The sequence below is a fragment of the Pieris rapae genome, chromosome 18 (genome assembly GCF_905147795.1).
Source record: "Pieris rapae chromosome 18, ilPieRapa1.1, whole genome shotgun sequence".
NCBI classification, from domain to species: domain Eukaryota; kingdom Metazoa; phylum Arthropoda; class Insecta; order Lepidoptera; family Pieridae; genus Pieris; species Pieris rapae.
Genome location: NC_059526.1, coordinates 3,522,431 through 3,585,441, shown reverse-complemented (window position 1 = coordinate 3,585,441; position 63,011 = coordinate 3,522,431). Strand labels below are relative to the sequence as shown.

The window sequence follows — 63,011 nt, the reverse complement described above, 5'->3', positions numbered from 1 at the left end:
AAAAACCGGCTAAAAATGGACGGCGTTAACAGTCACATTGATTAAAGTTACACGAGTCAAATTGATCACGGACCTTATCTATAGCGCAACCGTCAATCTAATAGAATATTATTACAAAGCAAAAAAATGTAGTATGTAACCCAAAATTTTACTGTTAAGTACATTTTTGAATTTTGAGAAAGTCCCGTAACCAACTCGATTCGTGTGTAACTATTTCCGTCTTACTAATTATAAACTTGTAAAGATAATTATTATCTTTCATCTCTGACATGCTTCCTTTCTAATAGTGCCGGCAGTTAGAGTGAAAATTATGTTACAGAGTTACATTGACTTATATAACAAATCAATTATATACCTCGACTAGATACTCATTCCGCTCTTCTAACGCGATACAATACTATATTTAATATAAATGTAACTATGAGCAGTCAGATAACTAAATAATGCAATTTTAGCCAGCTGGTTTCATATTTATTGTAATTACCTATGCAGTGTTATTTTGTTTGTTTTCGTTAAAGTGGACAGGCGCTTTTAAAAGATTACAGTTGGCGCCTCACAGATAGTTCCGATGAAACCAGAGCTGCAAGCATTACACATTGCCACGGGGACCATATTTTTTAAAGTTGTTTTAATTTTCTATCTATCAAAATTATATTTTAAAAATACTGTATACTTGTGTATTGGAAATAAAATATATTTTGTTTATATATTTTAAAGTCTTTACAACTAACAATTTTATCACCGAGTAAATGGGCTTCCAATCATCAAGCAAATGGATTTTGACATACTAATAATAATGTTTGGGTATAGTTTCTAAACGATTATGTCAATAGTGACATTGATTGTCAATAGTTTGAGTGAGAGTATGGAGAATGTCGTAGACGAATGTATAATAAGGTAATAATAATCAATCTATTACCCAAAATTATGATGAAGCTTTATTTAATTCCATAAAATATACAGTGATATATATCACACAAGATATTTTTAGTCAGTAATAAAATAAATTTTATACGAGGTCGTAAACTTCCTCAAGGAATTCCAAAGGTTTGGTTGTCCCCACCTATATGTCGCCCATCTAACACAACCTCATTTTAACGTAGCTTATATTCTGATAAATATATGTTAAAGTTTTTAAAATCATTAGGTACTCTAGGCACATTTATAAAACAATATTTACGGTATTAATAATAAAACTATAATATTTTTGATAAAATAGACATGTCACGAAAAAACATTGAAGTTTTTGTGTAATAAATCTTCCCATTCAGAAAGAACCGATAAATATTTCCTATATCAGCTTTCGTTCATTTGGCGTCGCCACCCCACTGTTTTATGTTATATGAAAGGCAATGTGGAATATAATAGTAACATTTATTTGACCATCCTATTAAATAGCTATTTCTTATTCTTATCTTATTTTTTCCTTTCATTTTCACCTACTATCCTGTTATCTGATTTGTCTTTCATCTTCCTCCTCATGTTTCTTTTTGTGCGATAAACAAATGTTTTAATCATATAGCATTGATTATAACTTAAATCTTTTAGTCACTCAACAGACCTTTCTTATTTAAAAACGACTATATTTGTAGATGTCAAGATGAAGTCTTGACATCTACAAATATAGTCGAAGAAACTATGTATTGATTGCATACGACCGCCGTGTGATTAACGCCCGAACCCAATAATTAATCCACAATCTCAGATTGTTTTCGTAACAGTCGATCGACAATCTGTCGATTGGTTATTGGCACACTTTTATCAATATTTGTATTTTATCAAATTGTAAAAAATTGATAGAGATAGGTTATTGGGTTTGGGCGTTAAAGATTTCGTACGCTAATTAATTTAGTTTCTTTCATATCAGTAAGGAGTTGCTCCATCGAAAAACTAAACATATCGTCTAAATTTCTATTGGGAGTTACAGAGTTATTAAATTGATCCAATAAAATACATAAATCAGTGGTGCAACAACCCTTCTTATAGATTTCAATACCTGGTAAAATATTGTTGGGCTTGATACAGACGGGATTTTATTACAGATTCATACGACTGAGAATATATCATAAAAGTAATAGGTATGTCAAAAAGGAAAGACGATCGAGGTTATAGGTGAAAGTTAAAAGACAAAGTGAATTAAGATTTCTCGAAAACGATTTTGTATGGAAAGCTATTGGTGATTATTGTTTTAATACTCTCACATATGAAGGTTGTCATTTATATTCAACAATTTCATGTCATAAATGTATTTGTGATTTCTCAACGCAGCAACGTTATCATTTGCCACGCGGTTTCAATGTTTGTTTACTTTTCAAGGCGTGATAATTGGAATTGTCAAAAGAAAAACTAATGACGTCTATTACCTCCGAAGATTAGCGAGTTCAGTAAAAAACTCTGCAATTCCTTTTTGCCTTAAATTAATTATCATTTATAATTGTATAGTTAAGTACAACTTAATTATAAAATTATTGGTGTATTTTATTCCTGGCAACTCCAACCTCATTGCAAATAAAAATCAAAAGGTTTAATGTTTATACTCGAAGCGAGCGTTTTATATAATAGAAATTCAGTTTCAGTTCCGCAATATTAAGATATGAAAGAATAAAATGAAAATGAAATTTTCTACACTGAAAATGCGCAAATAAAGTGGCTTTTATAGAAATTTGGTCTGAAGGGTGGTCTGAAGATTAACTCGGTTTCTACTTAAAATAAAAATCATTTAATATTAATAACGGTCCTCCTTTGATGCACTATAGAAACGAAAATATTTTCACGGAAAGAGAATCTGTATTGTAAGGGCGTAGTGTTCAATTTGGCATCCATAGATTAAGCTCATTATTCGCAAGAGTGAAAGGCAAACGACACCTGCTTTCTTACCTCAAATAGTTACAAAATCTCAGTAACTTTTGATATTTGATTTACTGATGTATTAATTTTAAATACTTTCTCTAATTCATAATTTATACGTGCATCGTTTTTTAGAAATCTGAACAAGTTTATTATCATTTTATAATATATTGTGTATATATATAAAATGATAAATTACTTGTATATGGTGTATGTGGATAGGCCTTTGTATGAAAATAGCAGTTAAACTCTGCCAATATCCTATCTTAAGATTTTATATTTTTTTTTTTTTAAATAATTAAAAAGCTATTTGATATGTTTTAGACATAGACATGTATACTTTAATATTATATGTACGGTTTTATTTACTTTATTTCGTTTATATTGATTATCGAATATGAGTGTAAAGAGCGAAGATATTGCATACTATCCGTCGCCAAAAATGGATTGTCTTCGTAGGGGTTTGGTTATTGAGATGCAGATAGTAGATCGATCGACTGTTACGGTTTGATCTCAGATAGAAAACCATCTGAGATTGAAGATTAATTATTGGGTTCGGGCGTTAGTCTCGTACCAATCATGACATTTCGAAATTAAGGTATTGAGCGATATGTTGACGGTTGATTCAACAATTATTATTAATACAGTTATATATAAATTTCTTGTGACGTCGATAAAGCTTATCTTTGTCGAAGTAAAACACAAAGAAATCAACATTAACGTATTCTGACTGTGTCTTTGGTTAGAGCTATGACATGACTACGGTTCGGATATTTAAAACCATGTAGAAATTATTGACACAAATTATAAAATATATAATCCTATGTTTATATATATGTGGTACATTCATAATCTAAACATAGGTTTGCGACACAACTATATAGCCTTTGAAATAAAGCATTCCTACCCAAATATTTGTAATTCATCTGTCGGTATGTTATATTCGAGATCATCACAAGCTAGGGATGATTTTACATGATTATGAAACCCCTAGTTGTAAAACGCCACCTAAATCAGTATGCGCGGAAGTGACTCTAAGAATTAATATTTTTCTTAGCTATTTCAAGATTATAATTTAACACAATATGAAAACGTAGGCGTCTATAAATTATAAATGATTTGTAGAAAGTTCCCTTTTTCTTTAGTACACAATAATTGAATACAAAATTATTTCTGGATTACACATCCTGTAATATGCAAATACTACTAAATTGGGTTTGATAAAACTTGATGAATCCTGTAATCTTAGGTAGTGTAATTGTTGAAATGTACTTGGTTGGTTGTAAATGCTTTATCTGTATATGACTTTTAGTTTCCGAGAAATAGATAATGTAAACCAATATATAATCATATATATAAACTTACGCATTACTAACTAGTACAGCCTACTTAAATTTTCAATAACTCTCACATTCCTACAATATAAAGTTCAAGCTAAACAAGCGAAATCTTTAAAAAATGTATATGTTAAAGTCTCTTGTATGCGAGGAAGCTTTTCAGAGGGATAGAAAAGTGTAAAAATAACACAAGCATTTCAACCTACAACTCTGCTTTTGATTACAATCGAAACGTATGAAACGGTGTATTCTTTTTGGGATGTGGATACCGAAATTTTGTTTGGTTTATATTCGTATACAAATACGATAACAACTTCTATAATATAACATTCTATATATTTTGTCTATATAGATATCTTATTTTACACGTTTTACATTCATATAAAACACTACCTAACAATTTCTATGGACCTTTGCATAATATTTTACGTAATATATTAAAGTTTGTACTCATTTCTTATCCCCGAAAGGTTGATGTTGGGTAGGAGGTTTGCGCAAAAGCAGTTATCGGCAATAGCCCGCAGAGACCACATGGTCGTCGTTATAAACCGCGAGCGATTTTGTGCGTTGTGTTTATAGGTGAGAATGTTTTTAATAATCAACAAAAACGGAATTTAGTACTAGGACTTGTATTTACTTTGTGAGTTAATTTGTAGTAAAAGTGTCATAGTTTTTAATAGCACGTAATTAATTCTAACGTGTGGTGACAATTTTTGGCGATCGCAACAAATGTTAAAGTTTCAAATTTAAAAGATGTATAAAAAATAAACAAAAACATAATATTGCCAACATACAACAATTTAGATATTTACAAAACTATTTGTAAATTATACAAAAAGTAGAGTAATTTGATGTTAATTTATTTAGACATAATGTTATAGTTTTTAAAGTGAATAAAATTATGTAAATATACTATAATTTAGTTAAAAAAAGTAGTTAGTTTATTAATAGCCGTGAAATTTGTTTATTTTATGTTAACAACTTTGTTAATATTAAATAATTTAGATAACATATTCTTATACAAATTTGTACGTGAAACGAAACTGAATATTTATTGTTCTGCAGAAAATTGAATGTCGTCGCCGTCAATGTTTGGTTTATTCAACCTTTGTCAATTGAGTTTTATATTTATAAAAATGAACAAAATATTTGTGTAATATTTATTTAAATGAAACTGTGTACTCGGAATTTCTTAAATCATTTGATTTCATGTTCACAAATATTATGTTACAATAATTATTAAATAACGCTTTTGCGCTAGGTTCATATACAACCTTAAATGTAATAACCAGAAAGGATTCACTGACTGTAACTGTAACTCCACAATGTGGCACAAGAAAAAGAGAAGCTATATAAATGTATCAAAAATGGTAATGCAATACAGATGAAATAGAAAATTAATATCTAAAATACTACATATATTATCATAGTCCTGAGTACCTGAGTACATACAAAAATATGTTTAAACGATTGAAAAAAATAATTATGTAATTAATGTGTTTATGTTATTTTGTAACATAAAAATTAATCAAAAATTGCGTTATGGTAAATTAGTAATGCTATTGAATAATTTGTTTACCATTATTGTTATAAGTGGATGGAATAGGTTCTCTACAGTTGCGCAGTTTTCCACTGCTTCGACAAACGTTTTGTCATTCGAAATTTGATTCCCTAACAGAATTGGTTAATCAGTTAAATTTTCACTAATTCCAATCGGTTTATATGCATACTGTAATAGTGCAGTCCATAAATTGTCAAACTGAAAAATCAAAGAAACAGAGATTGTTGAATAGAACAAACATTTTATAGATACTGTGTCTACCTTTCTGTATCTTATAAGTAGAAATAACTTCCGCGTTCTATCTCAATGTAATAGTGAAGTGATGCATAACATTACTTTCATCATCTGAGTATTAAATTTTTACTTTCACTCGAATACCATTGACCAAACCCATAAAGCGGATTTATGAAGAGAAACTTCTATAATTTGGCTCTTTATACAATATTTCAAAGCGCGTTTCGTTGTCGAAGTTTTGGCTTACGATTAAGCAATATGAAAATTCCATTGATGGAATTAGAATTGTAGGGAAACTGTTTGAAGTTTAACATGACCGCAACATGTTGAAACCCCATTTAATATTAGAAGTGTATAATTTAATCAACTGTAAATATAATTTAATATAATATGTAGTACCAGAATTTCTATAACGAATACAACCATTTCCTTTTGACTCATTCACCAATTCGATCATTAATGGAATTGTTGAGGTTACAAGACTTTCATTTCGAAATTAAACTGAATCCTATACATAATTGACTTATACACCTGTCATGTATTAGAGTGTAGGGCATTTCAACTGCACAATTTCTCCAATGACGTGGCCAAATGTTAACTAAGTCCGAAGGGAGAAATCGGTATTTAGAGAAATGCTCGTAAAATAAGATGTTGTTCTTAGTACAAACATTGAACCTAAGTGATAAAACATTGAAGTTTATTTTGATAAAATATTATGCAATTACCATACTAGAGCCACTTTGCTAAAGATCATCATTTAACAGATATATATCTACTAGAATGACTTTTCACCATGTTTAGTTGGTTACATACCAAGCAGAGGTAGTAATTAAAATTTTATAACATTTTTATTTTCAGTTAACAAATGATGGCGCTTTTAGTGAATTCAACGCAAAATGTAATTCGAGATACGTACGATTATTATTTGTGGACTCTGTCACTTTCCGGTAAGTTGTAAAATTTTCAAATTTACATTGACAACATGTATATAACTATTATATATATTGTTTTTTGATATGAGTACCTACGAAGTCCAACCCAGCACATACGCATTACATACTTAATAAAAATCAAAGAAAAAAAGAATAAGAGATAACAATCTCTTATTCTTATCTAATTTTTTTTGAATTTTTGTTATTTTGTGTGTATCTGTGTGTGTATTTTGTTTAGTAATAAATGTTAAACACTATTTGAGAACAATATTCATGAAAATATTTCAATAAGACAGCATAACAAAGAGTTCAAAGGTGTCATGTCTAGATCGTTTATTACAATATCTTCATTTCTGGAGACTGTCAAATCAATCCTCGACCTAAATTACTGAAAGCTTTAGGAAACATTTGTATTCTTACATGAAGGGTTAATCTCGTACTGATATATAACAGTATATTGTGTCGGTACAAAATGGCAATTTATGTCAGAATATAAAACAAAGAAATTAAGTCGGAACTGACATCCGCCGAAGATTTTTTTCTCTAAAATTTTGCGACCTATAGAAATTATTGTTTGTTCAAAGCCTATGTATTGTTTCTGTGTCAATGTTTGTTTTGTGAGATAATGCTTTACATGATTACAAAATTAAGTTGGGCTTAGTTAAATCCTGGTAAAATTACTCGGTCCTATCAATTGTCATTTGGTCTAGTAGTGACAACACAATGTTGATGTTAGGCGATACTAGGCAAAAATAATGACTAGAACTTATTTTAGAGTTCAGGTCATAAAGAAATATTTATTACGCAAAAGTGAACTTTGGTTATAATGTAGCATCTAGCTATATTTTAGAATAATCGAATATATGTTATTTTATTTTCAGAAATATCATTTCATAGCTTAAAATCCTAAGTAAATTAAACATTTAAAAAACCTCTACTGCTGAATTGGTAAATTAATTTTTAAACTTTATGAAATATTTACCGTAATTATTTTATCAATATTATGAGATCTATTAATAAATGAGGAATCCCGATATATTTAACTGATTTGATTTATGAAATTGTAAAATTCAATTCTAAATATCTTACTTTTGCATTTGAAAAGTTTTTTTAAGTCCATTCATTTGTATAGAAAAAAAAAGTTACTCTAATATCGTAATATCATCTATCTCTACTCTATATTGCGATTTCAAGAAACAATATTATAATAATATGAATGTAGTCGCTAACCTAGTAAATTCTAATGCCTTGGCCATAATACTTAAAGGGAAATTGTTTTACCTTAACGGTAGACCATTGATATTCGCAAACATCACAATTTGAGGCAAATCAGTATCATCTTAGAGGACACTTAGTATTTTCCGTACTTTTAAAACTATGATATAATCGAAAAGTCAATAAACTCAACTCAATTCGAGATTTGTATGCATTCATTTTATTCGTGATATCAGTTTAAATATAAATTGAATCAGAAAAAAATATTGGGAATAGTAAGTTCATTTAGATTAATTATAAGAAGTTGTGGTACCTAAAAGCTTTGTGTAGTGATATGATTTTTCTCGTTTTTTTTTTAATTTGTTAACCTTGTCTTTGTTACAGATAAACGCACGGTTGGTTGGCCGCTAGTCGATTCACCTATGCCAACAGTTGTGTATACATTACTATATCTATTTATTGTGTGGATTGGACCTAAGATCATGAAGAACAGACGACCATTCCAGTTGACCTGGTTGTTAGTGCCCTACAACTTGGCAATGGCTGCTTTGAACGCATATATTGCGTTACGGCTTCTAACGGCGTCGTTTAGGCTTCGTTACAGCTATATATGTGAGCCTTGTCGACAAAGATACGACCCAGATGAATTACAAGTAAGTTCATTAGCGTAATAGGAATGCTTTTTTGGCAAATTAAGATGGAATTTTGTATGTTACTATGACCATTATAGTTGAATCTGTATCAAACTGTTTAAAAACAATTGAATTAATAGTAACGAGGAATAACAATTTTATACTTTATGGTAAAACTTATCTCAGTTAACTAATCATTGACGATTGATCTTCACAGATTGCAGATGCGGTATGGTGGTATTACTTCTCGAAACTTCTAGAGTTTTGTGACACATTCTTTTTCATTCTGAGGAAGAAAGATGAACAGCTGACATTCCTTCATGTTTATCATCATTCTACTATGTTCTCTTTCTGGTGGATTGGTATCAAATGGGTGCCGAGTGGATCCAGTAAGTATATACTTTTTAATATTTATTTATTGCTAATACTAAAATTCGTTTATAATAGCTGGAAAAATGTGAACGTTCCGTATTAAATCTGACCAGAATTATTCCGTAACAAAAATATCGGAAAATTGCATTTCTTCACCAGAAATGTTATGTTATTAGATTTTAATTTTAGAAGTCCTTTCAGAAAATTTCAGTTTAAATACTTCAAAAACTAAAGTTATTCTAACCGTTAAAAATTTATGATTATTTATTATTTCACAGCGTTCCTGCCAGCGATGGTAAATAGTGGTATACATGTACTAATGTATACTTACTACGGCCTCTCTGTATTTGGGCCAGCCGTGACCCAATATCTCTGGTGGAAGAAATATCTGACTATCTTACAATTGGTAAGTATCTAAAACCTATACTATAAACGAAGAATCCTGTTTAATATTCAATAATAATATCAAATTTGTAATATTAGTATAAGTTGTTTAAAATGTTACATACATACGAGATGAGAAATATACATATACATTGTTCTTTAATGTGTAAATGATTTTTCTTCTTTCCATAGATCCAGTTCACTTGCGCTCTTATCCTTGGAATCAATGGAATCAGAACAGGCTGCGAATTTCCCTTGTGGATGCACTACGTCCTCATCATCTATATGATATCATTTATCGTACTTTTTGGAAACTTCTACATGAAGGCGTACATTGCTAAGGTAGGTGCTAAATAAGATACGCATTATATCTAAAATATCCTTACACAACTCCGTAAAATGTATATCGTTTGCGTAAAGTCGACCATTTTTGAGAATAATATTTTTGTATAAGAAATAAACTTAAAGGTTACTGAATATATTAAAAACTTTCACCTCTAGAAAGAACTACGCCATTCGTTAAGTATACCAAAACAGTCACGGTTTTCATATACAAAATCGTTTACGACGACAGCGTTAAGAACAACATACCGATTATATTGACCAAAAGCAAAAGGTCCCGGCTGAATTCTATATATTAGGTACTTACTAACAACGTCATCGGATGTTACGACTATCGGATTTTACATATGAGTAGACCCTTCGTTATAACAGATTTTTACTGTAACTTTTATTTTTAATGTTATATAAGATTAATTTTATATTGTGCTTCCTAAAAGTTTATGCTTATCAGGTCATAAGCTACTGTTCATTCTAGGTTACCCAGATTTTATAGCGAAATTTAAATTATATCTTCCGATTAATTAGTAAAATATAACTTTAATTACAGATAAGCCTAGCTAATCTTTAGCTTAAAAATATAACCTAGAAACCAGAATATACAGGTAACATATGAACGTCAAGCTTAGAAGCTAAAACAAATTTTCTTACTCGATTTAGTTATACGAAGAAATAACTACTCAACACATTTATTGTGGCTACTGTCAGCTAAAAATATATTTATACTTTTAAAATACAAATCTTAATAAGCTAATCTGAAACCAACTTTCCTTTATCTACATCTATCTTTTGTGAATTAACTCCAAACTTCAAATAATGTTTTTATATTATAGTCCTTCATCCGTAAAATAGGCTTCATTTCCAAAATATTTCAATATATAAAAGCTTATCCTAGCGAAAAGGACTGGTCGCTAGTCATAATAAAACTTTTCTTTTTCCTTTGTCACAATGGCTTCAATGAAAAAGAGACAGTAGTATATCACTATAAAGTTCATATTCAGTAAAACGAGATAACTTTCTTTGTTTTATAGTATTTTTGTGCAACGAAGTGTTAAATAAATATCTAATTATACCCGCGACTTCCTCTGCGCAATAATAATAACTAAAAAAATACCTGACATATTTGTTCTAGAATTTATTCGCTTATTTGTCTTATAAGCTGTGATACTTAGGGCTTGTTTCACAGTGTATGGATAAAGTACCAAATAGCTATGCAACACATAAATTATTTGAAAGTTCCATATAAGATACTTTGCGTTTCATGACAAATAGCGCTATCTGACAGTCGTGAAACGCAAAAAAGTATTTTTGCGTTAAACAGTAGTTTATCCTACCAATAAGTAAAGCTATTATTTGGAACTTATCTGGACATTGTGAAACAGACTTTTTAAACTTAGTATTTAAACATAACTCTCTAACAAATGACATTAATGTGCCCTAAAAAGAATCTCGTTTAACTGAGATGCACAAACTAAACGGCGTGATGTAACAACTTGACTCGACAACTTTCGCTTTACGTAACGAAAGTGTGACTGCTTGATTGTTTAACTGTTACAAGCCTTAAAAAGTAAAAGTTACTGTTCATTTTTAATAGACTAATTTGAGGGCTGACAAAACTAGTTGGTGTGCCTAGAAGGTTTCTGTCTAATGTTTACATTTTTTTTCATTAAAAACATGGATCGTCATCCATGAGATGAGATCATCCGTGAGAAATTTTACAATTATCTGCCCAAGTTGAATAAATCTTAAAAATATGTATTAAGCAAAATCGTATAACTATTAATCAATCAAAAGATCATATATAACTGCGATATAAGATTGCGGGGAGAATAGACGAGATCATAATGTAATATTTAGCATTACTTTAGATATTTTACTAACTTTTTACACAGTTTACTGTGCGCTGTTTGTGAAGGATTTTGGATACGGTTTGCAAATATATAATAAAGCGTAGGCAACCCTATTTGATATTAAAACCATTAATTTTAACTTTCTTTTCTTACAGGGAAGCAAATGTATGGAAGTAAGATACGGTCAATGCTTAGACGACGAAGAAACTATTGAAAAAAGAAAATTAAAGATCAACTAAATATGTATGCGTAATTAATTAGTTTTATTTAATCGTCATATAAGTTTACAGTAGCTATTATTTGACCTCAAGTGTAAAATGTTTAAGAGTTTTATTCTTATGACCGCCATGTTGTGTTTGAGTCTGGAGGCATTCAATTTTACATTTGCAAGAAATATAGTTATTGTAAAGTTATAATTCGGTTTTTAATAAAACCATAATCAATGTATTTAAAATCGTAATTTATTTACTTAGATATAAGATGATTATAAGTGACTTTGTTTAATATAGGATAAATAATTTGATAATTTTGGTTTCTTTTCGTTTTTTTTAATTTTGCATAAAAGCCGTTATACGGGCAGCGTATCAACTACGTACAGATAAAAATATTTTTTCCATAAACACTTGAAACAATATTCACACTTTCGTATTAAGACAATTTTCATTAGTTACATAAACATAATAATTACATCACAAATTGAATAACGCCATCGAATCGCCATCGTCGCCAGCAACAGTCGAAGTAATTTTATTTTAAACAATACAACAACTTCCGAATTTTTTTATTTTAATTCCACATGAATGAAAATAAAAAATTTATTTAATTTATGTTTTAAATCTTTAGTGACGTTTACGAGTAAGAAAATTGGCTTAAGCATAATATAGCAAATAAAGCGGCAACATTTTGTTGTGTTTAGTTATATCAAAATAAGACAAATATATCTTATTAGAAGGAATAATCTGTACAAAAGAAATAATTTTCACTTGGTTTACTTCAATTTTATATTAAGTAATAAAGTTAAGTTGATTTCCTGGGTTTGTAAAGTACCTATGATCTGCAATTCTTGATAGAAACTTTTATGATACTATATTTATTGAAGTACGTGCCAACGTATTCGTCGAACAATCGGACTTATAGCTTCCAATGGATTGGTCTATATCTATAATGTTTAATAAATTCATACAATACTATCTATATTATGTCTCGGATATTTTGTTAAATAAATAACAATTATTTATTTATTCAAGTTTAGTCCATAATATCTATAGTATTATCTAAATATATCACAATTTGGGGAAAATAAAAAGAGACAAAAAAAGAAATACAATAATAATGTTTATACGGAATAAAATAAAAATACTATTAATTTTTGTTAAGCAGAAAATTATTACCAGAAAAACAGCAAATTAGGCATCTAATCCTGTTGAGAGTTCTCAACGGATTCTGAGGAAAGACTGAAGCAGGCTTAAGCAGCCAATCAAATTTCCCTTATACGAAAAAAAATAGTAGAAATTAGAACTAATGAAATACATATATTGTTTAAACTTAATGTATAGTAAGTTTATGGACACTTGAAAACTTACTCAAGAATTATCATATAATTATCTTAAGATTTTAACTACTTCAGATTCAAAAGAATTTGAACTTTATTCAATTTTTTATTAATATATCTATCATTATTCTGATTACATTTGTTGGCACTGTGCACGAGCCATATAGGCTACTTTTTGCGCACGCTGTACAACTTCTGAACATCTCTTTCGGCGGATCATCTTGCAATCTTGGAAGAAACCCTCATTTCTGGGGAAACCATTGCTGCCATCACAAAATGTTACCAGCCCTAAAAAACAAGAGGAGTACTAAAATACAAACTAATTTAGGCTTAGTTAAATAAATAAAATCACAATTAGACAAATGTATCATGTATTCCATCTTTGGCTATATTCTCAGTATATTTGTTTGTAATTATATATAATTTATGTTAGCTGTAGGAGTACTAAATAAATAAAATGACTGAAATACTTAAAGCAAGATATCATAATATTTTTTTAATTTTAAGTTCTTGGAAACAAACACAACACTACAGTTTTGCCATTCCGCTAGCTAAATTGAGTATCTCATTTAAAAAAAAGCTATTATAGTCTTTAACTATTTAAATAGAAAAACGTTCGTTAATAAACATAATTATAACATGCTCATTTTAAGTCATTTACACTACCGATCCTTGTGGTATTTCTGCAAAAGTAATAAGGAGCATAATTGATGTAATTGCTCGCCATCTAGCTGTTATTTTCAACTATTATATAGAAAGTGGCGAGTTTCCCGATATATTGAAACATAGTAAAGTAATTCCATTATTTAAAGCCGATAGACCGACCCCAGTTACTTCTGTAAAGTAAATTTCTGTAGTACTTGTAAAATATTTGAGAAAACTTTATTAAATCAACTGGTAAGTATTTTATCGTAAAATAAATAATTACATAAATTTTGCCGATGAGTAGAGATGTCTACCGATTCAATTTTAATGACCTGGAATTACGTGGAATGACGTGATTCCTGTATCTTATTTTTATTATATACATTATTTATTTTTATCATGTACATAATTGAAATTAAATAATCTAAGTTAACGCCCTAAAATTAATTAAAATACACGATGGGACTCAATTAATATAATGTTTTATTGAGTTAATGAATACATCAGTTATTTCTCTTACCAAGTCCCCATACTCGTCCGCCTCTGAACTCTCCTTCAAATTTCATACCATCAGCTCGCCAAAATACTCCATGACCGTGGAACCAGCCTTGCATGAATTCGCCTTCGTATCTGCAAATGTAAATTGTTATTCTAATAAAAAAACGTATATTTACTAACGCTTATACAATTTAAATATTTCTCTGTTACTATTAAAATAGTAGTTTAGCTTGGTTTAACTATACTAATATGAACACCAAGAATGCGGCAACTCAAGCTCCAATAATGCAGCATGCTCCGTTACTGTCTTACATAAATAGTTTAGTTTCAGTTATGACAGTTTTTGCCCTGTGGCACTACTATGAAGAACCAGCTTCTGTATTTCGAAAATTCTTTAAGGCCAGCAAAGCAATCGTCAGCCTTTTGGCCGCGTTAATGTTCGTGGATGGCGGCTTCAGATGAGGCTCCAGAACAATGTGACTGTGATGTGAATGTGATGTGTCTGTGTGTGTATATAGGACAGTGGCTGGCATCACTTTATGATACAACTTAAAGTCTACATGTTTCGCCTTTGAGTTGACCTGTCTTACTAAAGAAATGACGATTAACTATAGATACTGAAAGTGTAATCAGTGCACCATCATTGAACTCTTTTAAAAATAGATTGGATTTCTCCAAATCTCAAAAAAATGCGCGCATCAGCTTATTAAGCTGCATATTATGTTTATATACATAATAATAATAATAAGTTTATTGAAAGGAAACTTTTTTAAATTATTTCTTCAACAAACGAAATAATCCAAGTTTGTTTAAAAATAAGCTGGAATATTCTTCTGATATTTCAACAACCGTATAGTTTAAATAAAATTATTAAAACAGCATGCTAAATAAAGTTTGGTGTTGAATTTGTAGTATAATTCTCGCATAGACTTAACAAAAGTCTGACTGTGGTAAAGCTTTGTGGAAAACATCAACTTGCTAAAATACGAAATATTCGCCTCATGTTAATGCCGCTCTAGTGTTTTGATAGATTAATCCTAGTATAAAATAAAATACAAACGATCTCGTACTCATGAGCCAGTCTTCAGTCTAATATACATTCCACACTTCCAACATACAGCGAAACAGGTTTAATTTAAAAAAAAGCACTTCTTGGATATATTACGTAAAAAATAAAATTTCTACGATTACTTATTTTAGGCGAAGGTAAAGAAAATCCTTTTTTTACTACTTTCCAGGTAACTGAACAGATCTCTATTTTAATATTTTTATAATTAATTATTTATTGCTGGTTATTATATTTTGTAGCTGTAATACACGTTAACTTTTCATAAATGACTTTGACAGATAATAACAAACGAAACAATAGTTATTTCATGTTATATTTTAGGAGCAAAATAATGAAGCGTTTTCTCAGTAAAATTAATTATGATTTCCATTCAATATTGTTGATGACACTGTTATCAATTGTTTAATTTGTAAAATTAATTAATTTTGTTCCGTAACGAGAAAGAATGAAATATGATTCTGATTTATTGCTGATTTTATTTGAAAATTCTATATATAACTTATAGGCTATTTTACAAAAAAAAACGAGTAATCTGTATAAGTCTTGGATTAAATAAGCGTAATAAAGTAATTATTGATAAAAAAATGACTAATATATTGATCATAAAAGACAAAAACGTGACACAAAACGGCCTCCTGTATCCCATAAATACAGCGCCTAATAGTACATATACCTACATCTATACTAATATTATAAAGAGGAAAGGTTTGATTTTTTGTTTGTTTGTTTGTATGAATTGAATAGGCTCCGAAACTACTTGGCAGATTTGAAAAATTCTTTCACTGTTGGAAAGATACATTATTCCTGAGTGACATAGGCTATATTTCATTTTCAAAAAAATAGGCATCCTTACTAAAATTACGATAACATTAACATTTGTTTATTATTTGATACAATTCTAACAGATGGCGCTGAGTTAAAGGTAGTAGTTTGGCAAGACGACGTTTGCCAGGTCAGCTAGTATAGTATACAGATGAGGAAGCCGAAGTACAATATCTTTCAGTTTCATTTTTGAGACACTTTATTTGTAAGTTAATACATGAAGACTTGTGTGATTTTAAGATGATTTTGTATCATACAATACAAAATAAACCCAACTATTCCATATTCCTCGATCTAAGAGAAACTATTTACGAAACTCATGTATCGTATCGTATACCTACAGATTACAACATAAATTACCAGCAAATCGATTTAATGTGACTAAAAATGTTTACAAAAATATTTAAAAAACTCTGGTATCTTTTATTAATAATGGCTTTGTTATTCTTCCCTTATATTAAATATTTGTTATGATAATGATCAATGAATCTTAGAATTAACAATTTAGTGTGAATTTGTGCTTCGTTATATTTTTTGTATAAATACGTAAAACTGTGGTGTATGTTTGAATATGTATTCTATTTTTGGATTTTTTTTTATTTTATTCATTGTTTGAATATTGTTTAATGAGTAGCTGTAGGACTTTAATAAAATAAATAATTATCATGTAATAAACTTGTCGGACCTAGGCATCATATACACTAATGCGATGTCTGAAAGATAATTCTTAACAGAATTAAAAATAAGAATAATATATTGGTTATATGGTCACTGATAAAAAAAGAAAATTGTTTTTGAAATCGTGTCAAACAGCCTCGTACCTAAATCATCGCTATGCATATGCATTATTATATCAAGAATGAGATATAAATATGCTAATTGTAAAACAAAATGTGCGAAAATCTTTTATTATTATTACCAGACTCGGCATTTAACTATTAACTTACTTGGCTCCATCGGGAAACGACATAACGCCAAGTCCTGAACATAGTCCACTCATCAATGATCCATCATATCTGGTACCATCAGGTAAGACTAGATGTCCCATACCATGTTTTTGGCCCTTGGAGTTCCATTCCCCTACATACTTCGTGCCGTCTTCATACTTGTATGCGCCAGTTTTAGCTGCACATGGCTCAGCTGAGGATTAAAAGTGTATAACTAGTATTTAGAATTACTCGTATTATACAATCATAATATTGAGTCTCAAAAGACGCATACACATACATATTAGTAACGTTTAAGAAACGGTATTTTTTTTCATACGAAGCTAATAACATTACGAACATTCTATTTGGTAATATGTTTTGTTACACTGTTTTAAGTATGTACTAAGTTTTTGTTCCTTTTTGTACTTCGGAAGAGTCTGGTTAGCAAGTCCAAAGCACAGAAATATACTACGTGGGTACCAGAGTCGTTATAAATAATGTAGAGTAGTAGAATACAGTAGATAAAAAAAGTAGTTTTATTTAATAAATCTTTTAATTTACAATATCAAATATTATTTTATGATCATTATTAATCTGCTAATTTATTAAATATGTTAATATGTCAACCACATCAAATGATCTTACAGAATGAAATCTATACCTTCCAAATAGCAAAATGATGGCAAAAGGTAAATTATAACCACTATTTAAAATTACACCATTAATAAAAATTAAATATTTCATTTCGCATTAAAATACTCTAAAACATACCGTCAATCATGGTTGTGTTAGTCACGGTGCTCAAAGTAAAACTGAAGGGATTCCTTTTTCACCTAATCTAATTTATACTTGTAATCTAATTATACTGAGCCCATCTGAATCTCACATATTAACATTTAGTTCAAGTTAGCGCTAACTGGTATATGGTGTGGCTACATTTAAAAAAGATTGTCTTTGGGTGCGAGCTGGTATTATACTACTATTCTCAGAATACACGATGCTTAAAAGATACACTCCATACACTCTATTGTAGATGTACATATGTCATGAATTTCTTTGGAATGCTTTTAAACCTCTAAATATTATTACATATGAATAAATTTATTTAAACACAACAAATTAGCTTTACTCACCACTTAAGTATAATGATCTTTTGTAGTTGGATGTCGAGTGTTAATATATGTTTTATGGCGGAATGGGCTGAGAATCAGTGTTTTTTTTATAGAACAGGCAAACGGCTCAACTGATGTAAAGTGATACCCCGCCCATGGACACTCTCGATGCCAGAGGGCTCGCGAGTGCGTTGCCGACCTTTTAATAATTGGTACGCTCTTTTCTTGAAGGACCCTAAGTCGAATTGGTTCGGAAATACTTCAGTGGGCAGCTGGTTTCACAAAGTGGCTAAGTGTGTTAACTATTTTTTTAGCACATATAAGGAGAAACAATCTTTAATTCTTGTTCAACCACAATTGATTCTAGGTATAATTATATGTCAAAACAAAAATCATTATTATAAAGCAAATAAACACGCATCAAATATTAAACAGGCAAAAATATATACAATGTTTTGAAAACCATTCACAAGCATTTACAATTTTATTTTACTGTATTACTTATACATATCGACATACAATACGATCGCGAATGTCTTTGATGTTTTGTTTCATAATATTTCCTTTACAAAATTCTACTTGTATATTTTCTTAATTTTATTTATATACCTTTAAAATAACTCGTATAACTGCTGGCCGACTCGCATGGCTTCACAAATATAACAAAAACCTTAGCCACAGCAAGGCTTGGCCGAGTCTGCTAGTAATATATAAATCAAGATACTGGTGTCGGTTCACATAACAACAGGCGTTTCTATCTTTCCAACAATTGTCCTCTTTGCTAAGTAATTATTAACACGCGATTTTTTTTATAACAGAGTGCAAACGGGCTCACCTGAAGTTAAGTGATACCGCCGCCCATGAACACTCTCAATGCCAGAGGGCTCTCGAGTGCGTTGCCGGCCTTTAAGGACTTTGTACGCTCTTTTCTTGAAGGACCCTAAATCGAATTGGTAATTAATAATTGGAATTAGGCGAATCATGTTTAAAAATTGGAATGTATTGTTTAATTTTCTCACCGCTATAATTTTGGTTACATCAATGACATGTGCTATTAAAAACATCTTTATAAAAGCCGAAATTGGATTACTGTAAGTCATTTAAAAAAACTTCAACGTTAAACAAAAGTATACTTTTACATTACATTTTTGTTACAATTTATTGCTGTAGCAATTTTTTTTTTCAAAAGCCGAAACCGATCTCAATTAACTAAGCCGTAATTGTTGCGCAATAAGTCCACAGCACATCCTTATTACGATAGCACTGTTTATTGTCCATTGCTTAGGTCTTTCCTCAATTACCTAACGGTACTCTGTCAAAAAAGTGCTGACTTATTAGGATTTACATGAGTCTAAACACTATGAAAATTGCAAAATAAAATTCATAATATGTTTTTCCAAAATAAAAAAAAGTAATAAAATTAAGTATACAATTTTTTTAACAAAAACATACATACCTCATTTTTTTTAATAATGAGTAAAAATTAAAACAGAGTTACAATCATATCTATTCCATTTAAAGATTAAGAATGGTTATTGGATTATGAAATCAATATTCAGTTTATAACACCGAATTCTAATATAAAAATTGTTAGTGATACCTTTCTGGATATGAAATAAATATGAACAAAATGAAACACACAATAGTGATCCATCTCAACTACTATGACAGCTAATCAGAAATTATCTGTGCGCGACTACCGAAAGCTAATCAAATGCATTCAAACAGTTAGTACTAAGGATTTTACTTATTAGTCTCTACGTGAATGTAAACCAGAGTGCAAATTAATATTATTTTTATTTGCTACAGATCATTAATTCCCAAAATCATCATATTAAACTTTTTATATTATTACCAACATATATGTTACAATGATGAAACAATGTTACAATCTAAAGGTGCTGCAATTCAAATCCCACGGTGGCTTCCTTCTGGACCAAATCTGTTATTTGATGTATTCTATGTTACTGTATAACATTTCTTCAAAACATTATTTTGGAAATTTTCAGTCATGTTAAATTACCTTCACAACAACGAAAATAATTTGTATTTGTATAAACACACGAACTCAAATCAGTAATAATTATGGAAAAGTTTAAATACATAGAAATATTTGGCTAAAGAATCCATGGTGGTTATAGTATAAAAATACATTTATAAATAGTTCAAAATATTGTATTCGACGAAAAAGAAGCTAAGAAAGGTGCCTAGCCGTAATCCAAAGCATGTTTTTGTTCTTTTTGTTTCTTTCTGAATATTTTCAATACAGTGGACTCTATACCGTCATTAGTTTTTTATTATTTATTACGAAGACATATTTTCATATTTAAAAACATACTTTTGTATAATTGTTTTTATAATGAGATTACAAAACTAATATAATATTGAGGTGCCGAAATTTCTTAAAGAATCGCATAACACGTGTGCCATTATTCTTAGATTACATTGCCTGTAGGAAAATTTGATCTTAGTTACTAAACGCACCACTGTCCCATATTCACTACTATATATATATGATGATGACCTCTATAACGAAGTAAAATGAAATTCGTTATAAAGACTTTAACACAATATTTTTATAGTATGTTTACGTTCAAATAAGGAAGGTTGTTTTTAATTTAGATGGTATAAAAGGAAATTATTGAATCTCTACAAAGGTATGTTCAAATACGTGAACACTAAACTAGCAATCTAACGCTTCCCGTCACGGCAGTTGAAATGCACATAACTCAAGTTCATGGACGTAGTATTGTTGTCTCGATTCGCGAATACATCGATCAGGTGTCTTACTGATACTTTGCTTCGAGATTTTTATTTGATTCATATGGATTCGTAGGTTACTATACAATTCATTAATCAAATGATCGCGTCTAAGATATGCATACTCATGGTTGAGCTATGGTGTTATCTTATGGGGTAACAGTGTTGATGCCACTGCCGTATTTACAAGCCAAAAAAGAACGTTTAAGAATTTTAGTTAATATAGAAAATACTGACTCATGCAAGCCTCACTTCATTCTGAACAAAGTCCTTAGCCAACCTACCATATATATAATGGAAGCATGTTTATTTATTCGTTAATATCCCGATGTGTTTATAAAAAGGAAGATACTTTCCTTTACTCTCTGAGACCTTCTCGTAAAGGCCAACTGTTTTTTTTATAGAACAGGGGGCAAACGGGCAGGAGGCTCAACTGATGTTAAGTGATCCAAGCCGCCCATGGACACTCTCAATGCCATTTACGTACAGATTGGGATTGCATCAATCAGGACCCAATGACCTCTTCAATAAAAATATATAACAAATTACCGGAAAGTTTAAAGAATGAGACAAATAACTTGAGGTTTACCAAATCTTTAAAGAAATTATTATATAAAAAGTGTTATTTCACTGTTACAGAGTATCTGACCGAAAGACTTTTGAATTGATATTGATAGACTTGAATTTCTTTTATTGAACTTAAGTTTATTAATAATTTTAAGTACTTTCTTCTTTTCGAAATGAGAAGCCAAAGCAAGTATACCAAATGAATAATGTATCTTGAATGAATAGAAATGATCCAATTTCATAACCGTGGCAATGCAGCAAGGTGACGGGGCAATATCTCAAAATACATTCAAATAACACTTTATAGTTCTTCCGGCTTCCATGTTTCTATGTATTATTAGACTACATAAATACCGCAGTCATCAGTGGATGCCGCAGACGGAGCCAATGAAATAAGCGATTCTTACATAAACAATGTTGGTAACATCAAGACAGCATGCTACTATCGATCCGCGGGGCAAGGTCACACCGCACTCACGGGGTTGTGTCGCCATAGACATGCTATTTATTTGTAAATTACAAACCTTATACTTTATAAGGTTAAAATTATTATAGTATAAATACACCGACAACATAATAACCCATGCATTTTTCCATACATAAACCAAATAACAAAAATACTTATCTAACCACATTTCAAACGTTAGGAAGCATATTCTCTTTTTAATTGTTGTGTACGCGTTTACTCTTATCTATTTATTTACAAAAGCTTGCCAACCCAGGCTAGCGCACTTTAAGATATTTTCATTGGAGAACCGCAGAAAACTAATTGATATATCGATTGCATTCAAGATATAATAATCAGGTTGATTGCCCGAACCTTCTGTCTTAATTCATATTTCGTGTACTCTCTCGATACCCCAGGCATCCCATTATTCCTTTTGTCCCACCATTTCGTAGAACGCGTTTTGGTCGAAGCTCACCGATATCCAAATTAAGCATTTTGATAAACGAGCTAGGTCTGGATATCCATAGTTGCTCACCTCACACATTGAAATCGATTTGTGTTTTTGTAATTTTTGTTTAGTTTCTTAAGTTTATTTTTTTACTACTTTTTTTTTGTTTTGTCAAATAGTTGTTTTGTTTTGTTTAATATTAGATCTCTCAATATTTGTCATGTCTGCCTATAAGTGCTTGTCGCATTTAAAATTGTATTTGGTGATTTTCTTTTAGCGCTGTAACAGTGTGCCAAGCGTTGGCAAGCTTTTTTATCAATAAAATAAAATAAAACTCTCGACACAGTTACACATCGGTACATAAGCAAATGCAGGATTCAATGTGACAAATACTTGTAGGCAAACATAACAAACACGAAGAAAAAAATAAATCGTTTCATTAATTAAAAAAAAAAAGTAAAGGAAATTGATTTCTTAGTGTGATGGTAGCAACTCTAATCGATCTTATAAAACTGTGTTCTTTCTAATCGATTAATTATCTTCTAACGTACCATTAAATAAACAAAATATTATAATAAGAACATAAAGAGCAAGCAGTATCACTTTAGTCCTGTATATGTGTCATTATACACACGTATACTGCAAGTCTCTGTATACCATACGTTGCATTTACTTAGGATTATTAATCTATATGCACGTCCCCCACGTACATAAATCGATTTACTGATAATCAAGGTTATCACACGCATCCTGGGAAACCTCCTGCTCAGCTGACACAATACATTATATATTTTATAATATCTTTTATATGCAATTTCAATACCGTCGTCTATCTATTTTTTTAAGGAGTTTAAGTAGGTAACATGGCAATCTAAGTTTTACAAAGAAGTTACCATTAAATATGTGATTTTAATTAGATTTCCTATATAATACATTACGTATTTGTTTTTAAACTATATAAAGGTTCGGTTTCTATCGACCTTATATGTAATTCTGCGAGAAGGGCGCAGTTGTCGTTGAATCATTATCTGATAAAAATTTAAATTCATACTCGTGTATTTCAATCGTCCTACATATTGTTACCATTACTAAAAGATATTAATAATGAAGTCATTTATAATTAGTCACTGTCATATAATTGGGTCACGTGTCATATTTTATATTTAGAACAGTTGTCATTGAAAGTTTTAAACATGTTTGAATTTTAAAATTTCCCATGAACACTGGAACATCGACCTTGTCAGCTCTACTTTGCTTTAACTCTAGCTTAAAGCCCTGCCCTTGTAGAAATAAGTATAATTGATTGACGTTTAGATATTGCCGCAAAGTGTTTGCCAAAAATATGATTTTAAAAAGTTTTTTTTCTTTAACAATACAGATATTATAAAAGGTTTATTATAGTAAGTTACAAAATGACTCAAAAATTTCAAAACGCAATGTTTCTTACTATAATATTAGGAGAAACGTTATAAATATATGGTGTAGTAAAAGCTTAAAGTGTTAGAAATATGAAAATGTAATAAAAAAGAAAAGCATGTCCAGCATGACATATTGAGAGGAGTTCAATTAAAAAATTTCTAAATAAAATAAATGAATACAATAAAAAAGTTATACGACGAATAGTGAATATGGTTTTCAAAATAAATAATCTTGTTTTAAATAAATTTATTACATACTTTAGTTTTGGAACACTAAATATATGAGGTAGCTTTCTTGTCTTCATTCAGGGCCGTCAATGGTCAATGTCGGGGGCCAAGCCAGTGCTGCAAAACAGTTGTATGACACATTTCTAGCGACCGTTCGAAAGGGTTTATAAACCTTTTGAAATCTGCTAAAAACTTCCCCGTAATTTATCACCAACAAAATATTTATGAAGGAGTTTTCTGATTGTTGACTACGCCTAAAAACCGTTCGGTCTACACAAACGCACCCACCGCGGGCGTAAAACGCGTCGTCAAATGTGATTTAATTTTTTACATAAATATCTGTAAACAAAGGCTGCGGGCCCGCAACCACGGCGGCCGCGGGTGCATGCTTTGTGAGTAAGCCTCCATGCCTTAGACATAAAAATCGACGATGTGTGTCGTGCACAGAAGTTCGCCTGAAGTAGGTAAACTTCTGAAGGTTAAATAAATAAATACAGGCCAAGACCAAGAGTTTTTCAAACCAATGGTTTTTTATATTACCATAATATACAAGCAAAACAAGACCTGTATCGTATGTACTTGAGAATTTGGTTCATGACAATGACGAACAGGAAATTGAAAGTAGAATATATATATATATGTATGAATAAGTAATAAGTAATGATACAATAGGTGTGATAGATAAATAGACATAACGAATTATATTGGTATATCACGATTGAAAAACCACACATATAATTTTTGCGGTTTAGTAACACGTAAAATATTTATAATATTTTCTTTTCTAAAAATATGTAGTCAATTGTAGTTAAAATGTTATTTAAATTTCTCAGTAATGCTATTAATACATATTTTACCAATACCTATCTAAATAAAATAAATTATATAGAACTTTAACACTAATAAAACTTGCAAGTAACAAGTACTGAAACTTCACAGTTGTAAAACAGATTTGTATAAAATTTAATTAATACGTATAATTTTCATAAGAATTACTAATATATCAATTATTAACATCTGGATTTTTATCTAAAAAATGCTTTTTGGTTTATATAGCAAATCAATTCTAAACATTCGTTCCTAACAAAAAAATAACTTAATTTAGTGACAAAACATTTCAGTACAAAAAAAACTACTTTTAAAATTCATATACATAAGATATTTTATTACATATAAGTCGCTTACCACGTTTCGTTCGTTTATTTAGATGAGTGTTTTTTTAAGAATTCTTAAATATCTATATGGCAAGAGCTTGACAACGCATATGGTTTTAAATTATTCAGTTTATTAAATCAATACTTTAAAAAAATTACCTGAAAAACAAGACGTGGTATACTTTTTAAAATCCGTCAATTTAAAATCAAGTATATTTATTAATCAGTGATATAAATAGGCGCTGACAATGATTATAAAAACTATTCGATACGTCAATAAAGTAAAGGAATAAATAAATAAACTTTCGTTATGTTATCATAAATAATTAAAGGTTGACGAACCCTGGTAAGCCTGGTGGGTCTACTAGCAAACACGCAAGCCGTTCTGCAGCTACTCAGTTAAAAGCGACGCGGCTATACTTCACACGACTTATTGAAATCCTTTGAAATAAAAAAAAAGTTTTTAGTCTTTTAAATTAAATAAAAATTGTGAGTGTTCTGTGGATTTTACCATCATGATCGATTGGTAAGAATTAAATTCACTCTTGAATGATTTTATTCTACAAAATTGACTAAAACATTTTAGTGACGCGCTAGTTTTATTATGGTTTATTTGTTATGTTAAGCGTTCTTTATGATACAAGTGACAATAAACATATTTTATTTGAATTTTTCTTACGATGAATTTACAAAAATAGTTTTATAATTATAATATTATTATAGTAAATAATCGTAACGTGTTTTACTCTCCTCCTATTTTCTCTAATATATAATTAACTACATATATAATTTTCTATTGGTTAATTGAAATACATTTTTAAGTTTTTGATATGTTTCTTCAATAATTGTAAAGGGTGCTTATTAAATTCGTTATTGCTGAAAATTTTCGTGTAGCTGTTAATCACGTCAAATGTCAGATCGTGAATTCCAAAACCCAAAATGATAATGCGGCATTTCTAGTAAAATTATTTAATAAAAAAATTAATCACTATTTTCCATGAATTTTTAGATTCTGGTAAAATGAAATTATCGCTAATATCATTTTATTCGGACTTGGCAAAAACTGTTCCAAAAATTTCATCCTTACACTGACCGTCCGGAACGATGTAGAGTGGACCATTTATGACGTTAATCCGCGATCTTCCTCGTTCAATAGGACATAACCATTTGTTTCACTTAACCTTCACGTGATAATACTGTCCGAGTTAAGAGAGTGCTATTTCTAATACCTTGTCAGTTTTACAGTCATTGTCGTCTATGACAAGTGACTGAGTTGTTAAACTTTAGTACATTAAAAACTTTTAAATATTTTGTTAAACAATCTATATAGATTAATTCTATTAATAAAGTAAAAATTATCACACAAACAATAATTTAAACTTTAAATTAAAATTTATATTTTTTTGCATAAAAAATTTGATAATACATAATATGATTATCTAGATACTGGTAGACTAGAGGCTGCTTTGGCCAATTGGACAAGAACTTTGAGGTTATCATTTCTTTGAATATTAACAGTTTTTCTATACTAAATCAATTTCTTTTTAAATAAATTAAATGAAATCAATTTAATTTTATATTACATAACGCGGCCAAAGATTTTTAGCCCCTGTTCGTGGAAATCTCTCTCGCAACATAAAACTCGTGTTACAAGGATTCACTCTAATTGAATCTCTGAGGAAACTTAGCAATCGTTTGAGACTCGAGAAAACTCATAATGTAATTATTTTAATCTTATATGAAAAATAAGAGAACAAAATAATGATTCAAAATTTATTTAAAAGACGTCCCTGAGAACACAATTAAATAAGATTATTAAGAAATTTTCATTGTAGTGTCAACATATAGTAAATATTTGGATTGCAATTTGTTCATTGCGATATACTATTTATCAATTCAAACAAATAGGATCATGGATGACCAGTTCACACTTACTATGCTAACTGTCACAATGCAAACTTTAACGTTCTAAATTAATCAATAATATTTTCGAGAAAATGCAATTCCTAAATCCAAAACTTCATTGAAGGTATTTAAGATAGTTTTCATTCATTGAGTATGAACATTAGTTACAATTATTTGTATTTAATATTTCTTAGTTGGAGCGTTTGTTTGTAATATTAGTGCGTTTAACAAATTCAAAATAGTATTAAAGAGATATTTCAGATTGAGCCTAGTAGACTAAATTTATTACTTTTTTAAAACTTTATTTATTACTCAAGATGTCATAAGGAACATGGTGTAAAACAAGCTCCTTACAAACGTTGTGAATAAAGAAAAATCTTGGCATTTAAAAAGAGTGGCGGAGAGTTTATTGCCAGTTCCGTTCTACGCCCTTGATTTGAGAACTAGCAGTAAATGTAAAATTAAATTGCATTTAATGTATTTTTTTGGACGTTTTTAAGTTTACATTAAGTTACCTACATAAATAAATGATTTAGACTTGAATTGAAAAGTATAGGACGGCTGATGGCGACGTGTATCTCGTTCGTTCATATTAAGTTCATGTAACAAAATATAGCATTTAAGCCATAAAGAAATAAAGTTCTTTAAACATTAAACATGACACTTAAGAAGTTAGGAGTTCTATTTCATTCGTATTGTAGTAAGAGGCTATTTGTAACAAAAGTAGGACATTCTTGACTCGATACTATTGATTGTATTCATATTAAATATGCTTAGCCTTCAGTAACAGTTACGTTTTTCACTTACTGAAACTTTAAATTAAACTAAAATAATAATTTCACACGGATACACATACTGTTATCAAAACATTAAATAAGTTTTAGGAAGTTTTTGTCAAAAATAATTAATATTTTTGTACCACTTAGATTAACTATGTGTGTTAGTGTCTGTTAAATTAGGATATATATTGCACCTATCGGGTATCAAAAAGATTATCTAAAAGATGATCGATCCATACACTGTACTATACTATTATCTTATAACGATACAATTTATACAGGCTACTATAAAATACCCTACAATGAAGAATCAATATAATCCAGCATATAGTTAATTTATTTATTTAGAGATTTTTATTTTACAGATATTGTGCGGCATTGTAATGTCCGCCATCAAGCATCTCTCCACAGAAGATGATTAAATGCATATGGAAGACGGCATTCTTCTTTTTAGTATGGTGAGTGAATTTTTACAAAATCTGAATTAAATTGTCACAATTTATGAATTTGTTATATAAATGTATATATATGTAAATTGCCCTCATAGGAAGCTACATACATTTGGTAAGCAGGAGTTAATGAATGCTTTTCTATCATTTATATTTAAAAAACAACAATGAAAACCAGTAATTCATGGTTAATAATTAAAAGAAAACCTTCAACATCTTGCAATGATAATTATGCTAATTAAGTATATTTTCTATACTTAATTAGCCTGTATATTTTATTACATTCAGCTGATAAGTCGTTTGATAGATTGTAATTTGAGATTGCGATATGACAGCATTCGAAGCAAAATGAAACCATTTGTGTACTCAAGTACACAGATGATGATGAGATGGTTTCATCATCATTGCGTTTAACTGCTGTACAATTTAAAAAAAGTTATTTCTGATATAATTATTTCATACATTTTTTATTTAATAAAATATATTTTGGTACATTCATTTTCATATATTTCACTAATATAAAGAAAGGAATACAAGTTTTTTACATACCACAATAAAATAGTCAATTTACATACGTAAGACTGTTAAAAAAAACTAATTGTATTCTACACATAGTGTCGTATTCTGTAAACAGTTGGAATAAATGTTAAGAATGCTATCTTAATTACATTTTGAGCCTTGAATGGAAATAGCAGAAGTTCGTTATGTTTAATGTGTAGTGCCATCTTACCTTTTTTTATTCGAATCTATCATGAATGTTTTTACAAAGACGGGTCCGAAACATTTCATACGATTTTTTTACAACTTAGAGATGGATTTTAGCTAATTTAAATGTACTTGACAGAGCGGCTTCTCTCTGTCGTTTTCAGGCTTAAATATTATTTCATGCTGCTTCAGAGCAATGTTAAATATTTCAGGTAAATAGATTCCAGGCGTTTTAAGGACTGGTTACACACATTTCAATGAAGGGTCATTGTTGAGTGCTCTTTTTAGGTGTGTGACGAGGATGGAATGATACGCAAACGAGACCGAACATTCTAGAATCTACAACGTCACAAGTCTTGCCCGGAGTTCGCGAATATATCTAACGATTATTCCCAGAAATTGAATAAAAATACGCGCATCTTTAGTGCAATAAAATATATCATTGATTTAATTCAAATATAGCTTCGTGTCTCTATCCGATCCCCTAGCTCGTAACAAGAATCTTAGACGTAAATGAGGGTCAAGTTTATGTTTCAAAAGCTGCGCTGTTATTAACAAAATATCAGTATTGTACAGCATAGGTTAATAATTAATATAATCTGGATAAATATTGCAATTTTCCTGCAAATTAAAGTTGTCTGCGCTTTTAGATTTTCTTATTCCTTAATCTGGTCTGTATTTAATATTTCCCGAACTTAAGGGTATATCAGTTATTGTTATTAAAATGTTCCGCTTAAATAAATTTAAAAAAAATAATCGCAAAGAAGACAAGATTAATAAAATCCAATTGACTGTGTTACGCAAGGAAAGCTTTAACAAAAAAAACGGAATATGTCAGCTACAGAAGGCTGATCACCTACATACCTATTAGAAAAAAAAGGAACAGAAATTTGAGGCCCAGAGAGTTGTTAGTGACAATGGTACCAATTTAAGGTGCCAAATTTAAAAAAAAATATATGTCAAGAAAACTCCTCTGAATTAAATATGTGTAGTTATTTTTTATTTCAGTGAAAATTTGTTGACTCACCGCTGCCACCTGACAGCTCAATGTCAATAGTGATATCAAACGATAGGTAATGTTTTTTCAGCGATAAGACGGTTCAATTGTTGTGAATACTTTGAGCGAATAAAATAGAGAAAGTGTTGTTTCTATTAGAATAATATGTTACCGGCTAACTTTGTAAATAGATATTCGTTATTTTTCTTCTCATTGTGGTGTCAATTAATACAGGTTCGCAGTCAATCGCGGAAATATCTCCTTGTTCACTGAAATCTAAAAATATCCTCAGCCAGGATTTTCCGTAACCAAAGACTTATCTCCAAGTTATATATTATGTCTAATCCCTCGAGTCTATTCGAAGAAAATGAAGAAAGGAATCGGATCAAATCTAACGGATTTTTATGATATCTTTAAAACACACACTCACATATTGCCACAAACATATTAACCAATAAATTATTCGGAAATTGTCTTGGTACGAAAAACATTGTATACCTACCAGGTACACAATGTTTTTCATATGTATATGTGGTAATAAGTATTGGCTAAATTTTTTAATTAAAATAAGTAGCATTATGTAAATTTTACATGACTATCTAAATAAAAACTTAATTACAATACATGATAAGGCTTTTAATTTTCGTTAAATTGAAAACTCATGACGTACAAAAACAATTGTTCACGTTATTCACGATAATCCATGCCTTACACGTCTTTCTATATATAAAGAAATGTAAGACTATCATTCAATTTGAAATTTTTCTCAATCGTTTTCTAAAACCGTGGCTTAAGAGATTTCCAAATTGATAAACATATTTTATAAATGATGCCTACGGCTTTTACTTTGTTACGAGTACATTATGGTTCAATGTAATATAAAATGTGTAAAAGCTAAGACATTTTTTCCAAATAACAGAATGAAGCAATGTATTTTTTTAAAGTTAAGTTTTCTTTGATCAGAGAATTTGGATTTTTAGTATTACGTCAAGATGGCGATACAATGTTCCACATGGTTTCTTTATCGTGTATCCATTTATTTAAAAATTATAATATGTATGTATTTAAAGCTATAGAAGTTATATACGGCTACGAGAGGCCCAAAAGGGCATTTATCAGTCCCTGAACACCTATTTTAGTGGGTACGTTGCCGGCCTTTGAGAGAGAAGTAATATTATCAACACCCTTATCTAACTACAGGTTTTAATTAAACATTTATTTTGTAAAGGCGTTTCGAGGCCGGCTATAGGTAACAAAATTATTGTTTAATAATTTCTAATATTCGTTTATTTACGCGTTTATTATAAAATACAACGCGATTTTATATTTTGATTTCAACTCAAACCACTTTGAATATCACGTCAATACTCCTTTTCAATTAGATAGTCCTTTAAAGATGGTTATTTATTCAGATAGCTCCAATTCATTTAACCCCTTAAGGGAAAATCAGTAGCGAATCTATTGTGATTTTATCAAGTTCTTATCGCTGTGATTGATTGCCTGGCTACCGTAACAATATGTGGCCTTAACCTTGGATGTTTACTAATTTCTAATGTGTAAAATAGCTCGTGAATTCTTTGACCTGACGCGATTTATTTAATAAACTGAAATGGAATTTGTAGACGTAGGCGTGTATTCTAGAATTTCACTCAAACTTATATCTACTTTCAAGAGCTATCAAACCAATTTATATATTTGAACGTTGACATTTGACTTATGGAAATGGAGTTAGAGTTTACGCAAAAAAAATAAGTTCACTGTTACATTTTTGTATGTGTTATGTAAACAGTAATAAATCCTCTATTGGAAACTAAACTTTTAATTTGTAAAATATATTTACATCAAGGAATTATTTAAACCTTCCTTCAATTGTAATGGCCATTTGTATTTGAGCCACTTTCTCAAGACAAAAGCCCCAATCATTGAATTTTCCAATAATTTGCTGAGTTTATGGGATTTAATACAAAATAACAATTGAAACTAAATATAGGATAGCGTGATGTAAAATAATCGATTGCTGCCTTGGCCTGAATATACTTATTTATAAATGCAATGCCAAGCTAAAACTAATAAATGGGCAACTAGGGAATTCCAAAAAACTACATTATTATCCTCTACTAAACATTTTCTACATGAAATGACATGAAAATATCTTACAATATGGATTCATGGGATTTGCAGTCAATCAACTGTGTCGATCCAATGGGTTTTTAAAATGTCATTTCAAAATAATAGAATCCTCAACAGTTAACATTGCGAAAAATTTGAATTTTGAATTTGAATGAAAAAGTAGTATCGGTGAGGTTACAGTTGAAGAAATGAAGAATGTCTTAAAAATAAAGTATTTTTATAGAAAATTCAAAGAAGGGAGTATATCAAAGATATTCTGTTTCTTTGTTCTCGCTGGGTTGATTAGTAAAATAGGGGCAATGTTACCAGTTTTATAATGGTTAAGTTTAACATGAATTGTTCATTTAAAGAAAACACTTTTTTTAAGGGTTAAAGTTATGTATTATTGTAAACTTATAATTATTTAAATATAATTTGTTTAAGTTGGTATCTACTAAAAGATGTAGGGTTATGAATTGTTCACATAAATATGTTTAAATCTAAATTATTTAATTGCTAAGCGTTAGTGTCTTTCTAAGATCTAGGTAGCGATTAAGTCATTGCGATTTTCTTAAAATTATTTTTACATGTCATTGCTACAATGTCACTTTTGTAAAATTTGGTAAACTGAGATCCAACTTCGGAGAAATAAATACACATAATACAACTTTTTCTACAGCTGAGATACTTATTTGACATCCAACACCTTTTGTCTTCAGTCACCGTGACCACGCAAGCTGTAAAGCACGAGAAACGTCGGATAAATTTAAATTTATGTTAAATAATTTTATAAGTTTACAATAATACATAGCTTCAATCCGGTAAAAAAGTGTTTTCTTTAAACTGAAATTACAATGATATTTCCTTTATAAAACTATTCATCATCAACTCATGTTGTGAAAGTTAGTATTAGCCTAGAAACAATATTCTACTAAAGTAATAGTATTACACAAGATCTGGAGGATTTTATGGTGGCTGTAAATTTCGCAGTGAGTGTTGTGCTCTCGTGTATTCATACTGTATTATAGTATAGAATATAGATAGCAGTGGCAGTAAGACATGTCTGTTTCTCCAGTATTTATTATAATAAGAACCTTGGTTAGGCACAGCAATGTTATGAGAGGGCATGCTACACCAAAGTTAATTCTATTCTTATACATTTCTACTTCTAGTCATACTTGCTTTGGCTTCACATTGCAAAAATGTACTTAGCATTATTAAACTTAACTTTAATAAATAAATTGAAATCTATCGGTAAATACTCTGTAACAGTGAAATAACACTTCGTATACTAATTTCTTTAAAGATTGTAAACCTCAAGTTATTTGCCTCGATCTTCAAACTTTCCGGTAATTTATTATATATTTTTATTGAGGAGGTCAATGGTCCTGATTGATGCAATCCCAATCTGGACATAGGTGGAACCAGTTGGCCCTTACAAAACGGTCTCCGAGAGTAAAGGGCCTTTGTATCAACTTTTTTTAAACTCAGGATATTTACGAATAAATGTACATGCTTCCAGTATACATAAATATGTTAGGTAGGGTAAGGACTTTGTTCAGAATGAAGAGAGGCTTGCAAGAGTCAGTATTTCCTGTATTAACTAAAATTCTTAAAAGTTTTTTTTTGGCTCGTAAATACCGCAGTGGCATATACACTGTTATGTTAGTTGTAAAGTTGTCTATTTTAAAATTCCATTTTAAAGATTAAAGTATTTTGTAGTTGACTTGTCAAAATTTTATATTAAATTTCTTGGCGTGGGCGATATTAACGCCTCCCGTGTTAGTGCTCCCGTCTAACAATGTTACATAATTATTTGAAGTTTTAATACTAATGTTACGATGGTATCATAACCTACCCTCTACTGTAATTTTTAATTAATCTACATAAACTTTAAAGTCATTACGTACTTTCTATATATAGTTTAAATAGGTGATACGCACTTGGTCGTCTGCTACGATTCACCGTGGTGGTATTGGCAACGTCAAGTGGGTGGCAAAAGGAGCACGACACCCAATGGACGATGCGAGAGACTTTCACGGCTGGACGTCACTCACAAATCTGCTTTCGATACAGAAAAAATATAATCCTGAAAAAGTATTTGGGATTGACGAACATTCTAATCGGGACTCAGCATATTATCGCGGAGTTATTTTGAAACGCCTTCATAAAATATTTTCTGATCAAAACATACAACAAGCCTCCGTTTGTGTAAACGGTGTACCCGACGTTCATGCATGAATGTACTTGGAAAAATGTCGCTCAGCTTTTTGTCCTGGCCCCAGTATGTCTTGGTCGCCGAGAGACTGTTGCATGTAACAAGTCAACAGTGCGTCACGGCTCTTATAATCATTGAGTTATGAGTAACGAAATAATAAATAGCATTTACTCTAAAAAATATATGTAAATTTCGGCTTTTAAAATGATTCATTCGTTACTGTACCAACCCACCATCTTACACGTAACTTACGTGTAAAATTGTTCAAATTCATATAATGCTTTGTTTGTAACGAATATTAAATAAAGATATATATCAAAATCGTATCGTGATTATAGTTGATACCTATAAAAATCCTTGGATTTTAAAGTATTCAATAAGACCAGACAGTCACGAACTATGTACACGCTATCACAAGTTCTATACTTTTATGTCGTTTTATCACGTCTTGATTAAGTTAATCTAATTTTACCGATTTTAAATAAAGAAAATTTTAACTACTTTATTTAAATACTCAAATTAAAAAAATATACTCAAAACTTGGAAATTCAAAGTTTGATAATGGGGTTTATAGGTCTAATTCGTAACCTGGAACGTTGCCTGGAAGAAATCGCTCGAAAGCCATAAGGCCGCCAGATGCCCTCCTTTCATTTAATTATGTTCAATTTTTATATTGTAATGTAAAGAAATGTTAATAAATAAGTTGTTTTCCACATTTGAGTTGATTTATTAGTACTCGGTATGTTGATATTCTGCCAACGCCGTTTTTTCACTTTTATACCAGCAACAACATACTTTTTCTACAAACTATTTATTAATAAACTTGATATTGCCCCAATCAATGATACTATTCAAGCAACTTTTGTGCGGTGAATTATAACGTTATGTGAACTAGAAAAAAAGTCCGACACAGAAGGCTAATTACCTGGGACAAAGCTTGGAAGGAGGTTTAAGAAAATTAAGACCAACAAAAAAGTCTTTTGAACTCACAGTTTTTTAAAAGCATTATTAAAATCGATTTTTTGAAATTTATGTATACGCGATGCAATCACCAGTTGCAGTACGCACTTCATATCATATCTTTGCTGATATTTTTTTCTAGAAAACGCAGCCTAGACCTATCATATGCAGCTGTGGTTCTGTCGCAACTACAAATGATATTACGATTTAATTTAAAAAAAAAAAAAACATTAGCACTAGCCTTCGTGTTGGCCTCTCTGTATCCATTTCGTAATAAAATTGTCTTCTCAACCTGACACATTCCGTTGATTTTTTAGTCTTAGGTATGCCGCTTTCCTTACAATGTTTTCTTTTAGCGTGCGAGCAAATTTAATCACTCATATAATAATATTTATAAGTCTTCTTTATTATGAACATGTCTGGACAGTCCAGTACCAGACGTCTTCACAAATATATTAAATTTTCAACGACTTAACTGCTAACTTCAATACTTTAAATACAATTACTTGGTCCATATACTTATTTTTGTACCGACACTCGGTAATGTTATAGTATATAATATATATGGTTTATTAGTTAAATTATATTTGATACAGTGACGTCAAATAGGCAACTATAGAGTATATTTTAATGGCTCTTCGTCTTAATCGCTTCTATGGCATATCTTTCAGCGGCCTCGGCGAGCGTAAGTCGGAGGAGAAATATGTAACATATTCCTGCGAGTTATTAAAACTATATATTCCTATTTGCAGTCGTAACTTCTATTGTGTCAGGAGAAAATATTGAAATGCCACCAGGAATAAACCTTTACTTATTTTACTAGCGGAGGCGGCAAACTTCTTTTGTCATATATATTTTATCAATATACAAAAAATAAATACTATAAAATGGCTGGTATGGTAATAAGTATTATTATATATATTATACTAAAATTAAGTATTATATATATAATCACTAAGATTATAAAACAGTTTACGATACAAATTATATACATACTAATTCCACAAAGATTTTAGATTCTCATGTAACAGTTTATGCCGCGCACCACCACTTTGTGGAACCAGCTGCCCACTGAAGTATTTCCGAACCAATTCGACTAAGGGTCCTTCAAGAAAAGAGCGTACAAATTCTTAAAAGGCCGGCAACGCACTCGAGAGCTCTCTAGCATCGAGAGTGTCCATGGGCGGCGGTATAACTCAACATCAGATGAGTCTCCTGCCCGTTTGAGCCCTGTTCTATCATGTAACACATTTTGTAACCACACTGTTATATTAGAATTTTATATTATTATATATTTAGACATTAAGCATGCTTGTAATAAATAAACACTTTCTTGCAAATATTGTACGTTTTACGCTATTCATACAGTACCCATGGACGATCTATTAAAACCTTGGTCAGCATTTATAACTTATAAATATTTTTTTAAAGAACTATTGTAGACCGTAAAATGAAAACCCAATTTATTAATAATAGCCTAAGATTATTTAAACAGTCTGGAAACCAATCCTTGAACAAGTTCCTCAATAAAAACTATTTCGATATTGCTCTGTCAAACATTCAACGCATAAGAGCGATAAGCAACCTTAAACTTCAGAGACTCCGCGAAAATAATAAATATGGAAAACGAACAACCTAATATATATTCCGCAACTTGTTATGTATTTACCCTCATTATTAATAAAGAAAAGAGGTTAAATTAATAGGTTCTTTTTGTCAACCTGGTTTGACTCCATTATAGAATAAAGATAGATGTCACTTTAGTTTTTACTTTATAGTCTTCATTTTAACAAAATTATACTATGTAATGTAGCCCTAGGTACTGAGGTCAAAGTCTCTGTGAAATTAGCAGAGCGCATGGTACACAAATACTTCAATAGTCCCTTATAGATTTTATTAAAAGTTCTGGACATTCCAGTCCAGAAAATGTTCTTAGCGTAAAATGCTCTACCAGCGCATTTCAGCATTCTGAAAAAAATGAGAAAAAATAAAGTAATAAGCATTTTTCTTAGTTTTTAACTACATAAAATAAAAATAAATTATTGCACTGATATGAAAACTCTGCGGTATCAATTAGTTCCATTAAATATCTGTGAAAAAGTTTGGCTGGAGGAGAACTCTTCGCTTTCTTTCAGTAGATGTTTGATGAAAATTGGTATTTTTTTTATTAATTTTGAAAAATTTACTCATTTTGGGTGTTGAGTCTGAGGAACTAACTAGATATTTACGCAAAACAGTTAATGTCTGAACCCCAAATTTCGCTATCTTTCAATATATTCCTAACAGTACATTAGTCGTAGTGTTATATCATAGTCTGGTTTTAAAATTATTAACAACTCCAAACCCGATTAGAACGATATAAAAGAATTCATGATATTTTTGTTGCAGGTTGTGCAATGATGTAGTGTCGAAACGAAACCACACCCTGAAACCCAGAGTTGTTCTACCAGAAACATACGTAAAAGGTAAAGGTTATGAATCCTATTACATAACATATAACTCATAATTGTAAATAGAATAATTTTCTTTAGAGTGTCTGTACGTTAAATTATTCATATATAGGCTAGACAGAGACCAAGCTTGTCAAATTCTAAGCGACGAGGATTCTTCATGTTTCACTAGCATAATCTTGTTTTAGATTCAGGAATTCATCGTGTATCGTAAAGGCGGGAACTGGATTTAAAGGTTTCTATAAAATTTAAGTGAAGAGACGGAAACAATAAGCAGGCGCGGGGTGCAGTGTTAGATATACGAGATATTTCTTTTAATACCCAGAAATGGTGTGCACCCTACAATTCTTTTTCGGTACAATTCTATTTCATAACTTATTAGGGCCTATTTCTCAATGTCCGGATAAGTTCCAAATAAGCTATTTATTACTTATTGGTAAGATAAATAGTATTTTTGCGTTTCACGACTGTCAGATAGCGCTATACGTCATGAAATTCGAAGTATCTTATTTGGAACTTTTATATTTCGAATAATTTATGTGTTGCATAGCTATTTTACACTTTATCCAGACATTGTGAAACAGGCCCTTAGTCTTGCATCTCTCCAGTACACGAAAATCTCGTCGTTTATTATGCGTCGTCCTCAGTCGTTGGTTTTCAGAAAATAAGGTCTACATACATAAACTTATGGCTTGATTTATTTAATATCCAGTCCAGTCAATAAATCAGTAATACTGGGTACAAAATCGTTACATTATTTACATAACTCGACGTTTACGGCTTACTTTTCAACAAACGTTTTTAGCGAGAGACCCTTGCCCCCGTTCAGATCAGTGTCCATACTCTGTACCAATCAATATACATAAAGAGAACTACGATATTTCTTACCGGTGGAATCGCTTACGCTATTGGAAGTTACAAAGTACGTGGACGGTTAGAGAGAATTTTATTTAAGCGAGTAGTACTCGCAAAGCTATTTAAAATAACCGATACTAAAATGTCTGTGCCACGTGTCCAATATGCACTTACAGTTTATCGACTTTTTACTCTTAAATTATTAAGTATATTAAGTCAGCGTCGGTACAAGTAGGTCTGGGATATGTATTTTATTGATTTTTCTTTATAAACAGGTAGGAAACTAAGGGTCCGTTTCACAATGTCCGGATAAGTTCCAAATAAGCTATTTATTACTTATTGGTACGATAAACAGTATTTTTGCGTTTCACGACTGTTTAATAGCGCTATACATCAAAACGCGATGTATCTTATTCGGAACTTTTATCATTCGAATAATTTATGTGTTGCATAGCTATTTGGTACTTTATCCATAAATTGTTAAACAGGCCCTAAGTATTATTAAATAAGCGGACGATCCCAAGAGGTAATTAATGTTAAGCATGTACTCTATAATTAAAATGTATTAAATTAGTATCAATATTATTTATATAGAAATGGAAAATAATATTTCTAAAATAATGAGCCTATAAGTTTAAAGTTCTATTTTCCAAACTCGATTTGTACCAGTACAAGTTGTAAGTATAACAAAGTTTTACAACATAAACTTATGAAAAAGACTTGTTTTACTTTAATTTTTATGAAAATTCGTGACCTGGATATGAAAATACTTTTGACAAATGTTTTATTAATAAAAAATATACACATAATTAACACAATTCTATGCTCATCGGTAAGATTAGCTGATGTAGTTTTTCTACATTTTTGTCAACGTTAAGTCTCAATGACAATACAAACTTTCTAATGTTTCGTCTCTTTTTATGAAATTCTGTTAGTAGTTTTATGTAGTTCATTAGTCGTTATATGTACCTTCTCGTATAAATTAGAGCTTATTATATCGATATAAATAGCGTTAAACAATTTTATAATTTATTTAAAATTAAATTAAAATTTTACCTACATAAATTGATTAAAACCAGAGACTCAAAATTACTCAAACTCTGAGCGTTTCAATCCCAACTATTCACAAACAGTTTTTTGATGTGCATGAAGCGATATGTCTTAAGATATATAAAAAAATTATTGTTTCAGAAATGCGCCCTCCTTCACGCAAAGGACAACCAGTAATTGTTGAATTTAGTATATATGTTGTGGATGTAAATTCAATTAATGTTGAAGATATGGATTTTAGGTAAGTCTTATAAAGTTAAAGAAGTTCTGTAGCCCAACTTTATAAATGGATTTTTCGTGGAATAAATGACTTGGTTGTTTTGTTAAAATTTCAGTAGCCGTTAGCTACCGTCATTTATTAATGAAGGTGAATTAGTTTGAAAAATCTTGTTGTTTTGTTTTTGTTTTATTTACGGACTTTTAAATGAAGGATGGAGGTCCCGGAAAAAGTATCTTTTAACTTGACATGACAGGACATGATAGGTTGAAATACAAAAACAAAGGAGACACAAAGGACAGAAATAAGTCAAAGTTGCTATTGAAGGCTTGAGTAAGGCATATGAAGTATTAAAGGCAACCACATTATTTATGCCAGAGTCAGTCAGCAAAAGATGTTGCTTTTGCTAGCTCGCTTTGTTAGCTCTGTAGCCACAGATAAGAATTAAATTCGAATGTGGAGATAATAAAGGAATGGAATTTTCAACTAGCCGTAAGGATTGGCTTATATTGGATTGGATTTAGAAATTATATGGAATGAATTCTAGTCGAGATACTTTTCGTTTATATTATTTATAAATTATTATATCTATTGTAGTAATTATATTATTGACAATCATTTTAATAAACCTTATTTCGTTTTCCAGAGTGGATATGTTTATAAGACAAACATGGATCGAGAGCCGTCTTCAGCTACCTGATGATATATTTGAGGAAGGCGATAATCACGTCACACTACCTCCAGAGTTTTTTGATAATCTGTGGCATCCAGATCCTTATTTTTTGAATTCTAAAGTCACAGGTATGTCAAATAAGTACCAGGTTTTTCTATTTTAACACAATGTACTGCCTCTAGTTGTCTTTAACAGAAATGGCAGACCCAAACTTGACCACTTAGACTCCACAAAGCAATAACTGTTTTAGCGTGGTACTAACACTAGTCCTATTGAAAATTTCGGCCAAAAATTGTCCTTTAGAAAGCTTATTTTTACTGTTGGGTAAATTTCCATAAGAAGGTATTATTTTTCTAGTCGATTCTTGAACTCATCTATTTGTCATTCCAAGCAGTAAATCCAATACACATTTACATTTCATATACATACAGAATTTAAAAAAAATATTAGGCAGTATTACATTTTATATTATATTATATTTTATTTTATATCATGAATAAAATGGATAACAATTTACCAAAACCATCAGAGTTTGTTCTTTAGTTGTTAAATCATACTAACCGAGTTGAAATTAGTTTACAACTTCGTAACAGTCGCTATTTCTTCAGACTTATCAACACCTACTCGTGTTCTAAAAGCATTCTCTCTAAGTACCGTTGTAGTAGAAAAAAATATCATAATTAGTATTCTTAATATTAGACAAAATAAAGTTATTTTATATGTTTATGATTTACTATAATTATATAACGAATGATAATAGATGTACTTATATAAATTAATTGGTGCTACGATATAATAACTCTAGCGAAATTCGACTGAAAGTGTGCGCTTTACAGTAGTAATAGTATATTATTTTGGTTGACACTAACGTTTAGAAATATTTTCTATAAGAAAAGAGATTTTGCAATAGTAATATAATAATATTTCTACTATCTCTTAATAAGATTCAAAAAAACAGCTTTGAAATTATATAAAATACCATTTAACAATCACAAAATATCTAGACAGGTATTCTATGATATCTAAGTGTGAAAAAAATATATGATAATCACCTACCAGTGAACAAGCTAAAGATTAATTCAATGTAATTAAAAAAAGGAACTGTAGCATAGAACACCTTAGATGGTCGTATAGAACTAGAATAAATCTAATTATTTTAAATCGAACCTAGACAGAACGAAGACTGTAAATATATTTTAAATTTCGCCTTAGAATCCAAATCTATAATAAATTTTGGTTAAACTTTGTTCCCAATATAATTAAAGAAATACGAATAAGATACTTTGACTTTGCAAAATTGTTATAACAAGATCTCCGAATTTAGAAAGATGTTATAACATTTTAAATATACAAACATACAGTCGAGTAGAAAGTTACTTAGTAGAAATTCTAATAAAGTTAATGATATTCTTTCCAACTCCAAACATCTTAGATAAACTTATAGATCGACTAATTGTGCTTAATTTTTTGGCTCCTCTGAAATTAATTTACAGAGAACAACATACATGGAAATGAGGAATATATAATAATAATAATAATACGGCGGAGTATTACAAATAACTTATTAGAGATTGATATAATATCAATAAGAAACAAGGACAGAACACTTGATATGACAATGTCTCGTTGTGATAAATTCTCGTATGTTTTTCGTTTATGATGAGTTGTATAAAAAAGTGACGGACGGGCCGAAACAGAATCGTATCGCTTATAATGGGACCATAAAGCATGCAAACTACAAGTGTGCCAAACAAGTGCTTGTAGATATGTAGATGCTACACAGAATAAAAAAAATAGATGCAAGCATAGATTACATTTATTATATGTTGAACCTCCCAGAGGTACTTTCTAGTTGACCTCAAGCAATACATTTAATCTAGACCATTAATAAATGTTATTGAGTTCTAGGTAATTGAATAGGATTAATTAACATAAAATGTATAAAGGAATGGAGGCATTTTATATTTTCTCTAATTTGCGTTTTTTATTGTAATATTAATTTTACCTTCTAGGAGGGGCCTGTCACTTTTGCCATCAATCAGCTGGTATGCATTTTGATATAACACATTGCACCAGCACCTAGATTTTACGATTTTTTTGCATATTTTTCTGGTATTTTATATTTTACATAAGAAACTATTGAAATAAATATTTCAATTTAGCACACTTTGCACTATAAATTGCAATTGTTAACTAAAATAAAAAATATTAATATTATTTTTATATAGAAAACGGTCTCAATTATATAATCGTTCCACGTTCAGCGAGAACGTGGAGCTTGATCAGTATATAATGACAAATTAAACAGTCTTTGCTCAGGTGCAGCACCATCAGATTTGTAGAATAAATAGGGATATCGATTTTCTTGTTTCCGTTATAGTTCTTTCATTATTCGTAGAACTAATAACGCTAAAGTGGGTACGCGCGGAACAAACTTGCCATGAAAGTGTTATTTCATCAGTGGAATTATGTTCTCTGACGAGAGAGGCGTTCAATTCCATAAAAAAGATTGACTTTAAAGCGCATGATTTTTAGAATTTAATGAGTTCAATCTGACGAAACTTCGCGTTGACATGAGTCGTGTTATTGTCTATTTCATCAATTACAAAGTTTTGGAGTACACGAACCAATACCAAACATGATATACGTAATTGCATTATACATATTTATATGCATATTATATCTTGCATCGTATATAAGTATCGAATAGAACCCAGACTTACGCTTAATCATGACAACCATGTGTGACGGAAAAATTTAGAATCTACATCCTCAGTAAGGGCTGGTTTATCCCAGTTTTCTTGTTTGAAGTCATCATAATTTTTATTAATAATTGATGTGTGAAATAACGTGCACTTCATTTAAATAAAGCCAAATAAATACGAATCACTGTTTTAAAATGAAAAACATAACCAATTTTGGTAATTCAAGATTTAATTGAATTATCGCGTTTCCTTTTTAAAAGCCTTAATTAAGAAAATATATTTGAAATGTTCCTGTTTTACAATGAATTGTAAACTATTCATAATTAAACTTTATTTTAAAACATTTGTAACAATACGCAATCTTTATTTAATTTACCAAGCACTTTAATGACATCCTTTTAGACCATAACTCTAATAGATTTTGTTTCTGTAATAACATTCATGATTATCTTGTATTGTATATTCTACTATTATGCCTGAAGGCAGAACATGTGTTTGATAACTTTTTCTGGGGTCAATGAATTTTTTGAACTGTAAATATATATAGTATTGACTTATATTAACATAACTTTTACACATTTAAAGAAAAACACTTTAAAGAAAGTCGGTTAAATTTAATATTATGATTAAATAACTATAAGTTTACAATAATACATAACTTCAAGCCGTTAAAAAATGTAAATATATAACTAAAAGTATAGATGAATGTAGAAAGAATATTCTACATATTTATAAATCTGTGACTCGAATGCAGAACCTATAATGCTGCAAATTAGCAGCATCAGCAGCAGATCTAATTTAATTTTTATTTTTCCATTACAGAAATAGCAGAACTCACCCACAAGTTTTCTTCCGTAACCTTATACAGGAATCAAACTGTCAGATATGCTGCAAGGATGCACGCCATCATCGCCTGTCAGATGGAATTTCAACTTTATCCTATGGACATACAGTCGTGCCCTATTTATATAGAAAGTTGTAAGTTATTTATTTACCTTGCGGTACTTTGTTGGTTTTGCCACACGGCTATATCAAATATTTAAACTTCCGAAATTCCCTAGACATCATACCCAATAAATATATTAATAAGCTGTTATAATATCTCGTTACTCCATTGAACTATATTCTTGCTAAAAAAATAAGACTTATACTGTAGTTAATTAAAAATAAACTAAACTCAATGTCAAAAAAAAACATGTCGTTGATATTGTAAGAGGGCGATGTAATTTATCTAATTTTGATAGTATTCGTGACAATTTTAATGTAATAAATTTATTGTTTAATGTGATAACCATGTAATAAGTTTTGAATACGTAGGACAGAGGCGAGAGGTTAATCTGCGGCTTAATCTACTTAGCATTATATTGGCAAACAGAAAATTATTTTATTTATATACTTAATTTATAAAAAAGGAGTTTATAAAAGTCTAACGACCCATCGTAGGTACACATCTTATACCAAGCAGGAAATAAGTTTTTCCATGTACATAACCTAAAGGATTGGAGCAATCAAATATTGAAATTAATTTAGAAATTAGGTCCAGTAGAACGAGAGATTGACGCGGTAATCAAAGAAATTTTTGAGTCTTATAATATTAGAAAAATAAAACATATAATAAAATAAAACATAAGAAAATCAAAGAATATAAAAACGTCCTCCTAATAGTATTCCCAGGCATGGCAGACACATTTCTGCGTCTATCAGTAACCGTTATGAATTTACTTTTTAATTTGAAAGGTTTTTATTTATAAATTATATATTAATTTTCAGTTTCATACAGTAATCAGAAAGTGCGGTTTAAGTGGAGTGAAGCTGGGGTGACGATAAATCCAGAGTTAAAGCTTCTTCAGTATAACATCGGTGAGCCGTTAAGATTAGAAGAGACTGATGGATTGATGATTGACAAAGAGGGTACGTTGATAGTACTTATTCTTTCGATGATAATTGAATTATGTTATTTAGATTACTATTTGCTATTCCTATTTCAATAGAGAGGACGGCCTAAAATTATCAAACATCTCCAATCCAATAATATCCAAATTAAAATCTCAACACAAACGATCCGCGAAAACGGAGGACACCGTGAGTAATTTCTGCAGAAACCCTACATCTTTTAGTCGATACCAACTCCGGGGAAATAAATACAGATAATACAACATTTTCTACAGCTGTGATACTTTTTTGATATTCAACACCTTTTGTCTTCAGTCACCGTGACCACACACGCTGTAAACCACGCGAAACGTGGGATAAATTTAAAATTATGTTTATATAATTTTAAGTTTACAATAATACATAACTTCAATCCGTTAAAAAAGTGTTTTTCTTTAAATACTAATTGCTAATCAAAATTCGTAGGTAATAATAATAATATGTGGCACAGTGACATAAGAGTCTTTCGAGTGATATTTCTTTCATAGTCATAGAATCTGAAGTATGTGATCGACAGTCATACCGGTATCCTCAAGATGTTTGCTTTCGGTGTGGATTAATTGTTGGTTTCGAACTTAGAAAGAAAAATCCATTATGATACAGGCCAGATTCGGATAGACGACTTCAGGGTTGAGAGTCGCACGCTTACTAGGCTAACACTTCTCTAGAGTTTTCACTAAGCACCAGAAACCATAGGCTACAACTATAAGACCCATTCTACGTAAGAGATAACCCCATGCAAATAGTTTTTACTTACAACTAACTAAACAGTCAAAAGCTTCCAAATTAATTTAATAAAAAGTAGAGGTTGTATGTTCTCGCTATAAATTAATTAAATTGTGTATGTGATGAGTTTAGTTCCTGTTACGTACAGGCAAACATAGTCAAGCAAATATGTACATCATCTGTAGTCGGGAAGTGTTAACTTTTGTAAGTTAAACTCCATCAGAGAAGCAGATTTCAATACCATAAATATTAATTACAATAATTTTATCTATTTGAACTGTATTTACCTCTATATCTAAGAATATAAGACGATGCTTTAGCCTTCCAAACGACCACAGAAAATAACACATTAGTTTATAGTTAAATAATTGAACTTGTTAATCAAGGTAAGCAGTACGTGGATTAATTAGCAAATACATATTATGCATTAAGAATTAAGCCTCATTGGTTACATAATATATAATAAGAAGAAAAAACGTAATGTAAGTCTGTTGAGGAGTATAGTAGAGGCATGTCCCTGTCGTTGTAGTTTCGATTCCTAGCAGTGCCCTGATGGACACTTTTTCGCGAAACGGTCGCACGTTTATATGATACCTAACTATGGTATCTTTGATTTTTATTAACGTAGGAATATTATTAACATGTTGATATATATCAAACTAGATTTATATAAAACAAGTTGGTATTTACGCGCATTAGATAAATAAGTTATGAAATCACCTTGAATCTACGTACTATTACTTTAATATATTCTTACGTACATTTGCAGGAAATTTCTCTCGCCTGGTTGTATACTTTCGTTTTGAGCGGCAAATCGGTCATCACCTCATACAGACCTTTGCTCCTTCCTCACTAGTAGTGATGCTGTCATGGTTTAGCTTCTGGTTGGATCTGGATGCAGTTCCTGGAAGAGTAACTCTGCTTGTCACATGCATGCTGACCTTGGTCACAATGTTTACAGGCCTAAGAGCTGATATACCTCCCGTTGCTTATGTAAAGGTGAGGTCATCACTTTTATATTAAAGCTTTAATAATTCAGGTGAACATACTTTATCCTTCAAGCCAGCAAACAATTTTGTGTTGAATATTTACTATGGAAGGTCTAAGGTTCATTAAATTAGACTTTATTATAATCAACGCTACTATAAATTATTATGAATAATATGTCACTAGGACTGTATGCGATATTCTGATAGATGGAGAAAAAGTGGAACAAGTGGATAAGTTTACTTCGAATGTAATAGAAAGACGAGTGAATGGTAGAAATAGGGCAAATGAAGCGTTGCATTCCTTTATTTATAGCCAAGAAATCTCAAACGAGATTCAACATACAGTACAGTTGCCGTGTGGCACAGGATGTGAGAGGGTTAGTAAGTATGTGTGGTGTAATATTGCGTGATAGAATAAGTAATAATGATAATAATACGTGAGCAGTATTGAGTAAAGAGGACGTAATGATATGAATATGAAACGAATGTCATAAAATTGTAGGACCGTAGCAAGTGGAGATCCGTGGTGTATGCCCACCGCTTTGGGAAAAGGCGTGAATCTGAATATATATAATATATATACATTCAGGAAATAATCTAGCTTTTGTTCTGTGATATCGAGGTGTACGACGGTTAAAGTGTTTTAAAAAACTAGTCGACCGTGTTTGACAAGTGCAAAATATATTTTACTTATGAAATACGCGCTGTAAATATTTATATTGGAGAGGATTCTAATGTCAATAAAAACCATTATATTATGAAATAAAATATAGAGATGTCCATTCTATTCTATTTACAAACATTTCATGCGACTTTATTTTTATTGTTTAATAGTCAGGCAAATGTGAACGTTATGATAAGTGAATTCACGTATTATTTGTGAGTGTTTATTAGCTTAGAGAGTGTTGTGAATGTCAATGACAGACACTTTATGTCAAGAGTATTCTATAGACATAATTTTAATTTAATTCAATATTTTCTAGGCATTAGATCTGTGGATGGCCGGTTGTATGATGTTTGTTTTTGCTGCCCTTAGCGAATTTGTCGTTGTTAAAGTGTTAGACAAACAATATCAAATGAACAAGTCTAGAGCACAGGAAGCCATTCCACGAATAATACCAGTTGTAAGTATTATAGCAATTCCTCAGAATACAGACATAACTTAAGAATACGCATAAAGTAGAGTACATTACAGTACAGTACGTTAGAAAATATACATGTATAATACATAATGTTGTATCTGTTTCTCTCATATTTTAATACTTCTATTTTTGCTATGTTGTTCCAATATTTGGTTACGGCCTGTATGGTCACAGATAACTGATACCTAATTATTAATCAAATTTTAATTAGTTAATCTAAAATACTAGTACTGTAATTTTATGTACAACTTATTTAACTTATAATTGCATTATTGGTACCGAATTTGTAACTGTGGTTACGTTGATTAATATGAATTATATATATATACTTACTATAGAAAATAGCATCCTACTCATTCGGACCTAAGTGCAAATGCCGAATACATTATTGGAACCTAAGTTGAAATGGGAAATTCCACTGTTGTCTTATTCCTTACTTGCAGCTTCGAACGACTGGACATTTATTTAAAAAAATATATACTAAATATATTAGTCACAAACCTATGTTGTACAGGAATGATCTAATGAAATACTTGGGTTCTCATATATTGGAAACCCAGTAACACATTACCACGATGTTACGTAATTATTTATAAATAATTTGTTTAAAACTAATTAACAGCGCATAAATGGCGAGAAGGGATCCTGTGGCACAGTTGCCGCCTGGGAGGGAAGTGGGGTCAGATGTCGCAAGGTTGATCTTACCTCACCCGCATCTCCCCCCGCCACAACCCCAGCAGTGCATTCTAACCCAGCCGCCCCCACACACCTAGCGGGAGAGCGAAGGCAAAGTATATTGCAAGTAGGTTTGCCCATAAAAACACATAGGGCGTACTGCATTGAAAATGTAATATTTTTAAGTAGTAGTAAATATACATTCACTTAAGTTGATAATCTGGGAAGCATTCATTTTAAATATGCGACAAATAACATAATTCGTTTTTATTAGCATGCTAGATGTACATAGATCATTAATTAATGAATGGTATAGTCATATATGGTAAGTCTAATAAAGTTTATGGTTTTCATAATTTAATTAATGACGTTGGACCTAAGCTAAAACTTTAAACAAATACTGAGTTTTAAGCTTACGGCAATGACAGTCATGATAACATCCAAATGGACCTATGGTGAACATATATATAGTTTATTTGTTAGCGTTTTCTTAAAAATTGTTACAACTTAAAAGTTCTGAAATCATTTATGCCTGAGCTGATAAATCTAGACCTGACAGCAATATTAAGTTTTTAAAATCCCCTATATTCTACGTCGCGTTAAAATGCTGAGTTCGCGCGAGGAAAAACTTTCATTGACGTCTACTCCGTACGGGACGCCCTACATCGGGTGTGAAGAAATTATTAAAAAGTGCAAAACTTTGTCTTGGCGGATCGTACTGTAACAATTTGTTTTATAGCAGTTTAAATAATCTATAGGAAGTCACTGTTATATTAAGGACGAAAAATGTCTTCACTATTATGACCTAGAAACAAAAAAAGTCCATGACTTGGAACAGACCGTCATTTAGATTGAAAAATGTAAGGCGATTTCATCCGGCAGTAAGATCTCAGGCTGTCTTTTCTATCATCGATCAAGTTATTACCACCTTGGTTTTCTCAGAAAAATTTCTTAACTATACAGCTATATCCATATTTATATATTATGGGGACTTAGAACGCAGTACTACAGTACAAAGTTGCGATGGCTGTTAACGCTTCGGGCCTAGCTCCTTTTTATTTTCGCGGTTAAAGAAACATTTCAGATGCCATAAATTTGGAGATAATGATGCAGTTGCGTACACGATTTTTAAGGAATCACGAATTTTATTAAGAAGATATATTATATGTATATATATATTATATATTACAAAATAGATTTACAAAGTGTGACGTATGTGATTGAATAGAGTCTTAGAAGTGACTACGATGAAAAGTCACATCAAATTTAATAAAATATTTTTGCTTCTTACTCATAATCACTTTTTATTCAATACCTAGTATAATATAGTTTTGATACTTATTTGAACATTATGATAATTGTCTTTCAGGTTGCGTGGCTGGATGCAGATACGGGGCAAGAAAGAGTATTGTGGCGGGAAATAGACAAACTATCAAGAATTGTATTCCCTGCTTTGTTTCTTCTCTTTGTTACCTTATACTGGCCTGTGTTACTGTTAAAAACTAAGAGTTCTTCACATTAATTTAGTCTTATTTTATTTAGAAAAAGATGACTGGGTGACATAATTTGACAGACAGAAGTTGTACATAAGTAAGAGTTCTATTCAAGAAAGGTACATCATATTTGAGAAACATCTTATGCCGTTCTTAATTATGAATAAAATAAGTATAAGAAAATATTTGATTAATTTTTCTTAAAATTCTAAGAAACTTACTGAAACATTCTAGAAAGAAAATATGTAAATAAAGATTGTGTACAAGTAAAAATTCGCAAGGAAAATTTTTAGCTAATAATAATAGAAAAATATGGAATTATCTAGAAATATATAATATATATTTATTTGTTATGAGCAAATTATTAAAAACGTCGAACACGTCTGTGCCCAGAGCACAATAGAATCTGTTATATTTTAGTTACGTAGTTAGCTTTAAATCATGAGCTTATAATATTGTATAGCGAGCCATCACAGCTTTAATACATTGTGATAATATATAAGAATTAATATAGACGTAAGTCATCCTTCTTATGTGCAGCATGGGCGGAGTGAAATTAAGAAATTCCTTAACAAGAGAGTTTAAGATTTGAATCGAGAGAACAGGCGTAATTTAGAAACAACCATGGCTTACTTCAACTATAAAGTTTTACTTAAAGAAAACCTTTTGAGTAGATTATTTTAACACTAAAAAATCTAGAATATACACATATTAAAAATAGAATAAGACAAATATGTTTTAAGTACGTAACGAAATGTAAATTCAAAAAATATCAGAAACTGAAAATCGATCAAATCTAACAAAAAAAAACTTTAAAAACTTCGAAGTAAATTTAGAGAGAAAATGGTATATAGCTGAACTCTGTGACCCATTGTAAACACTGAAAGCAGAATATAAAGTAAATCGTAACAAGAAGGTTTATTACTGATTTTTTAAATAGAAATGCCCTTCTTGATTTACAATACAACCCACTTAAAATGAACCCCTTCAATCCGAAAAAACCGGAAGTCTGTTGAAGAATCACGTTGATAAGAATATGCCTTTGAATCGAACAAACTTAATTATCAACACGAATCCGATGAATCATAATTCAGCGACACAAGTATTGTTACATAAAATATTTTGCGGCGGACATTGTCACAAAATAATGAAAATCGATCACGCTTTCTCGATTGAGCGATAGTAGCCTGCCACAAAGTATCCTTGTCTATGAGTCACTTCTTTTCATTTGTTGCGCATTATTGTTAATATATACTGTTTAGGTAATTACTGTATGCTAACAGTGTATATTGCTATTTGTCTTGGTGCTGCAAATAATATAGTATAGTATATAAATAATAATTTAATTTATCTGAAGCTATTTATAAATATGTGAATAATCTATATTATTTATGATCAGAAACTATTGTATGTAAAAAATTATACGATATGTTACAGAAAGTGGTAAACTACCAAGATTAAAAATAAATAAAAAAAACGAAGGAACTAAAATTGCAATCTACTGTATAAAACACAATTATTGAACAATGCGCGTATAAATTTTATCGATATGTTTTAATCAATGACACTTACTTTGTCTAAGGTATAGAGAACTGAATTTATGAACAACTGTATTCTCTTTTAAATGTTGTCTATATACTTACATTCAGTGTAAATAATTTAGTTTATACGTATTAGTTGTTTCTAACAATTCACAAAGTCTTATGAAGAATTATTCAATAGATGGATTTTAGTGATAGTAAAGATGTTATTACATTATCGATGTTTTATTAAACGCACAAATAATACATATTAATTTGTTCATTTATAATAATAGAAGTAGTAATACTTTTTCAATCGAATTTACCGCAATGGTTGATACAAGCATGTACAATTTAATGAAATTTCGTGTTTAAAATTGACATTTAAATATGGATTCATCTATGAAAATATACGTTTTATTGTTTGATAGAACAAAAAGATGAAAGACTTCCCTATTGTATTTGGCTCTGTGACTTGGCTTAGATCTTAAATCTGTTTTTTCTATTCACGATGTTCTAGAACAAGTCTGTTATTTGCAATTGTTTAATAATGTTTTAATAAGTAATTTGCTATTGACGCGTTATGTACATAAAATAAAACTTCTGATTTTACACAACTTGCTTATTTAAAAATGGAACGATCATTGTGTAATTTTGTCTATGCAGACACTATAAAATTTTTATAGCGTTTCTGAAATTGTTTGATAAGTTTTCTCAGCATTCGTAAATTTTTGATTTGTAATTCTGCTATTTGGGACGGAGACAAATTCAACCTACACCTAAACAACACCTATTTTATGAAGCATGAATATCTCACTACATACACAATTACAAAACATAACTGTCAAATTTTCATTCAGCAGGTTTAGTGTATGTTGTAACAACACAAACGTTCGCACGTAAATAAGGTGAGGGAATAATGTCGGATTGTCCAATGAATGAGGCCTTTATAAGTATTTAATTACTCAAATATTATAGTATTGTTTTATCATGCTTGCTTCTCAAAATCACGTTGTAACAATAATATGTAATATTTGGTTTTAAAATGTTATTAAAATCCTGTGTTATTTACGTATTTTATTTTCTTAAATAAATTGTATTTTCTGGTAACCATAGGTCATTTTATGTTTAGCTCTAGGGTTCTTTTCTGGTAAAACAATAGTCGTTTAATATGTATTAACAACGTCATTTTACGAATCTTCGCTGATAAGGGCACACGAATATGGAGATATCTGTGTATTACTGTTTATTGAACACAATATTGTCATGACACATTGAATATTTTCATATTTTCGTATACGTCTGATTCTGCAAAAAATTAAAATATAAATAGGCAGCAATTGTTTCTGCATACAAACATTTGAATTTGGAATGTTGTTCCCGTGTAAACACTACGCACAATAAACTTCATGGAATTTGCTTTGTGGTTAGAACTAACCTAACATATACTACAGCGATGTTCTAAAGGTACTGCAACGCGATATTTTCACAGAGTGCAGTCGTCAAAACTCACTGTTATTACTTAGTTTATTGCGAGGACAATTTCGACATGATCTTATTGTCGCTTGTACCATTTTGATGATGATACCTATGTTTGTACTTAATCTTACTAGGATATTAAATACCGTGTTCGGTTGCTAGGAAACGCAACTACAAAGCGAATACTAATAAACCAATAGAGAATAGTTCTTTGAAAAAAATTTTTTTAGATATAAGACGATTACTATTTTAATTACACAGGATTAGATATATCATTGGCGTCGATTGCCGGTGGTACAATAGCAGGATATAAATAAAATATCAATAAAATACAAACAGACTTATAAATCTGTCTCACAGAACATCTCTTCTCTCATCTAGGTTTTGCTAAAACCTACGCTTGTTGCAGTGACAAAATTGACCTATCGAGTAAATTAAATCTAGGTCAAGGTGCAACCTTCACATTTTTAACAGATGACACGGCGTATACTTGACTAGCCCACTTGACTGTATTAGTTGAATAATAACATAAAAGCATAATACCACAAATAATTCAATCAAAAAGTTTTATAATAAATGTAGGCTAGCAAGATTTGAAATGGTGTATGTATAATTCTCCATAGTCACATACATAAACTCTTAAAAAATCATTATAAACACGTTATATTATATAATTATTATTTTATGAGATATGTTGGTTTATGCCGTGTCTAATTTCTTCAGGAACTTCATTATAAAAAGCAGTACGTTTATAGACAATGAAGTGATTTGGTAAAAACAAGGGATAATAAATGTCAAAGAATCGATACAGTCTACAAATCCTTCATCCTTTATCATAAATATCTTAATTTCACAATCATTATATTATTATCATATAACGAACTTTATGAAATTTTGGTTTAGGTTTACAATTCAATATCTAATCTAACCTAACCTAACCAAACTAGATAATAATTTGTTTTTTGGACGCTTAGACTCGTACATACTCAGTATAATCAAATTCAAGGTATTGAATTGTAAACACAACCCGATTTTTTTTTTTTAATATATTTCACACAACAAGCGATTATATTAAAATCAATTAGTTTTATCATTTTTTATATGTACCTCGCTATAGCTTCAGTGCAACCAACCATCCAACCAAAAAAATGTGTGTGTAATGGTTTCGCTTGTGGCATGAGTCCGCGGCAGCGGCAACAGCAACATGATTGCAGACGTACTCATTGTTATTTAATGAATCCTGCTTAAAATTTAATATTACTTAAGAAATAAAACATCTTACTACTTGTATTGAAATAACTGATCTGGCTTTACCATCTTTAGCGCTCTTCATCTCATTTATGTCGTCATTGACATTACAAAATTGAGCATAATTAGACACTAAAATACTCGTGTTCTTGTAATAATATTTTAACAGTAATACCGTTTTAATATCTGAGTAGTTATAAATTTTACTAGATAATTAAGTTATTAAACTGTTCCGACGTTTTGCGTGCTTTACAGCTTGTATAATGAGGCTGTGATTCATCCAAAACTGTGGCTTTTAAAATAGTCGTCAGAAATATAAAAGGTTATCGCCTATCAAAATTTCCCAAAGAAAATGTATCAAGCTTTATTCCAATGAAAGGAAAAATATTTGTTTGGTTCATTTACAAAGAAAGTCCACAGTCACACTTATGTGTGAATTGCTGTCGCTTTCTGTTTAGTGCTTATGAAACGTCTATGTCAGACGTTAAGGTATATTTTTATATTGAGTTTACGAACTGCCATGTCTAAATATATTTCTTGATAATGTACCAGTACTTACACGATAAAATACATTTCTATAGCAGCGTTAGTCTAGTCCGTAGGTTGAATTTAATCTGCCTATAAAAAAAAACATTAAATAATTAAAGAAATAGATACTTAAATCTTAGTTAAAGATTAATTATAATATTAATAACAAGTCATAGTTAAAAAATATAACGCGATATCATGGGGCAAAGAATTTGTAAGGAATACGAACCATTTGCCTCATTTGCAACCTTACCGAGAAAGTATTTAGCTGTTATTCAATAAAGAAAATTCTCTTTTGTCCAAGATGTCGTAATAGTTACGACACAAATCATTCCACGGGATGTCGTAAGGTCACCGTGTAAACGAACTGTTGCGAAGGTGAACACCATTGTTTACGCTTATCGAAAGCGAATCCAAATAAATTTTAAGGCTTTATAAAATATCTCTATTTATTTTAACTTTGCCAACTTACTACAGCTCTAAGGGTGAAATTCTTTCGAAGTGTTAGGGCGATATGATGAGAGTAAATTATACCCTAAAGTTAGCTATATTCAGATTTTTTTTTTGAAGTCATACTTATTTTGTGGCGTGAGAGAAAAATAATGAGAGTAAATTTTTTTTTGGTTAGTGTCGTTTTTTCTACAAATGTAGGCAATAAGGCAAAGATAAAATTTTTGAAAAGAATTTTAGAGAGATAGATTTGTTACGCCAAAGAAGTGCATATTCTAACGCGTGTACCGAAGTAGATACTACACGTTTTTTTTATTATTCTAAATTGTTAATAGGTTGTAACGATTCAGCAAGCATTGTCACCTTGACTCAGTCAACCTTCTTGCGTTTGTACTAACTCTAAAAATAATTAGACTTTAATTTCCTTTATTAAATAATTGAAGAAATTCTCTAAATATTATTAATAATTAATTTCAAAGATATAATAGATTTAAAAGCACTAGCTGTAGTAATGTTTTTATTTAGTCTTTTTATCGTTTCTAGATAATTTTTAAATGCAGAAAGGTGATGTACTTGTTTTGACTGTATTTTATGGAAAACATTTTTCATATTATTTACAGAATATGAATTCATATCCATATTTCTTACATCGCCGATTATTATGCCTTGTTTGAATATTTCATTTTTATTACTTAAAGAACTTGAGTCCAAAGTATTTTATTAATGTTATCAAAGGCGACGCTCCGTTGGACTGAAATAAGTTCAAATCGAGTGTCGCAATTAGCACAATATTTTTATATTAATAACTACAATTATATAATAAGTCTATATATACGTCGATATTATACCCAATATAGGACTATATTTCGAAGAATATAACGACTCCAACTTATTGTCCATGTCCTCCTGTATTAGATTACCAGCAAATTTATTATGGTTCCATATGTACAAAGGGCTAATTTTTACATTTAAAATTTGTACTTATATATTTTGTAAAAAAACTTTTGAAAGAGAAAATACAAAATTAATATTCGTACAAAAAATATATATTATCTATAGAGTAAATTTGAAGTATTAGAGAAACATGTAAAATATTTTATTTCAAACATAAGCAATTGTTCATGTATAAAATTACCTCGGAATTTAGGAGGACATAAAACGAATTTTACTGCTTTCATCACAAAGATAAGAGACATTCTATTAAGTTGCCCAATTTGTTGGTAAAATTTACATTGGTAGCAAAAAAAGTAACTATTTAATTAGTTCAATCTCCTTTTACAGCTAATAGATAAATCTAGAACTATCTATATATATTATATAGATCTAGAAGATTCTGGCCTAATGTCTTCTGTCGTCTGTCTTCTGTAATTAACCCATCAAAGTTTTAGTTTTGGGATTATAAATATTTGCTTGCTGATGATGACTTCACAAAAGACGGATGAATGCTATTCACGTTTCAGACTGGTTGTTATTATGCAATAATGCTTGTTTACAATTTCCTCAATTCGTCCCCTAAATATGATAATTTTGTGACAAGGTTGAAAGAGTCGGAGTTACCAAAACGTGTTTCATATATTCATCATGATCACTGTCAAAATGTGTATAAAGTAACAGTTCATAAAATTGTGAGTTACGATTCACGCGTAGATTCCAGCCTCAACAGAAAAGCATTAAGCAGTAGAACTCCAATTATCCGAATCGCCCATTATCCGAATCACAAAAAAGACCGCAAAACAGCTTACATGGACGGAGATGTTTAAAAAAACAATGATTTTTACTTCTAAACTTGTACATAAGTACATTTTATTTATATTTAAAACATGTGAAAATTTCATGTTTCTTTCATTTAATTCAATAAAAAATAGTGCAATATCAAAACGTAGCTTTTATTCTCTCCAATGGCAATTTTTTTTTTAATCCGATTATCCGAATATTTGATTATCCGAATAGGTCCCGGTCCCCATTCATTCGGATAATTGGAGTTCTACTGATTTCAAATTTAGGTGCTACACCTTTCGTATAGGTATATCTAGTATATAAAAATCTCATGTCACGGTGTTTGTCATTAAATTCAAAAAAGAGTGGTAGATAGTTTATTGCCAGTTCTTCTCTTCCGTTCTACGCCCTTGATTTGAGGACTGGCAGTAAATGTATAATTAGAAGCATACAATACATTTGATACATTAAATTTCTTTTTTTTTTTTGACTTTCATAAGTGTACATTATGTTACCAACATGAATAAATGATTTTGAATTTGAATTTAAATTCTTCCGAAATGGCTCGACCGATTTTCGTGAAATTTTGTTTAACAATAACATCTTTTTCATCGACCTAAATATCCATCCACCCCTAAATATTTACTTTATTTTTAAAACAAACGTTTTTTTGATACAGCATGCATCAGTTCTCGCAGTATCCATTGTGCCGTTATTGCAACGTAACGTTTGGATCAGACAACGCACACACAGGAAAAATACACGAAAAAACTGGTAGACGCAAGCCCTTTAATTTTAACGCGTCGATTAATTTGCAGAGACGACGCCATGTTTGCAGTTTACGCGCTAGTTAATTTTCTATAACGTAGCTACGTATCAGTGTAACGTATTACTAAAGGAATGCATACGTAAATTGTGATACAGAATCGGCTTTTGTCTCTTTTCTTAAGGCAGGCTAAATATTTTCGCCTGTACCGCCTTGGTAAGCGGCAAATGTAGCTGTTAACAACTTCGCATATATACTAGCAAATAAAACATATTTAACGAATTCAAAATGATTAGTCATGATTTTGCGAACTTTGTCGATAATAGTTTAAACAGAGAACTATCTGATTTTAGCTTTATCTTCCGTGGTAACAAATTATAAAAAAAACAACCCATTGAGACGTTTGCTATTTATATAATCAAGGATTTCGGATATAGTAGCACCTATTTTCCTCCTAACTTGTCTATGAAGTATGAAATAAGTGTCCTGACCTTTCCTCAGAAACCTTCGGATATATTCGTGATTAGTAAATAGTTTTATCTATTTCGCATGAAAGACGATATTCATTTCCAACCCACAAATATGCAGTTATATTTTTAGTTTACATAGTAACAAAAATTAATAAATAGAAAGTGTATGGAACATCACGCAACCAAAATTATGATATACACGGATTTATGTAAATAATGTTAGTAAAAAATAAGACAAATTTGAAGAAACATTATGTGATAACCTGATAACCTCAAATTGAATAGTAAGCCTTAATACTGTATTAAGGCTTACTATTCAATTTGAGGTTTATTAAATTGAATATGTAAATGTAAATTTGAAATAAGTAAATAAATTATGTAAGTGCAGGGCGTGGACTTTTAAGTTTTAATTTTGTTAAAAACCTGAATAAGATATATTTTGTGTCATAGGGAAAGAAGATCGATATTTAGGTAATCGTACATGTAGGTCCTAAAAACTTATCTCTACATATTTCTAAGTCTATCAAAGGTCTTTTTTTTCGAACAAAAGTTATTCATGATAATCTTGGGATACCTATTGTTTATTGCCATATTGGTAATAAGATCATAGAGTAAACTGGATTTTGTTTCGGTAAAGCAATATTTTTTCAATATTATCCATTGAGAAATTCAATCAATTTGTAATCCTCCTCATTCAAAACTTCTCAGAAATTGTAAGCTAGCAACGTGAGTAATGGATTCGATGGCTTGGAATATATTTAACACTTCTACAAATGTGTAATGAAATTTATTTATTGGATATTTGAAGAATTTGACAATTTCGAACAATAAATTTTATTAATTTAAACAAACAAATTATCTATAAATGGGCCTGTCAAGTTTTCTTATCCCATAATAAATAAAAACATCGTTAATACCACCTGGAAACGGTTAGTAAAAAACGTAACTTCGCATAAAATATCTAACGCAAACAAATGCAAGATTTTACATTAATCGACGATTTAGGTTTTTAATTATGCCGTAAGTAGTCCTATTTAAATGTATAGTACTACCATCAACCAAATATCAAAAATAAACATCGATACGACATCAACAATAATTGATGTAGTTTGTTTTATGGCGTATATTTATTTGTTAATAAAATAATTATAAATATTGATAATATAAATATTGATAAATACAATATTAAATCAGATTTTTCAGCATAAAAATACAAATGGAAATCAAGATACCAAAACTGTAATCGTTGTTTTGGTATCTTGATAGTGCTTTCTATAAATAATCTGTTGAAAACAAACCGAAGAGTACTTTCTGGTTTATTGTCAACGCGTAGTAGGTGATTGAGATATAACAGAACCATTATTTTCCTCTCTCGTTTTCCAAGGTTAATAACTTATTACATTAGTAAAATACATTTTACTTCATATACCTGTTTAATTGATAAAGCCAGGGATTAGAATCAAGCCAGCATTACAAACTGTTAACATTATTTATTTATATTAAAATTATGCTTTCGCATTCCTGCTCTTGTCGGTTCCATTTGAGGGGACTGCGCTCTGGTGGTGAGATTTATTTTTAAATGATTGTTTATATATTTAAATATAATACAAACATTACTTACAATTAGACATTTAAAATAATTCCATTCACTGTCCGTATGAGATATGATAAGAAGTACATTTTGTAATAGAAGACAATCATCTGTTATAATATTTAAATAAACGTTCAAAATATACTTCCACATGTGACATGTGAAGTGTGTTGCATTTCATTCCATTCAAACTCCAACAGCTTATAATCGTCAGTTTGACTAGGCTCTTGATTTATCAAAAGACGTAAATCATGTTCTAAGTTTAATATTATAATTATTATACGAAGTCATAAAGAGTTTATAGAGAGTCATAGAGAGAATTGTTGATACATGGATTGTATCTTTTCACATGTCAGTTATCAATCTTCTCTATTCTTAAGAAATACAAACATATTTATGTATACAAAACACAAGTATTCTTTCTTATGGTAGGTTACTGCGCGAAAGGTATAATCACTAAGCAGAATAAACTCATTTACAAAATATTCCGTATAAAAAATAGTAAATCAAAATTCGAAGAAAACAATCTGAGGGTATGGCCAAAAATTTACGCTTAATTCGCAATTGGCCTAGAGATACCTATCACAGTCACGCGACCTTATATAGCAAATTAATGTAACAGATGTAGAATTCTTACTTGTAAATTCGATATGTATTATTATCTACTAATATTTCTCTTATTTTTAATATTAAGTTTGAGATTATTTGTTTTTATTAATTTAACGTTAATATCAAAAACTTTTTAGCAGGAGTTACTAGAATACTAACAATTTTTTCTGAACATTTTTAATTTTTTTACTCAATTATTAAACTAAAAAATACTATAACTTTACGTTATTATTACTATAATAAAATAATATAATCGTATAATAATAAAATCGTGTTTATTAAGTTATACTTAACCACTTTTTACCAGTTAAACGTATATAAATAATTGCATTATAAAATTTCACACCATGCCTGTATTTGTATTCTTAGTGAAAACAAGAAAAAATTACCTGTGGCAAATCCCCAGGGATTTCATAGCGATACCTTGGGAAACAAAATGTGTAGATAGCGCATGGTTATTTATAGCGAACATCTTCCAGGTTCGGTTCAAAGGTATCTTCGTAATTAGCTTTTTGTGTAATTAACAAAAGTTTGTATAAACTTTATAGCCCGTTGGAAACCATACTCATACATAAATATCATACAGGACCAAGAAACTAAGAAACGAATTTAAAAAAGGCGAAGAGTGAACACATAATATGAGGCAGAATACGAAATTCCACCCGTATCACCTCGACGTCCGCCGTTCCACAACTGCGCGTTTTTCTAGGCAGTTTTTGCCGCGCACCACCACTTTGTGGAACCAGCTGCCCACTGAAGTATTTCCGAACCAATTCGAGGTTTCTTAGGGTCCTTCAAGAAAAGAGCGTACCAATTCTTAAAAGGCGGGTAAAGCACTCGCGAGCCCTCCGGCATTAGGAGTGTCCGTGGGCGGGCGGTATCACTTAATATCAGGTGAGCCTCCTGCCCGTTTGCCCCCTTTTCTATAAAAAAAAACACTTCACTACTATTTAACTCAAACGTAAGTCGATTACATAAAGTACATAATTCAATATTATGTACGTTATATAAATGTTATAAGAAGAGAAAAAAATATATAAAACAAACAATAATTAGTTATAACCGATCAACTCTGCAATTACATGGCACAAAAAATCCTTCAAAAATATTTTTCTAGATGTGATTCCGCCTATCCACGCCCATTGTTGGTTTGTGAAGATTATTGACTCGGCAGGTATCCTTCACACACCGTGTCATACGATTTTTACAAATAGCTCGGGTCTAGTACTTGCAGAGATGGGTCACCATACCTTTCAAGATACATCCAACTACAGTAGCCCGCAATATCGTAACACAAAACAAGAATTTTGTGATTAATAGGTTTTGCACAATTAGAATTTAGATCGTTTAATATATTCTGAATAAATTAATAAATATAACAGAAAGATCATTTTTGAATATCGTACCTGAACCTGAGATTCCTGGGTTGAGCGAGTGTAACTCTACCGATTGATATATCTTTTCTAGTCAAACCGGCAAGCATTGTAAAAAAAACATTATTGTAAATCTAGAGCATTCTCGAATAAAAAAGATATAAACTATTTTAGATTCCACTTGAACAAATAGCAAAAAAATTCCATACTAATATAATATCTATATAAAAGACTTTCATTTGAAGACGGTTACAAACGTGTCTATCTAACAGGCCTCGAAATATTATGACTTTTATCAACATATTTTTAAGGAAAACTTTGGAATTGGTAATTCAACTTCAAGTCGTAAAAAATAAAGTAGCGCGACTCAGGACATGACACCAAAGCATTGTACGTGAGATTTCTTAACGTATTATCTCTTTAAGTATTATAGAATATTATTAAATATAATACAGATAAGTACGTGATGATAGCAAATACAGATTATAAACCAAATTCCACGGCTAAGTAATAAAATTAAAAATGTTCTATTTTTAAAAATTAAAAGATAAATTGCTTCGAAATTAAAACACCGACTGTGAATTATTTAAGTACCCATGTTCGGTTTTTCCAGTTACCTTGTATTAAGACAAATTATTTGTAGGTATTTGATACAAAATTTTTGGTCAAAGTATAAAGTTACATAAGTATAAAATTGTTTAATAAAAAGAAGTATACATAATTTTTCATGTCTACTCCCAGGACCTAGGCAAGTTGGTTAATAAAATTAAAAAATGCAGGATAAAATGTTTTATACGTATATTAATTACTTAATTTACCTCAGTTTTATACAATATTTTATATTTCGTGATTTGAATATAGAATATTTTTTAATGCGAT

At 30.2% G+C, this 63,011-nt stretch overlaps 3 protein-coding genes across 4 annotated transcripts; 2 read left to right on the top strand and 1 right to left on the bottom strand.

Annotated features, from left to right (window-relative positions):
* Positions 1-4,665: 4,665 nt before the first annotated feature.
* LOC110999618 (elongation of very long chain fatty acids protein 4) lies at positions 4,666-12,116 on the top strand. The gene is made up of 7 exons (XM_022268775.2): positions 4,666-4,763; positions 6,838-6,926; positions 8,511-8,779; positions 8,976-9,147; positions 9,409-9,536; positions 9,707-9,856; positions 11,859-12,116. Exons 2-7 carry the CDS (start codon positions 6,845-6,847, stop codon positions 11,940-11,942), a joined length of 885 nt encoding a protein of 294 aa, XP_022124467.2. The 5' UTR covers positions 4,666-4,763; positions 6,838-6,844; the 3' UTR covers positions 11,943-12,116.
* Positions 12,117-12,148: 32 nt separating this feature from the next.
* LOC110999615 (MORN repeat-containing protein 4 homolog) lies at positions 12,149-18,103 on the bottom strand. The gene is made up of 4 exons (XM_022268770.2): positions 17,990-18,103; positions 17,237-17,429; positions 14,421-14,530; positions 12,149-13,543 (listed from the first exon to the last, which is right to left on the bottom strand). Exons 1-4 carry the CDS (start codon positions 17,997-17,999, stop codon positions 13,389-13,391), a joined length of 468 nt encoding a protein of 155 aa, XP_022124462.1. The 5' UTR covers positions 18,000-18,103; the 3' UTR covers positions 12,149-13,388.
* A 7,654-nt stretch (positions 18,104-25,757) lies between these two features.
* On the top strand, positions 25,758-52,916 carry LOC110999617 (glycine receptor subunit alpha-1). 2 transcript variants are annotated; one of them, XM_045632246.1, is made up of 12 exons: positions 25,758-25,879; positions 28,403-28,495; positions 37,864-37,940; positions 39,972-40,071; positions 40,694-40,848; positions 42,733-42,765; positions 44,248-44,403; positions 45,196-45,336; positions 46,853-47,082; positions 48,056-48,196; positions 48,837-49,016; positions 50,259-52,916. In XM_045632246.1, exons 2-12 carry the CDS (start codon positions 28,452-28,454, stop codon positions 50,409-50,411), a joined length of 1,410 nt encoding a protein of 469 aa, XP_045488202.1. In that variant the 5' UTR covers positions 25,758-25,879; positions 28,403-28,451; the 3' UTR covers positions 50,412-52,916. The 2 variants fall into 2 exon arrangements, with proteins under 2 accessions (XP_045488202.1, XP_045488203.1); XM_045632247.1 differs by lacking the exon at positions 42,733-42,765.
* The last annotated feature ends 10,095 nt before the right edge of the window (positions 52,917-63,011 follow it).

Coding starts and splice junctions, on each gene's coding strand:
- LOC110999617 (XM_045632246.1), top strand. CDS start 28,452: ATGATTAAATGCATATGGAAGACGGCATTCTTCTTTTTAGTATG. Junction 40,849..42,732: donor TTTGAATTCTAAAGTCACAG/GTATGTCAAATA, acceptor TTTACCTTCTAG/GAGGGGCCTGTCACTTTTGC. Junction 44,404..45,195: donor CCCTATTTATATAGAAAGTT/GTAAGTTATTTA, acceptor ATTAATTTTCAG/TTTCATACAGTAATCAGAAA.
- LOC110999615 (XM_022268770.2), bottom strand. Junction 14,531..17,236: donor TCGTTTCCCGATGGAGCCAA/GTAAGTTAATAG, acceptor TTACATTTGCAG/ATACGAAGGCGAATTCATGC. Junction 13,544..14,420: donor CGGACGAGTATGGGGACTTG/GTAAGAGAAATA, acceptor CTTGTTTTTTAG/GGCTGGTAACATTTTGTGAT.
- LOC110999618 (XM_022268775.2), top strand. CDS start 6,845: ATGATGGCGCTTTTAGTGAATTCAACGCAAAATGTAATTCGAGATACG. Junction 9,537..9,706: donor ATCTGACTATCTTACAATTG/GTAAGTATCTAA, acceptor TTCTTTCCATAG/ATCCAGTTCACTTGCGCTCT. Junction 9,857..11,858: donor TGAAGGCGTACATTGCTAAG/GTAGGTGCTAAA, acceptor CTTTTCTTACAG/GGAAGCAAATGTATGGAAGT.